The following is a 71,039-nucleotide window of genomic DNA, read 5'->3' as shown; positions in this document are numbered from 1 at the left end:
CAGAAAGAGAGCTTGTAGGCCACCAATTAAACACTGAATAGTCATTCAAGGCTGTTATTCATGATTTGAAGAAAAATAATTGTGTGGGAATTGTACGGTGTCCTTCCTGAGGACAAAGCGACAAAGCAACAGCCAGAATGGAAAAAGAAACAGGTGAAGCACAGCATGAGTGACTCAAAGAAACATCTGGTGGAGTGGGAGGTTATCTTGTGCTTCAGAAATCACATCTGCATCAGGAAATGACAGATCCAGCCATCTCCCACAGCCTAAAGCACTTTCCAACAATATATTAATCACTCTCTCATGCTCTCTTTCGCACACAGTTGTAACTTCCATATGTGATTGTGACATTAAAATGGACAGACAGCAAAGTTCTGCGAGATTTAGGTGGGCAGCCTCTCCAGTTTCTCCATAATTCAAAATGACATTAATGGCTGCGTTTCACAAAAGACTCATCAGTCATCTGTTTACAAACTGCCTAGCTAGATGGAGGCATAAATGTGAGATTTAATGGCTCAGGAACCACAGATTCTGGTTCTGGTCAGACGACAGATTGTATTGAGAGCTATAATTGATAAACACTAATGTGCCATAATGCATTTGGGTGATTCTTCAATTGGGAACTCTTTGAAACCGTGACAAATAAAACGTCACGTCTTGGAATAAAAACATGATAATGGCCACTGATATTGTGTTTGTGATGGTAATGACATTTTAGGAGAAATAAGCATTGAACAAGTTAGTTAGCAGTCAGTTCAGTTTTGAATCTATACAAACTGAACTATAATTATGAAATAATAACAGATAACCAATGAAAAGTAGCCTACTCTCAAACCATGAGAGAGAAAATAATAACAAAATTACTTTTCTGATCCTCATGTGCTCCCCTGTTGCTTCTAATTTTCATCATAACCAAATATATTTTTTGCAAAAATGTAATTGCACTCTGAAATGTTGCACTGTGTGATGACAATTCAAATATATATTTTTTTTCTTAGGGTAAGTGCAAACTAGTTTCCTAATTTGAATACCGTTTATAAATAAACTATGGAAGGAAAGCTAAAAGTAAGAGTAGGGAACAAGACCCAAAAATCTGGAAAATTTACCTTCCTCCACTATTGCTTCTTGCTTGTAGACATTTTTAATACTAAAAATTTACTAAAAATATAATTAAAGAGACAAAAAAGCTTAAAACTGGCCAGAATATTTTTAAACCATTTCCTTTTTAAAATCAACCTAAGAGACAGAAAAGTTTGCTTAATTGAAGACTAACCCATTTACAATCAAAAACTTTCAAACAACATATTTTTTAGTATTTATAACAATGCAAAAAAAATAAAATCATAATAATAATAAACTATGCCCAACCCAACAAGCTGTGCTTTTCTTTACTGGAAGCATTTTCCATTTTGGTCTTCCTCCAAGATTAAAAAGCCCTATTGACACGCTCCTGCACTCATTCAAAATACAGAAGATGAAAACACAATTCACCTCGGAGCTCTTCTCATCCTCATGATGGAAAAACTTGTGCTCTCTTATCAGGCTCATTTTCAAACAACATGCTAAGACTTGACATGAGGGGATTCAACCCATCCAGCTCCTCCTAAGAGAAATTAATTAGGCCTAGAGACACCAATCAGGCCCTGACTTTGATGTTTAAGAGAAAAGGGTTTTCTCCAATGCTTTACTTCTGGAAAACTACCCAATTTATAAATCCAAAGAAAAAAGTAATGGGTAGGGTTACTCAAGCATATTTTATCTGAAAATAGAGAACTACAATCATGCACATTTTGGCTTTTACAATCATTTTGAAATCTTAATCTTCTGTTAAGAGAACATTATATTTATTGGAGATGTCAACAGAACTGTGGCTTAAATTTAACTTAAGTGCCATTATTTGTAAATTGATTTAGACTTGAATAGATTTCTTCACAGAGTGAAATTTGAGCTCAAAACCCAGTGACTTAATAACAGAAAACATTTATGGACTGTCACTAAAAACAGCTAATTTCATACCATATCTACTATGTGCAGAGTTCACAAGTAAATTCCCTGCAAGCAAAATTAAACCAATTTGATATAAAGGTGACTACATTGAAAACAGTATTTACTGGTACCCCATCAAACATATATTGTTAATTAGCTATAAATTCTACAAATGAATTGACATTGACACCATAAATGTGTGAATATTCAAACAATTAATATTTGGAAGGAATGGCAATCACTCATTTTCTCTTAATGCATGCTCTGGCATGCACACTTTTAGAGTCTTAAATTTACTCTGAGGCCAACGACAAGCCGAGCAATATCTTACACCAAAGAGTGTGAAGCTTATCACACTTGAAGGCATGCATGAACTAGTGAGGTGTGAATATAACTAATTACATTATAGTTGTTTTCTGCTGAAAATCTCTATTGCTTTGCTCCAAAACCTATAGCTGCCAGATACTGACAGATGGTTTTATAGAGATCCATATAATTTACCATTTGCATGTTCTACATATTTGTATGCATATTTGAGAATAATATAGAAACCTGTTTTTATATATATATATGTATATATATATATATATATATATATATATATATATAAACCACTACACAAATTTGTCGGACCACAAAAAAGCATTCCAACTGAATTTTAAAGGGTAAGTTCACCCAAAAAAAAAAAAAAAAAAATGAATCACCCTCATATCGTTCCAAACCCACAGGACCTATTGTAGCACTAAGACTACACCCAAGATCTAAGACTACTGTAACAATGTCCTTACTGTCTTTCTGAGCCTTGAACATGTGGTAGTTGCGTTGCTGTCTATGGACAGTCAAAAAGGTCTAGGATTTAATCTGATACTGATATTCCCCTAAAGGTTCATACATTTCTATTGAGAATTTCAAAATAAACATCAAAACATGTTTCTCCGCTCTCTGTGTTGAGATTGGTACATTCCAAGCACTGTTGCTCAATGAAAGTGGACATGCTACAATAATGGTATAGTTGATTTCAATTAGGCTGCAGAGTGTTCTAACAGCATGCAACATAATATGGTGTGACATTGCACCAGGAGTATAATATGATACAGTATTTCACATGTCGCACCATTAACAAATACAATTAGTCACACTTTGGTCTTATTTTTAATTATAGACTGCATTATACACTACCATTTTTTTATTATTTATTTATTTATTCATTCATTCATTCATTTTGCAGAAGGCCAAAAAATATGTTCGCTTTCACAAACTAGTAACAAAAAAAAGGCGGATTGCATCCAATCACTTCCCAGCATGGATGTGAGGTAGAAGGGTCAGACATGTCATACCCGTGCAGGACTAAGGAGTTGATAAACACTCATGGCAGCAGGTGACGCGAGTCTGAGCAGAGCTGAGAGTCACTGGCCTCTGGCTATCATCTCATTACTCTGAATCCAAGCCTCCCTGTGGACATGACACCACTCACCTCACTGGCACATATCCCTAAACCTGTGCTCTAGAGCTCTGCAAACAACATACGCTACATGCCACTTCATAAAACACTTACACTTCTATTAATGTAAAGAGCATTTGATCCTGTTCAAATCTGGAGAGATGTTAAAAACAGAGGAGGCCGCTTTTTATGACTTTTCATTTGACTCTTAATAAAATCTTAATGAATCAGACTAAGATATTGATATTTGCTACAGGAATATACGGATCTAGGACATAAAGACCTTCGTTAATCAAGGTTATTGGCATTTTACCACTCCTGAGTTGAACATTGCACCGTATTGACAAGTAATATTGTCTAATAGCCTAAAGTGTTCTCCATTCTGCCAATATTTTGTGATGTACATTTACGATTACGTTATTATTTGTTTAATGTAAAAATGTTTGCTTCTGTCTGAAGTATAACACTAGGTGTTACACAGATATATTCGTTTGAGCATCCGATAAACTCAACACATGCCTCAACCAATGGTGTGAGTTTGGGGGTGGGACTCTCAGACAGGGGGAGTGTTTAGGATAAATATCTACACTGTCCAAATAAAACACTGCCTGCTTTATTAGTCTACTAGTCTTTTTATATTAACTACACCAGAGAGAAAAAATACACAACAGAACAATGCATCGTTCACAGGTACTACTAAAACATAAAAACTAAAACCAGTGAGGAACCCTAAATCAATTTTCTTTAAAAAGAAACATAATACAGGCATAAGTTGTTTTGCATAAGCTTCAAACGGCTTTGGCAATACTCTAGTTAAATCTGTCAAGCTCAAATTGGGTTACAAAGTCAGACTCAGCAAAACATCCCAGAAGAAAACCCCACCCACTAATCGCTAAAGATTCAAATGAGCTTAATTAGATGCTTCATATTGAGTGGGAGGCAGCTAAGAGCCCACATATTGAAAATATCTGCCTAAAATTCCTTGACCCAAGACGATTTTTCCACATTAAAAGTGTGCTTTTCTGCCTGCAGGCTTCCATCCTCCTCTGGCTAGAAATCTGTGGCCAGCACCTGTTCAGTGGGATGCAAACGTGACATCAATTTCCGATTATACTGAATGGTACTCCGCTTGAAGACCCACTCAGCTGCGCTTTCAATCTCACCACAAGTGTAGCCTACACTTTTCGAAACACATTCAACTCACTCATGTGATGTAAACATCACTTACAAGATCCATCTGTTGTGTTGTGTTACCCTCTCTGCAATAGCTTGACTATGCAAGAAAATGAGAGGTCTGAAATATACAGAGGTGTAAAAATGCAAATAATATGATACTAATATATCAGTAATCCTGTAATATTTAATCATTGCAGTTTAACAAAATTAATGAAATAGTCCATGCTAAAAATAAGCAAAGTTAATGGCTACAAAAAATGAAGTAATTGGAGCCAATCCGTAAACATAAAAATACTCACTTTAGAGATGAAATAATACACAAGAATTAATCTAAGAGCTTCCCATCAATTTTGCATTATTTACAGTTGTGGTCAAAATTATTGGTAATTATTAATCCTATTCCTATTGGTAATTATTAATTTCATTTAAAAAAAAAATCTGTTAGAAATCTTATAATGGGCAGTGTTTGGATCTTCCAACCGTACAATAATCCAAACACAAACCTCAAAAACAACACAAAAATGGGTCACTGAGCACAAAGCCAAGCTTCTGCTATGGCCATTCCAGTCCTCTGACCTGAACCCTGTAGAAAATGAGTGAGGTGAACTGATGAGAAGCACCATCATGGAGCTGGAATCTAAAGGATCTGGAGTGATTCTGGATGAAGGAATGGTCTCTGATCTCTTGTCAGGTGTTCTCTAACCTCATCAGGCATTATAGGAGAAGATTTAGAGCTGTTAAACTGACCAATAGAGGTTTCAAAAAGTATTAAATAAAAGGGTGCCGTTAATTGTGGCCAATGTGCATTAGAGAAAAACATTTCATAATGATATTTCCCCATTTTAAATTCTTATTATCCACTGAAAGATTAGATTTTTGTGATTTTTTTAAATAAAAGATCAAAAGGATTAACAATGCAGATTAATTTTCACAGCCTTCTTTAAATAAAAGTTGAAGTTCTTTAATCATATTTACCAAGGGTGCCAATAGTTCTGACCACGACTGTATATACTATTGTAATATTTATTAACAATCTATTCTATTCATTCAATTTTAATTAAAGTTTTAGTATTTTTATGTTTTATTAGTATTTTAATATTTCTATTTAGCTTTAATTTATTTTTTATTTTAGTTTTAGTTGTACTTCAACTTTTAATGTCAGCTTTTATGTCAGTTTCAAATGCAAAATTTAAAATGTCCATTTTAGCTAAGTTTTTCCATCTAATATATCTATTTTATTTCAGCTTTCAATAAACAGAAATCATTTCACTAATTTTAGTTCAACAGTATCAACACCGCTTCACATTTCTACTTAACTGTAACCTTAAGAAAATGTGAAATGAGTCTGAATGACTTTTTGTTGTAATCAACATTATATCACAAACGCAGTCGACTAAGCTCAATTTGTATTGAACCTGGAATATTCCTGTAAGGCTAACTCAAGCTTGACATAGTTTCAGCTGCCTTACATGAACACTAAACAGTTACATAATCGAGTCCTTTCACTATGTTTCAGGGTTTGAAATGTATCTAATTCGGAATATCACAAAGGTACGTTATCGTACCAACGTGTGAACCCAAGTGGCTAATTATGAGACAGCATTGTCTCTATACACAGTCTATATCACAGCACACAAACAAGCAGGAGGAAGTCTTGGGTGGCTGCGCTCCAGCTCTGTTAGCTTGTAAGCTCCACAGACCGCGCGGCCCTAGCTTTTGCCTGCCTCAAGTCCAGCTGCTCACTCTACTCCGAGCCAAGAGACAAATTAAACCGCCACAGCTGAAGCCTTCGTTTGGACGGACCTCTAAGTTGGCATCTGGATAGACTTAGACATGATTATACCCATTCACCTAAATACCCTTACAACTCCCTAAGATATAAACTACAAGCGACAAACACATTCTGTGGGCCTACTCCCGGGCGCAACTAGACTCGGTCTGATATCATTAATAATTTGCTATTTTCATGCTCATGAGTGCAGAAAAATGAACTTTAAACTTTGAGGAAGAGACAAAAATCAGACAAAGCCGGTGTTCAAAACAAAGCAGTCCACTTCATGCCACCTTTGTGTCACGGTTCTTACTGTTCCCATGGCAACAAATCCCAACACCCAATGATTTCTCATCTGTATGACCAGCGATAATGTTTAATAAAACACAATATACATTTGCCCCTAATCAAAAACCATTCCCATTAAGCAAGAAAAGGAATCACAGCAGACTCAAAAGGTCATTTATCTCTGGTGGATGAAGGTAGATTAGCCAAACAGAGCAGCTCCTGTTTGGACAATGGACAATCCGCCCTTGGGCTCTCAGGTATCGCGCTGTAGAAAGAGAGCTTAAAAAGCAGATTGTGTGGGTGAATGAGAGGAACAGATACAGACGCTGAGAGAAAGTCATTTAGAGAACTAATGGAGCACATATCCGACAGCAAAAGTGATTGGCTGCAAATGAGTCTAGCTGAAATAACAATTGCCACCTTAACTTTCCATGCTGTCAGTGATATGCGGATATTTATGTTCACCATCATAACAGTGTTAAAGTAGTTTAAAACAACCGGAATAGCCTTTAAACTGAATCAGAATAATTGGAAATAATGCTAGTCTACTTAAAGAAAAAAACCTGTAAATTATATTTTATTTCTTTGAACTTTATTTGAAAAATTAGAAGCAAAACCTGTTAAAAACCTCAAAAGATTCAATCCTAATTGACAAGTGTGTGTTATTGTTAAGGATTGTCACTGTAACATCTGAGATGTCAAATATTCAGAAGAAACAGACCTGATTTTGTTTGTTTACAAAGTGAAGCAAACGATCTTAAAACCCCTTAAAACATCAAAAAAGAAAAAACTATGAGGTTTTGGGGAAGTGCCTCAATGCCATGTACTGTATGAGCTTACAGTAAACAAATCTGATATTTATTTAAGAATGGACTGTATTACAATACATGCAATTAAGATATACTGCAATCACCGATTGAATAAATAGGGAGAACAGCTGCATGTTAATTGGACGCCATAAACAGCAGCTGCCATGAGACGAACGTGCCATGATGTGCATTCGTCAATAATTTACTAATCAAAAGGTTAACAGGAAATTGTTTCATGTGTGCCAAACTTTTGTAAATATTCAACACATTTCTAGTTACTCCAGCCTTGATTCATATACCACCTCTAGAAAGATTACCACACAATATTCAATAACACTTTCCATTAAGTCCATAAACATAATGGATTCAAAAATGTTCGTAAAAATGGTAACCAATGATAAAATATTTTAAAATGTACCTATTCGTGCTTAAGAAAGAGTATAGATGTGAAATATGGCTTTAATCATATTTTAATCACTCTTTCGATGTATAAATAGGTATTATATTGCTGTTTGTTATTAATAAGAATATGTGATTAAAAGATGCAATTTAAGAATGCATTCAAAATACCATTGTAATGCATTATACATACAGACTTTATAAAAAGTGTTACTCTGAATTCTTCTCCATGCTCATAGATCTTCGGCCACAAAGTCACACATGTCCTGCCAGCTTCCTATCTGAAGACACTGGGCAAGATGCTGTCCATGGATGCTGTGGGTACCATTACACAGCATCATCCCCATACTCGACTCTGCTGGGAGGAGCTGAAATGTGCATGTCGATGAAAATAAAGCCTATTTTGTGGTACTGCGATAGAGCCAAGAGTTTAGATTGTATAGGAAGCATCTCTACGTGGAATATCTCTACGCTTTCATCAAGATGGCAGGCAATAAAGATAGCATGCGATATAAAATGAACAAAAAAAGCATCGTTCAAAGGAAGTCATGTAGAGATAAAAAAAAAAAAAAACTATGTTTCAAATTTGCAAACCATGAACACAAACATGCCATTTCTTACCTTGATCCTTTGGAAGCCAGAGAGCTCCTCTATAAGGGATTCATCTTTGTTGTATTCACTTCAGCTGACTGTCTATTTCGGAAAAACTGTCCGTTTCAGCCATAAATGTGTCATCTGTGTGAAATACAGTTAGTTTTATCATAATATCCATATAAAACGAGGGAGTTACTTGCCGGATAGCGTTATTTATTTCTGCCGTCAACGCAGATTAATTCATTTTTCGGAAAGAAATGCACACTGATGAAAGGATTATGCCATATCGCAGGAATATTATATATCTCCATGTTGTTGAGAGCCCTTGACAGCAGCGTACACTCCAGTGATGATACTAAATATTTTTCCGTGTATTTTCATCTGTCCGTTCTGTGTTTTTGGCGAGGAGAGATGATGGGTGTGCGAATAAAGGCATAGGGAGGCAGGTTTTCTTTAGTACGGAGACTCGGAGGGCTCAAACTGAGGTTCTCTTATTCGCCGCAAGAGGGCGCAGTTAATATCGCCTCGATAGGTGTCTTGCCATGCAAGCATGTACTGTTTTGATGTGGTATTTCTGGTTTTAAATATTTAAATATAATTTACTTTTATGTAAGCATTTTTTTTTTGTCCTAATAGCAGCTATTTTCCAAATGTTATACAGTTTGAGTTTTACACCAGCAGGACTGAGCGCGAGAGAAACCAACATCCATCGTGGTCCATTCTTTGGCCAAATGTTTCTTCACTGCAGTTCAGTCAACAATGACATGTACGATACTGCTGTCACGAATGGCAGGCGACGCTCATTGTAGATTAATGTTTCTTAAAGGGTTACCTTATTTAAGATTTTTAAATTGTCTACATAAATATTTTGCGTCAAGCAGCAGCCGTGAAAAGCGATGTACCAGCTAAACAAGCAATGCTTGAAAGCCACGCAACAGTGTCGCGTCATTTGGCGCCATCTGGCGGTTGTTTAAAGCTGTCACCTGATCGCTGACGCTACTGCATTTAATTAATCATGAAAAACCTTCAGCAAAAATAATGCACATCGTTGTCTACATTGGCAATTTCCCTTGTACCTGTATATGGATTTTTTTCTATTTTATTTTGATTTGCTTTAAACCGCAAAAACAAACCATTATTTTGCAAAAATTGATTTAAAAATTCAGTAAATGTAAACACGTGAAAACTTGCCTCATGACTTTGATAACAAATATTGTTATCCTGTTATGTTCCAGAATAAGTGGACAGATTTGACCCACTTTCCTACAAAACCGAAAATGAATTAATAAATAAAATAAAGATTATGTGAATAATAAATGCGCAGAAAACAAAACGCAATCAAATTAAGAAATTCTATTTTTATTTTCTTTCAATTTATTCATTTACATTATGCATGTTTCTTCTTTTTCATTTACACAGAATATTTATTTCCATCAGTTCTTATGAAATAGTTTTTGCTCAGAACAGATGCACTAAGTTGATCAAAATAATTTTACATGGTTAAAACCAGATTAACCAACACAATTTGATGTCCCAGGACCATAAAATTATTAGAGCGAATAAGAGTGAAAAATTATTATTATAAAATTATTAGCCTGAATAGAGTGAATATTGAATGCATACACCAAAGTTATCATTACCATTAAAAGCCACAGTGCTACTGCAGAACCCACACGAAATGACTGTTTTAATAGAAACCTATTTGTCAAAGAATACTGATAAAATATTTAGCATTTTTTTCCACATTGATAGTAAGAAATATTTCTTGAGCACCAAATCAGCATTTTAGAATGATTTCTTAAGAATCATGTGACACTAAAGTATACTGCTGAAAATGATGAGGAATATATTACATTTTAAAATACATTAAATATTTTAAACCGCAAAAATATTTCACAAAATTACTACTGTATTTTTGATTAAATAAATGCAGCCTTGGTGATAAGAGACTTATTTCAAAAACATTTGAAAGGTAGTGTATTTCATCCTGCAATATGGTAATGAGGGGGTGGTCAATTTACTCCTATTGGCTGACGGATCATGGACCTGCATTTCCATGCCTCCATCAGAATTAGTCATCTGATAACCTAGTATTTGAGTTATGCTGTGATGATACTGACATCTCTAAAACAAAAATTAATGCAATGAACTGTTTTTCACATTTTTTTTTATTTCTTCAAGGACAATTATGGAGTCTAGAGGATCCACTTGTACACATCAAAACAATGGAATCACCACATTAACATATTTAACAATCACTGAAACAGGAGAAATGGTTAAGAGGTCATCTTTACCACACAACTCCTGAACCACTAAACCACAGACAGCCAATCCAGGTCCTGGAAGCTCCACAATAAGAAGACCTAAAGCAGCCTCGCAGTGTGATCCATCAGGAGTGGGTTGATTACAGCCAGGTCTAAGCTGGAATGTTTTAAAATAAACACTTATCCATGTAACAAAAATAAAATAAAATGAACGCATCTCTCCACAGATCCAGTGCAAGAAAACAGATGATCTTGGTCACTAGACTGGAAATGATTCACAAGACCATATGCTTTACGGATGGACTATGTGATTTGATTGATCATTAATATAAACAGACATTTAACAGAAGTTGATTTTGGACATTCAGGAGTTAGTAAAATCATGTTTAGTATGTACCTCCCCTTCACAAAAACATCATAGATAGTAAAGTATTTCAGTAAAGCTAAAAGAAGGCCAACTGATCTTACAAGTTTGATCGTGGCTATAAACAGTGGTTTAGACTGACTACTGTTAGATTTGGTAGATAAACTTAGTGAAGGGAAAACACCATATTTAATTATACAAGAATGAAAATGAGGTGTGTGAGGGATAAATGGGCTGTACCTTTAAATATTTCAGCCGATGCAACACTGAAAATACATCTTCCTAAAACATTTCAAGAGGACAAAAACTCTGAAAATGAGATCTTAATATCCAGTAAAATCTACAGCCTCATTTTTATTTGTTTAAAGATGGCCTCTCAGATCTGTGGCCAATTAAAGTCCTCCTCACACATCTGTTTGCAGTACTGTTCTGCTATGAACTTGCTTTTAGATGTTCATTTTTAGAATTAATTGATGTGAACAAATAAATTACTACATATTGTTCAGAGTTTACAGTAACCTATGGAAACTTGCTTCCACCATGGGTTTAAAAACACTTTTCACTATTCGCAATTTGGATGCACATGTATATCTCACAATTCGGACTTTTCTTGCAATAATGAGAACAAAAGTCACAATTGCTACACATAAAATCAGAATTGCAAGATGTAAACTTGCAATTGAAAGAAAAAAGGTCAAAACTGTGAGATAAATACAATTTCCTTTCATCAAGAATTGCGAGATGTAAACTGAATTCTGAGAAAAAAATCTGAATTGTGAGATATAAACTCCCAGCTTTGAGAAAAAAGGTACGAATTTTGAGTTTCACAATTCTGTTTTTTGTCGAAATTACTTTAACTTTTTTTTTTTTTTTTTTTTTTTTTTTAAACCCATGGAGGAAACAAGCTTCCTGGGAGATAAAGACCACTTCTTGTTCTAAAATAATTTTTTTTTTTTTTTTTTTAATTACAAGACAACTAGGAAATACGGAATGGCAAACACCCTCATGCTTCACAAAAACAAAAAACTGCTTCTAATATGTACACACATCAGATTATTATATCCTCTCATTTTTAACCAAGCAGAACTGAAGAGAGCCCTACAAAGTGAGGGTCTACACTGGTAGAAATACGATTGGAGATGAATGGTATTATTATTTTTTTAACATCATAGTTTTGATATAACTGTTTTCTCAAAGATAGCATTTACTTGAATTCAGTAGCTACATGAAAGAACACAACACGTGAGATCAGGTCAAGCACACCAGATACACCAGGTGTCGCGCAAATACAAGAACATTCTTGCATACAGCGATCAAGAGAATACTTTACGATTTACACCCATCCAATGCAGAGAACCACACTAATGCAATTTATCACTTTTCTTGTACTGTACAGAATCACAGAGAACTATATATTGGAATTTGAGATGATTTCAAACATAACACCCTATACGTCAAAACAGACCCCAACATCGGGTTTACAGACAGTCTGTCCTGTCACCGTATGCATGATTGCTGTTTATATCATTAGGCTATTTTAATCAAATAAAATACCTTTTGATTTAAGAAAAAAGGAACAATTCTATCATTTAAATTGGATATTTTGACATTATGGAGGTATGGCCAAAGACATTAAGTGATATTTTTATTTTCAGAATTATGAGATGCCAAACTAAGTGTGAAAGTCGCCAAAAATCTGCCTTTGACATCATCATGCACTTTAAGACAAATTGGTGCACATACAATATTTCAATCTTCAGAAAATGATGGTTAAAACAGACACAAAGGAAAATACATTTAAATAATTTACTATGTATTTACACCTCCTGTTTGCACCAGCAACACAGCATCTTTGATCTGTAGGTTGTGTAGTCATCTAATCTCCCATTTTTACTTTCGATGTCTAAACGGAGAGAGAGAGGGGGAAAAAAAAAAGTTAGATTATACAGGTGCCAAAAAAAAATAACACAATCTGATGTAGAAAATATTATCCTGAATACACAGATATTGAATGGATAAACAAAGATATTAAACATTTTATTGCAACTATAGAACCCACATGAAGCAACTGTGTTTTAATATGAGCTCTTGTGTGTCTGAATAATCTCAATCTGAATTCAAGCATGCATGTCAGATCAATTTACAGAGTGTGACTGGAAATTGTGATAAAATATTCATTTTCCAGAGGGTGGTCATAAGTAGCTAGATGGATATGACAAATAATTCAAAAGATCACCCTGCTGGAAATCAGATGGGGAAGATGCTGCTTAATGACAACACGGTTAGGTAAACTAAAGACTCTAAGAATATTTTATTAAACCACATGAAATCCAAATTTCTATGAAATCCTTTTTTTTAAAGCAAAAGTAAAGTGCAACAGATTGTAAGAAGCAAGTGTCCATCTCATAGTCCAAATCAATTAAATCAAAGTTCAGTATTATAGTCTAAGAATGACAACATATCCACGTGTTCTAGTCTACTACTAATAAAATTATAATCAAAAAACACTTTAACGAGTATTTACCAGAAATATTATTTACCAGAATTTATTTAGGAGAAAAATGTAAATGTGTAGTATTTCTGAAAAAATATATATTTATTTAAAAAATAAAAAATTAAAATCAATTAATTGGAGATGCTTTTGATTATTACAATTTAATGGAACCATTAAAATGGAATCCAGAAAATAAAGGAAAACAGAATTTGGTACAGATACAACTCAATTAATTAGACAGGCTTTTTGATTAATACAATTTAATTTAACCATTAAAACAGTATAGAAAAATGAAAATGGAAAAAAATGAATTTGGAAATAAAATAGTATTTCATAGGGCCCTATAATTATAATATTTTTTTTTTGTGGTAATAAAAATGGATGTAAATGAACAATAGCCTTTAAAATAACCTTAAAATACATATATAATAGCAATGAGGCAATAATAATTAGTCCAAATGAAGTATCAAAAGCAAGAAATCATATGGTTTTATTGAACAAAACTGTTAAAATATATAATGTATTATAAACAATAGAGCGAATGGGGAAGTCATGGCTTTAATGGTTAGAGTCGGACTCGTAATCCAAAGGTTGTGAGTTCGAGTCTCAGGTCCGGCAGGGATTGATGGTGGGAGGAGTGAAATGTACAGCTCTCTCCACCCTCAATACCATGACATAGGTGCCCTTGAGCAAGGCACCGAACCCCCAACTGCTCCCTGGGCGCCGCAGCACAAATGGCTGCCCACTGCTCCGGGTATGTGTTCACTGCTGTGTGTGTGCACTTAGGATGGGTTAAATGCAGAGCACAAATTCTTACTACTTGTACTTGTACTTGGCCGTATGTCACGTCACTTTTTTTTCACTAGATTACCCATTACAACAAAGGCCTGCAGGGGGCGCCAACGGCTTGACGATTGTTTTACACTTTACTGCGCGATCTTATCCTTGTTTAAAATCGACCAAGCACCATTTAATTCAAATGTCAACTTAATCTTTAATATTTGGCCATTTCTTTAAGACAGAAATGCTATAGCTACTATAATTAAATGAACAACATCAATGTGGACATCAAAACGTGTAAACTAAGAGTGAGGGTTTGAGCTTTTATATTGAAACCGCGATGCATTCTCCTGTATTTACATAGATTTATAAATGATTTTATAGAATGCAGCCTTCCATTTGAAAAACACCCAGTAGGTGCGTTCGACTTGAAGTGGCGCTGCGCAGAATAACATCAAAGTATCGCGAGAGCGATTCGAAAGCTTAAGGATCCGTCTGCTCTCGTATCGCTCTCGTGGTACTTTGATGTCATTCTGCACCTACAAGTCGAACGCGCCTACTGGGTGTTTCTCAAATGGAAGGCTGCATCCTACAAAGGCTGCATTTCTCGGCTGCCACGTCAAACGCCGCTGAAGGCCATCTCAATTGGAAGGATCCTTGGAAGACAGCCTACGTTTCGCGTCCTTCATTCAGCTGAAATTGAAGGATGCATGGGATGTATCCTCCGTGACCTGAGGTGAGGGCGGGAACATATGTGACATAGCCGCGCGCACTTACTAGACCGTCTTATTCTAGCGTTTATGCAGAGGAGGACTCTAGCCTACAAGACTCTGAAGGACTGAACTAGGAAGGACGCAGCCTCGGTAGGATGCAGCCTTCGGTTTCAGAAACACCCACTGTGTTTTATGGATTCTCGTCCGTGAAATGCGCCACTTCCGGGTTTTTGCCGGTTAGTCGACACGAGAAAAATGAAGTCGAGGATTTTTAAAAATGGAATAGTCTAATAAAATCCAGGAATTGCAACAGCCCTGGCCTGTTCACACAAAGAATGAAATGAAGAATGAAACAAAAAGATGATTCAGACACAGAGCAAAAAAAAAAAAGAATTCTGGCCAATCATATGCTTAAATGCAAGATACAATCCATCTGACAATACACATTTTACTCTCTGTAAAATACAAGCCATCTGATGACAGTGACAACATAATATACGAATAATGGGTTTAATGACAATAATACTGCGGTATTTTCTATAGTACAGTGCTGTTAGAAGGAAGAAAAGGCCAACAGAAACGAACCGATTCTTGTTTGCTTTGCTATATCCACAACACATATTCACTCTTGGCACGAAAAAGGCCTTAAGACTAAGATGACAATGACATTTGAGTTCCCTTATTTATTATTTGGGTAATGAATACAGGGTTCGTACAGAAATTGCAAAATGAAATTCCAGGACTTTCAAGGACTTTAAGCACATTTTTGGGGGTTTTCAAGGACTAAAATCAGAGATCTCACTTATCAAACAATACTGTTATTATCTTAAACAATGGTGCAAATAAAGTGCAGCTCAAGCAAAGCATGCAATGACTATGGCCACTTTAACATTTAAAACTATACTATGGCAAAGTACACTTTCCTTTTATTTTATGAATACATGATTGACCTGAACAATAAAAGCTAGGGGTGTGATAAACGTAGCTCATGAGATGAGACAAAATACAGAGACTTGGTTCACTAGAATGAGAAAATATTGTAATACTATTTTTAAGAAAAACATGTCTTTTAATCACAAAAGAATGCAGTTGTATTTTTAAACGTTTTAACTAATCTGGGCCATAACAATAATTTTGGTAATCAAGAAATCTACTGATTATTTTGACAATTTAGCTATCTGATCATTTTTAGTAATAAAAAATAAACCTAAGTGAAAAACAGGCTGTGATATGACTATATTTATATACAAACTGACAATGAGGCAATCATAATTGGTTCAAATAAAGTATCAAATCCAAGTAATTGCATGGTTTTATTGAACAAAACTGTTAAAATGCATAATGTAATATGCCTAGGCTATATGTAATATGAATATAACCATTATATAACATTGCGTTTCATTTTCAAGTGTTATTCAATGACATTTGGTTTAAATACATTTAACACAAGCAAACTCAGAGCGACTTTTATTTTGAAATCGCGTTGTACAACAAATTGCATGTTTAGAAATATGTTGATGTATTCTCCTATGTTGGCATAGGTTTGTAAATGATTTACATTACAAATCTACACAGATAACTAGGGGTCGACCGATTATCGACCTGGCCGATTATTGGCACCGATATTAAGCATTTTTATAATAATCGGCATCGGTCATTTTCAAAACCGATGTGCCGATAAAATTATTTAATTATGAAACGCGCTATTTGGCTCTGATGCAGCCTGTCGGAACTCACCACTCTGTGGCCTAGAGCAGTCTCCGCCCACTGCGCATCTGATTTGTTGAGAGTCAGGAGTCCGACCAATCAACGTGGAAGACTAAAGGCGCTCTCACACCGAAAGCGCTTGCTAACAGGTGCTGCTTCATCAGCGCATCAGTTCTCTCTCAAAGGCAGCAGCAGACGTTGCTCAAGTTGCAATAAATTACAATCCACTACACTGAAGTTGTAAAAACCTCAATATTATCTATTTATGGTTTCCGAGATGGGGGAAACGCAGGGGGAATCGCGGAATCCAGTCATATGGAATTTACTGTATAACGCGGAGTCACGGAATTAGTCAAAGTTTGGATGAATTAATCAAAAGTAGGTCAGTACACTTAAATCGACTCATGATATGGACTATCTGTAAACATTAAGCTGCTAAAAGACTATTTAAATATGAATTCTGCATGTTCGGCGTGTCTCTGTATATGTGAAAGGCACAGACGCGCGGTTTTGACACACACACACTGGAGTGCGCGACGCTCGCGGTGTATTCCGCATCTGCCATGTCACTAAATGAGGACATAAATACATGAACATCATCCCCAGAACTGCTCTGAGAGTTACTTCATGAGCATTTGACTGTTTCGTTTGAGTAAAACGATCGTCATATCATAAATAGGCTAAAGAAACTTAAGAGGTCCTGACGGCAACCCGTCAAAATAAAAGTTCGGTTTATTTACTAATGCTACTACAATTATTACAACTTTTGTTTAAAAGAACAATCACACAATACGCTATTTCTTACATGTTTTAATTTTAATAGTAAACCCATTTGTTTGCCAAAAAATAGAGTTCAACTCTCATTTGATTAAAAGATAAATTAAATTAATGTTTTATGCCTTCATTTGCACTGCTCTGTAAATGAAAACTAATGGAAATTACTGTCACATAGGCCAAAACTAAGATACTGTCACATAGGCCAAGATTAAGTTACTGTCACATAGGCCAAGATTAGGATGACGGAAATTGGGACATTTCAATAGGCTATTGAACCAAGTGAGCCTATAACAGGCTATTAGTGTTATGGTTTCATTAAAATAGTTGCGGTCTTCTTCGCAACTTCTACAATGGAGCTATGAAGACAATTAAATTATTTACACGTATTATATACATTGCGCTTTTTAAATTAATCAACTGATGTGCATTAGATGATGAATTGAATAGTCACCTCTTGTAGGTTATGATTTAGTCAACCGAAAATAATTAATGAAGAATTATGAGAGGTTATGCTATTACACATACATTTCTAACATGTAAATTATTGAAGCCAAATACTTACATTTTCCCAAGCTGTTTAGCTTTGGTATTTAGTATTCATAGGCTTAATCATGAAGCATACAGTGGCCCCACTTTTAACTCTCTCTTTATATATTACCCTTATTGTAGATGGATGCATGGAGGAAGACAAGAGTAAGAAGTGCAACCAACACTAGGGAAGGCCGTTTTTGTCAGAGCCCTTGTTATTCTTAATTTTGACATTCATTTTCATTTTTACACCAGACATATATATCGGTTCAATATATCGGTTATCGGTCTACTTGGTCTGTAATAATCGGTATCGGCCCTGAAAAACACATATCGGTCGACCCCTACAGATAACACACAGTTTTCCCAGATGAACATTAAGCAAACCAAACTCCAGCATATATCTGCAGAGGAAGAGTTTGTGGACTGAGCTGCTGCGATGGAGACGCGCTTCATGCTTGTAAATGATCAGTGCAACACAAAGCGCGTCAGACTTTATATGCGTTCCCAAATGAAAACCAAACGAACAGCGCATTTAATAAAAGACTGAACAATATAATGCAAGCACTATCAAAGGTTTTACCACAAACTGAACTTTATACTGATATCGCGAGACCGCTTTTCACCTTAATGTGAAATATCGCGAGATCTCGTGCACTCCCAAAAGCCAGGAGAAATGGTAATTATTAACACACGCAGCATTGTTAATGTTGCGTTAAAATATTGTTTTTATCGAAAAGAAATATGAACACTAATTTCATATATACTGCCTTTTAAAATTTCAAGTACCTTTTCATAAATATGGCTGTTTTCAAGGGTTTTCCAGGACTTAAATTTCAAAGTCAAATTCAAGTGTCTTATATGTTATATTTTCTACTGTCACTAGAAATCAACTGACTAAGTCTGATAAGGTCATGCTAACAATTCAGGGCTCATGAGTGTTGTAAACGTGAACAACTGTTACTAAAACGTTTTACATTTATGTACCTGGCAGATGATTTTTTTTATTTTTCAAAGTAAATAAAAATATTTTTATAATATACATTCCGTTTTTGCTGTGCTATGCACTATTTAGTAAACCATGACCACAACAGCTCATATTAAAATATTACAAGAGTAGAAGAAACATAGCAATTTAAGAAAATGCCTTGCCTGCAAGATGGCTACGATCACTCCAAACAGTCCAATGGCACTGCCGAAAATTTCAACAATGAGGATCTTGACAAAGAGGCTGGCATTCTGAGCATCAGCGAGGGCAGCTCCACTGCCCACAATGCCAACACAGATGCCACAGAAGAGGTTTGAAAAGCCAACAGTGAGTCCAGCACCAAACATGGAGTAGCCTGAAAAAACAGCACAAATGTGTCATCCAGTCACTCAACAGAGGCAGAGGAAAATATTTCAAATAAAATCGCAAGTGATTTAGAAGCAAAATATACCTGCTTGGTAGTTCTTTGACCCAATAGTCTCTGGAGTTGTACCAGAGAAGTTCTTAATGACAGGAAATGGAAAAAAGTTTTACAACTAATACTGTTGTTCATGTAATGCAGAATTTAAGTTTTGTAAAAAAGCTCAAGAAAAGATATCTGCTCTTAATAAACTACAAATACACTAAAATCTCTAACATATGACTCACTATATAAAAACCAAAGCGTTCAAAGAAATGGGTCAATAAGTTAACTTACCTCTGCCAAATTGCTAATGACAATTGCCATGATGATTCCGTAAATGGCAACAGCTTCACAAAAGATAATGCTAGAAAAAAAGAAATTAAATTGAACTGTCACCAAGTGCCACTGTGAGCTAAAAAGAAAGCCTTACGCAAACAAATAAAATCAGACAGTTACCAAACAGATGGAATCATATACAAAAACAACTGTTTTTGCTTTCATATCAGACAAAAGTACATTAAAAAATACATATTTATGTGACCGTTGCCTAAAATTAGACTTCATCGTAAGTTCAGCCTTTTTAATAGACAATTGCGGCAAAATGAAAATATGACAAATACAATGATATTTTATATGTAGGCCTATATATATATATGATAATTCTGAGCCCTAATTGTCTCTGAGGTAGCAAAATAGGGTACATATGCATATAAAAATAAACCTTTAAAACATTAAGCAAACTGCATATACCTGACAAGATTTTTGGTCTTGATTCTAGGAGCCTTGACTCCACCACCAATGATGCTGGATCCAGTGATATAAATCCCCCTGCAGAGTCACATACTTGTAATTTACTGTTTGCTTATTACATATCAAATATCCAAGTAAAAATAATACAAAAGAAGCATGCAATAGTAATTTTGGTGACTGAGCTATTGATAGAAATACAGAGTTGAATGCATTTATTTATGGAGCTTTTTTTAAACAGTGCAGAAGAGGATATGGAAAACTGCACTACAACATATCAAAATTTCCCATATGTTTTTTTTTTTTTTCTGAGCTGTCAACTTCTGAAAGACACAAAAAAGAGGAAATAGACAGCCTTACCATGCAGCTCCAACAACAGACAGAGAGATGGCCAGGCCAATTCCAAGATTAGCCCACATAAATGGAGAAGTCTCTGTTAAAAACCTGCAACAGAAAAGTTAGGTTAGACTTCATTAGGTGTGTTTCAATCATATCAAGTCTTAAATTAGGTCTCGTGGATATCAGAAATGTTACTGTAGTAAACAAGACAAGTCATACTTTAAGGCAGTGTTAATTTTGGCAGGCATTTTTTATTTAGTCTTCGTCTTTATCTTGAGACGAAAAAGCTTAATAGTCTTAGTCACATTTTAGTCATTTGAGTTCATAGTTTTAGTCGACGAAAAGTCATTGCATTTTTGTCAACTTTTAGTCATTACTTTTATCATCAGATATTAGTTTTAGCTCGTCAACGACTCCTCTTAGTCACAGAAAAAAGGTTCGTTGACAAATATTTTTCGTCGTCGATGAAATTAACACTGCTTTAAGGTTTCAAAAAGTGGTCTTACTGAACACATACCATGCTACATCAAATCGAAATCCAAGGTCAAAAATCGTATAGCAAATACCTGTGAAGAAAGAAAAAATTACTAGATTAGTACTTTTTAAGTTGTGTTTAAGGTTAACCAGAAATTAGAAAGTTTAAAAGTGACAGAATTTTCATCTAAAAAAATAAAATTTAAAAAAAAAAAAAAAGCAGGGAAATGTCTTGTAAAGTGGCATAATTTGAATAAATGGCAGACTTTTTCTGCAGAATCATAGAGGAAATTTGTGAAAGCTCACAGTCATGTGAGAGCTCTCTTCCTCATTTGGTCATACAACCATGTTCAACTACCCTATAACTGCTATAAAAAATAAATTAAAAAATCCACACTACCCTGTGCGATTACAGCCAACGTGTGGAGAAAAAGGTGAAAATACAGAAACCAGAGAAACATTTCAACTGCAGCTAACATAATAAAAACTCGTCAGAGCAGGTGTACATCTAATTCACATAGACAGCCTTTAAAACTATTAATACTAACTCCATAGCTAGACTCTAAACTGTTTACACCAATGTTTTACGATAACAGCGTTCAATACAATTAAAACGACATTTAAATGAATGCTTTACGCTGTCGTGCTAGTACATGACAGCTAACGTCAGTTAAGGCAAGCCAAAAAAAGGCTATCCGGCCAAAGAGACATGAGGAACAGTAAAGAATTAGAAAGATAACTATGTACGAATCAATAAACATGACTCTATTGAGATGCGTGTGTTACTAAAGTCCATATGTCATCTGGTCTCATTAGCACTCACCGACGATCAGGATGGTCGCCCAGAAGGCCAAAGTGACCCCGGTGTATAATATCGCGTGCCCGTTCATCATCCACTCCACCAACAGCGCCAGGTTTGCTATCTAAAGGTTCTCCCGCGACTAAACCTAAAGCTACGGTGATGTTATTTTCTGTTAGATGATTGTATTTTGAAGAGAAATGGATTCCTGTGAGTCCTTCGAATCGGCGAAGGCTGGAAATCCTGCATCCATCAGCTGATCATGTGACGCGCTCGAGCTGTGCACGTGGCTCAGAACGTCACTTCCTTCAGTGATCTAAAGCGCTGATCTCCGATCAGGTCATAAATTGGTTTCTCCTTTGTTTTAGTTAATTCTGATGGAGATTATAGAGTTTGGAAAACGTTTTGGTTGAGATCTAATAATAAAAAAAACAAGGAAGCATAATCTAACATAATTTAAACATATATGCCAAGATGCTCTGCTAAGCGATATTTTAGGCTATAAAGAAATTGCCAAGATGTTCATTTGTTTTGGTACTGCCCATACTTTTCTGCCAAAATATATGATTTTTTCATCATCTATCTATCTATCCATCCATCCATCCATCCATCCATCCATCCATCCATCCATCCGTCCGTCCGTCCGTCCGTCCGTCCATCTATCGTAAACTAAAAACTGATTGTAAACAGACAGAAGAAGAAAAATATAATAAACAATATTTTTTTAACTGTCTGGGGAAAAAAGTATAAAATAATAATTTTGATTTATTATTTATTGTAGTTCATGTCTCATCCAGACGATGGCAGTAAATTCTCATTAATGAGAAAAATCTATATTTAGGTTTATGTTAAGATAAAATCCATTGATGACTTGCATGATCATTCTAAACCTCAGGGAAAAATTCAGTTGAAACACCACTTAGTCTGTTTAATGATGCTTAACTGGAGGTGAACGTGTCATTTCTGACAGAAAGGACAGTGTGTTTTTCAAACACATCAGACATCATATGTGCACCCTCTGAACTGTGAATTCTTGTGAGATGGTGAATAAAATATGTGGGAGATATTTTTGAATGCAGAAAATTTGTCAGTCACACATTGATTTAAGCTTATCAGTTCCACAAATGGTCAATACATTGGCACTACAGGAATCTTACTTTCAGAGCTAGTAGAAGGTGCTGTGCTTCACACCAATTTCCTCTCTTCCCTGTCTGTCCCTGAGAAATTCATCACTTTAGCAAACAGTCAAATCTATGGCCAGGCTTTCATTAGCTTTCTTTCCTTGTGGCAAAGTCAGGCTTTTTCATTTACTATTGATAGTGTCCTAGATTCATGTTGGCCTGAAATCAATCCATCAGTATAGGGGGGCCAAAAAAACGAATTATTGTACTAATCATTTCATATGCTGAAATATGACTCCTATTTCACACTGAATTTTAATAACAGAATTTTGAAGTTGTTTAAGTCCAGTCCCATTTATGCAGTTCACAATTCTGCAATGGAAATGTTACATATCATTGAGCCACAGTCCTTGGTTTCTAATTAAGTGTGCTTGTTTTTTAATTAGAGCTATTAATGAGCTATTAAAGGTGCTGTAAGAAATTACAGCTACTTTGCTAATCAAACGTTGTCTCTGTGAAATCCAACCCTCCAAAGACAGATCAGCAAACCTGAACACGTCAAAGGCAGAGAAGCAGTGAGTGTTTTGGGCTAAAAAATCATGGCCTTTTTTTGTGCAAAGCTGGCTGTCTCAGAGAAATATGTACTGAAATATAGCTGAAATAAAACATTAAATAGTAGACTAAAAACTTAATTAGAAATTAGAAATGCTCTAAAGTTACTGTAACTGTAATAAAAATAAAGCTAAACATAAATATAAAAAAACTAATAAAAATTACAAAAACACATGACAAAATTACTAAAATGTAAATTAAATTAAAATAAAAAATAAATTAAAATAAATAATAAAATCTAAATTCAAGTTACATACAAATGTTTATATATACTATATAAATAATATTAAAATAACAGGACACATTTTTCTGTGACATCAGTCAACTAATAGGGCCATTTTATGTCTGGTATTCCAAAAAACATAAGTACTGCGTACATAACCTTTAATTATGAAAAACCATTGTGCATATATAAGGTCTTCTACACTGTAAAAAGTAATACCTAGATCTAACTTATAAAAAGTGAGGCAAGTGGCTGCATTGGATGTTTTAAGTTGTCAACTTGCAGCCTTTTTTAAGTATCATAAACACTGCAATATTACTTAATACAAACGCAACAAAATCAAGTTGAGTTAACTAATAGTACTAGTATTACTCAGTTAGATAAACCTACTTTTCTTGGTACAGGTAACTTATTTATGGGTTGCTACAAGTAACCTATACTCATTTTAATTAGGTTTTATGAACTTTATGTTCTTAGTAAAATTAACCTAATCATATGAATAAACATTTTAATTGAGTCCTGGCTATAACCTCAGAAAATAAATCTAAATATATATATATTCTAAGCACTACAGTAATTAACTTTACATAAACACTTTGTCAATAACAATTACAAATTCCTTTGAAGAAGAAAAAGATGGGAAGATAGATTGAAGACAATAACATTTATTCAATGTCAACCAGCGTCACTTTTAACAGTGACTACGAAACATGTACACAATAATATAAAACAAACACTGTATAAGTGTATTTTCAACCTGTTCAGAACAGTAAAGTGAAATATTTATACTGTCCAATCTGCAATGTTTAGATAAAGGTAAATGTGAGCCATAATATCACATTGTATCACAGTGGAACTGCAATGTCAAAAATGATTATTTCCATATTTTGAACAACTGTTATTTTTAAGAACTCCCAAATTGTGCACACAACACTGTTGAGTATATACCTCATGAGGTAAGGATCGGCACAGAACACAGTCCAAAGTCCACATTAATTAAGGCACTGAACAATGAACACAAAAGGAAAATGCCATGGAAATTATATTACCTGAGCAACTTGTACCTGTCTTAAGGTCCAAAAAAAAAAGAAAAAAAAGAAAAAAGAAAAAAAAATCTGTAAGACCAATTATTTTAAATCAAAATACTGGTAAAATTCCGAGACAAATATTTATATCACCCTGAAGATTGTCAAATTATCTGATTATGTTACAGTATGTTTAAGTTTGTATTTGGTAAACTCGCCTACCAAAGATTGCATTTTTTCAAATGATGGCAAACAATGCCAGATGCCATTGAGAAATCATCTAAGACAACTTGGTGAGGAGATTTGCATACTTGGATGATGGTTTAGGACACATGGGGTCCAATCCCACAAAGAGCCTCTGATATATCTCAAAAGTATACACCAGTTTGGAGGGATACTTGAGGTCGAGGGCATAGGTAAGTCCAAACAGGAGGCAGCATGCTTTCGACAGGTTTGGGAGACCTCTGACCACGGGCTGTCCTTCTATGATAATCCCAATCATGTTGGGCTGATGGCACATGTAAATTTTCAGTGGGCAACTGCCAAGCTCAGCGTGCACCTCTGTTTCATCACGACTCTATTGGTGGAGACAAAAAAGAAAAAAGTGTCCTTGCCTGTACCTGATTGGTCATCACATTATTGTTTATTAAGCTACAGTGTTTAAATATTTTTCAAGAGCAAATGTAATTATCCCATATCATCACAATATTAATACATACAGACAGAAAAATAGACAAGTAGCTTTAAGCCCAATACATACGTGGTGGACACTGATGAGGTCTTCCTGTCTCTCCCCCATGTACTCAATTAGGCATCTCAGGACCACTTCTCTCCTTTTGTCCACAGAGGCAGATGGATCCTGTCAAAAAGTAAAATCTGATCAAAATTCACAGCCTGATGACAGTAGCACAAACCACAGAACCTCTTTATTTCAACCATTCAATTGCTGTAAAAGGTCCTACTATACATACACCACTGTACTACAAGATCTCATAATATCACCAGCATCCCAGCATGTTGTTTACACAAAAAAGTTAAGGGGGACAGTTCACAAAATTGAGATTTAACTGTCCAAGTAGGCTGTGTTCATCAGTATGAATCAAGCTTCTATTAGTACACTGTCTATTTCTCACCTCAAATACTTTCTTACACATGTTTTAGTGGACCTTTTATGTGTAAAGAGACTGCTTAAGAGCAAGGCACACTCTTGGAAAACGGTGATGAGGGAATTGCATCACTTATACACTTACATACATATGCAGCCAACATTTCTATTAACAAAAAGAACAGTCTTGGAGTACACAGAAGAAGTGTAACTTCACTGAATGTTCGGGCATACATTCTCACACTAGATCATAAAAATAGCAATGTCATGTTAACGCACTGTCGCTAACTTTGGGGCTAACTATCCCTTTAAACTACGCTACTCTTAGAACAGTGCCTTACATGTAGTTTTCCTTTAAAGAATGAGGGTGGTGGGGGGTTCTGACAATGTAGGGTGTTATGATCAGTCTCTGGGTAGTATGAATGTGCTCACTATGTGTCATAACAACTGGCTCAGTAGATTTCAACATATGCTGCAGATACACCATCCTTCCCATTAGGAACACGGTGAAATATTGATATGATCGTATTGATATCAGAACATTATAGAGAATACATTTTGGATGGAAAATGCTTTACATAAGACCATTTTTTCCTCTTACCTGGATGAGTATCATCATTTGGGACTTGATTCTTTGACCGACGGCTCCTCCTTTTGCGTTGAAAAGTGACAACAGCTTTGGAGTGTGCCTGTCCAACCGAGACATAAATGTCGACTCAAGTGATATGCCACTGATTCTCAGGAACTCTTCACAGATCTGTAAAGAGAAGTATACCATCTTAGTTACATACCAGAAGTGATATGTTTGTTTTTTCTGTGAATTAAACCACATGAGAGTTTTGGATACAAATTAGTTTTCAATCAAATGAAAATCATGGACAGTGTCAAGCGGTAAAGGAATATATTCACTTTATAGTTATTTTTAAGTATGAAAAATGCAAAAAATAAATTTAATCTTTAGTCAAGTTTGTTGCCTTATGTGCCCCGACTTCACAACTATGGGCCATTTACCATAATTGAGCAATGCGAAATTCAGCTGAATGTGGCACAGCATAAAAGAAACAGAGTCTGATGGTGAAGAAAGTTTTGTGAATTATAATTTGAAAAAGATACTGTTGACAGTACTGTTGCATACTGCACTGTATTTTTTAGCCATACCAGTAGATGACAAAGAATTGGATTTTAGCTAGTCAACTTTGCTGAGTTTACCTTACCTGTGATGGTTCAAAGAGGGCAGGCCATCTCTCTAGAATATCTGCAACACTTGGGGCTTGACCTACTATCTCCTGTCTTCTCAAACTGAAGGTTCTTGACATCATCTCATTTATAACTCTGCCATTATTCTTTTTCTTTGTCTCAGAAATTAACTCCAGCCTGTTACTCTCAAGCGAATCTTCTGTTTGAATTGTTTGCAATTTTACCTATGTTTTACTTACCTGGGAATAGCTGTAATTGTATCTATTCTGAAGTTTTTTCTTACCTGAATGTGAAGCTTAAGACCCCGGGAAACAAAAGCGCTTGGGTATCTAAAGATAAGGAAAATGCATGTTAGAATAAGGTTAAAAATCAATGGTAAATGTAACTTATTTAAGCAATAGGTTAGAAATAGTTTTAGGGGTTTTTCAACCCAAAATCTGTCATCAATTGACTATGCAGTATTAAAAAACATGGATCAAATTTCTAAAATCAGACAGACTACTAAGCATACATCTCTACATTCAAATATGTGCATCTGCTTTAGTAATGCTAAAGTATACTAATTATTATTTATTTTTTATCTGTTAGGTGTGCAGATACCTTAACACTGTGCAGCCAACTTAGCTTGCTATGTGCAGGATAGCTAGCTATACAGTACAATTTGCAAACCTAACCTCATCTCCTTAGTGGAGTAAGCGATTTCGCGTGACTTTACATCACCAATAATTCGGCTAAATTTGCTCAACTTACCGTGTTAATCAGTCACTGAAATTCAGATCCGCTGGAATGAACAAACAGTTGAAGTGCCGAGGAAGATGCCGCATCTGCCCGGGAAAGTCCCCACCAGTGAAACAGGGATAATGCCAACTTAAATATTTTAAAATATTTACGTTTGATGAACACACCTGCCACATCTACAGCTACTCTAATAAATTGTTTATGTGTCAACTCACTTTTATAACATTTCTTGGACACAACATCCACATACAAATAAACTACCCAAATAAATTGCAATAGTTTTATTTAAAATATATTGTTATATAAAAACTGACATATTTTAAGTAAAGAGGAAGTATATTGATACTTTTTAGTATAAAACAAATAAAATAGACTAGATTACAACTATTTAAATTATATAAAACCTACTCTGTGGCTGTAGCACTTTTTACAGTGTAGAATAAAGAAAGAATAGACCGCAAATAAGGTTATTCTCTTGTTATTGAACGCATGGTAATTTTCCAAATCTTCAAGGCATGATAAAAGATTTATGATTCATTTTCTATTAATACTATATTATTATGCTCCTTTCTCATACAACTGAATGCAAGCTGTGCAATTACGTAAATTCACACTGAATTCCATTCAACCAAAAGACAGCATTTGTCCTTGTGACAGTCACTGAGTCATCTCCTATATAATCAGTTTAAAACATTGCATACCTCGATGGTGTAACGGTTGGTGGTTGTAGAGAAGGTGCCCACAACGACGAATAACAAAAGGTAATTTTATTTGCATCAACACACGTAAACCATTGTAAACTTAAGATCCGACAAGGATTGGGACAAAACTGAATGCTTATAAAGAAACAGGAAACAAAGGAGCAAACTAGATAATTAATCAAACACAGGTGACAAGACTAAATGATGATTACTAATTAACTAAATAAGAACAGGAACTACCAAATAAGGTCAAAACAGAACTGAAAGGAAAACCGACATGTGACAGATATCGCCCCCTCCCGGTAGGTGCGTCCCGCACCGTAACAGTAACATCGGGGAGGGGGGGCGGGCGTCCTGGAGGCTGGCATAGGATCAGGACAGGGAGGAGAACAGGGAAGCCTCCAGGGCGGATCAGGGGCCTTGGGAGGCCATGGCAGGACTGGAGATTCGGGAGGCCATGGCGGGACTGGAGATTCGGGAGGCCATGGCGGGACTGGGTCCTTGGACAGCCATGGTGGATCTGGGTCCTCAGGCGGCCATGGCGGATCGGGGTCCTCGGGAGGCCATGATGGATCTGGGTCCTTGGACGACCATGGCGGATCTGGGTCCTTTGTGGCCTTGGCCTTTGGCCTGGCCACACAAACTGAGGCTATATGCCCCCCCAAAAAATTTCTTTGGGAAAGTTCCCCTCAGGCGGCCATATTGGAGGAGAGGGCTCTTGGGGGCGCTCTGGAGGAGCGGGCACTTGAGGGCACTCTGGAGGAACGGGCACTTGAGGGCGTTCCGGAGGAGCGGGCACTTGAGGGCGCTCCGGAGGCGCGGAGCTGGATGGAACCAGCGGAGACGAAGGAGAGCTGGACGGGACCAGCATAGATGCAGGAGGGCGCTCTTGCAGCGCGGACTCTTGAGGGCGCTCTTGCAGCGCGGACACTTGAGGGCGCTCTTGCAGCGCGGACACTTGAGGGCGCTCTTGCAGCGCGGACACTTGAGGGCGCTCTTGCAGCGCGGACACTTGAGGGCGCTCTTGCAGCGCGGACACTTGAGGGCGCACGGGAGGCACGAAGCTGGATAGAACCAGCGGAGACGAAGGAGAGCTGGACGGGACCAGCGGAGATGCAGGAGGGCGCTCTTGCAGCGCGGACACTTGGGGCCGCTCTGGCAGCGCGGACACTTGGGGCCGCTCTGGCAGCGCGGACACTTGGGGCCGCTCTGGCAGCGCGGACACTTGGGGCCGCTCTGGCAGCGCGGACACTTGGGGGCGCTCTGGCAGCGCGGACATTAACATTAGAGGGCGCTCTTGCAGCGCGGACATTAGAGGGCGCACGGGAGGCGCGGGGCTGGACAGGACCAGCGGGAACTCAGGTGGGCTGGACGGAACCAGCGGGAACTCAGGTGGGCTGGACGGAACCAGCGGGAACTCAGGTGGGCTGGACGGAACCAGCGGGAACTCAGGTGGGCTGGACGGAACCAGCGGGAACTCAGGTGGGCTGGACGGAACCAGCGGGAACTCAGGTGGGCACTTGCGAGGTGCCGGAATTGGTGGGCTCAGACGAGGAGCAGGCACAGGAAGGCACTGGCGAGGAGCTGGCACTGGAGGGCGCTTGCGAGGAGCAGGTACTGGATGGCACTGGCGAGGAGCAGGCACTGGATGGCACTGGCGAGGAGCAGGCACTGGAGGGAATGTCATGCCCTCAAACTCAATTAAAATCCCCACTGGTACCTGAACTTCTTCCCTCGGCGGCTCGGGGTGATCCGTCATAGGCGGCGGAATCCTTCTCGTCGCGGACGGCGCAACGTTCATCGCCCCTTGCGGCGGAATCCTCCTCGCCGCGGGCGGAACATTCCTCGCCGTCTCAGGCGGAGCGAATTTCTCTTGGGCGGTGGGTAAGGGCGTGCGGTGAATGGCGACCCGTTCTCCCCAAAACGGGTGGCCTGGGTAAGCCGCGACAGGCAGCCCGACATCCCAAGCAGCACGGGCAGGGGCGAGCCGCGAACGGCGGCGTGAACCCCCGCAAACGACAGGCACAAGCTCAAGCATCCTGAGCAGTGGTTTCGTCTTCGGTAAGCGGTCGGATCTTCTGTACCGGTTGGTGGTTGTAGAGAAGGTGCCCACAACGACGAATAACAAAAGGTAATTTTATTTGCATCAACACACGTAAACCATTGTAAACTTAAGATCCGACAAGGATTGGGACAAAACTGAATTCTTATAAAGAAACAGGAAACAAAGGAGCAAACTAGATAATTAATCAAACACAGGTGACAAGACTAAATGATGATTACTAATTAACTAAATAAGAACAGGAACTACCAAATAAGGTCGAAACAGAACTGAAAGGAAAACCGACATGTGACAGATGGGGGACGAGGGACAATTTAAATAAAATATCTCCCTGGGTTAAGTGAGGGAAATTGAAGTGCAAACAACAGTGTAACCAAATCAATGTCCTAACTCTGTTTTATTCATTCTAGGCACATCTCCACAGCTAAAACCCAGAGAGCAAAAAGCTTTTCAGCTTTAGTAAATAGGACTTAATGAGTGTCAAAGCCTTGTAAGCATATGTGAGCGAAAGTTACAAAACAAGGGTGCATCTGAGAGGACATGATGTATGATAATTTTAACATCGCTCGCTTGAAAGGAACATTTGTCCGATATCAGCAGGCCCAGAGCGGCAGATTATTAAAATGCCGAATGATTCAAACCTGACGTTTTATTCCATCTTATCTGGAAGTGTTGTCATGTGTCATATCTCTGCGTTCTAAGCTGAGTGGATGGTGCATACAGTCCCATGTGTTCTCAGTGTCAGGGCACAAAGTTATCAAGAGGCGCAATTCTTCGGCTTTATGTGCTAGATTAATTAAGAAAACGTCTACTATAGTGAGCTGTACATCAAGTTTTAATTAAACCGGTCTCACAAGTCCAGCATTAATCTTAAATCCCAATACTTAAAAAGCTTCTGACATGTTTTGGATAGTTTCTTAGAGAAAAATGAATGCAGATAAGACGTCATTATGGAAGCCAGTTTCTGGGACATGATAAAAAAATAAGAAAATTGTGAATTTTTAACTCACAATTCTGACTTTTATTCTCGCAATTCTGAGTTTATATCTCTTTTCCTTGTAATTCAGAACTGAATCGGATTTGCGAGACATAAACTCACAAGTCTGGGACAATTTGCAAGATAAACTCAGAATTCCAATTCCAAATGAAATCTTCCAAATTCTGAATTTTCTCTGAATTCTTAGCCTACGTCTCGCAATTCTGCCTTTTGTTTCTGCCATGGAAGGTATAAGTGTAATATTAGTCCACTGGAGGCAAGTTGTTAAGAACCCAAGTGCAGTTTATTGAGCAGAGTGTAATTCAAAATACAAACAAACAAAGACTTGACCTGGAACAGACTTGACTTGGAACAGACTTGACCAGGAGCAGACTTGACCTGGAGCAGACTTGACTTGGAACAGACTTGACCTGGAACAGACTTGACCAGGAACAGACTTGACCTGGAACAGACTTGACCTGGAGCAGACTTGACCTGGAACAGACTTGACCTGGAACAGACTTGACCTGGAACAGACTTGACTTGGAACAGACTTGACCAGGAGCAGACTTGACTTGGAACAGACTTGACCTGGAACAGACTTGACTTGGAACAGACTTGACCAGGAACAGACTTGACCTGGAACAGACTTGACCTGGAACAGACTTGACCTGGAGCAGACTTGACCTGGAGCAGACTTGACCTGGAGCAGACTTGACCTGGAACAGACTTGACTTGGAACAGACTTGACCAGGAGCAGACTTGACCTGGAACAGACTTGACCTGGAACAGACTTGACCTGGAGCAGACTTGACCTGGAACAGACTTGACTTGGAACAGACTTGACCAGGAGCAGACTTGACCTGGAGCAGACTTAGCATAAACAGAAACAACTCACCGACAGCATGTTACACAATTCAAAGCTAGACAAAGAACAAAGGCAACAAGAGGGCTATTCATATCAAACAATGAGGGTCACATGACAAGAACCAACCAATGAGAAACAAGACACGTGACTAAGACAACCAATGAGAAAATAGAACTAATCATCACATGACAAGACAATAACATGACACAAACGCAGAAGGTGTTCGACTTGAAGCGGTGTTGCACAGAATGATCAGTGTTTGGCACCACAGTAGCGCGAGAGCCATAAGAGAGCAGACGGATAGCTCTCGTGGCACTTTGATGTCATACACTGATCATTCTGCACAGCACCACTTCAAGTCGAACACACCTAGAGATACATGAGGATCAAGGGAAACACACGACTAGACAGGAACCATGACTATGACTAAATAAAAGACATGAGAGCAATGAACATGAAACACAAAAAAAACCCAAACCCTACGTTACAAAAAGGTAGTTGCGACTTTTTATCTCACGATTCTGACTTATTTTCTCACAACTGGGAGTTTCTATTCAGACTTCTTAGAATCTCAAAAAACATCTCACAATTCCTTAATATTAAGGAATAAAAATATAAAAACTTTGCAATTACCTTTTTAATTATAATTTTTTTTATCCCATAGCAGAAAAATACATCATGATGTTGGAAGAGAATGAGATTTTGATTACACGATAAAATGTAGGACACGTGAAAATTGCTTTTTTTATCAGAAACTGTGAACCTTTTTTACCCATGCAGTAAGGAAAAAAGAATTTCAAGCAGGAATGTGATTTGCATTTTGACATGTCCTTGAATAAGCCTTGAATGGCCGGCCAGCTCTTTCCAGTAATAGTTTTATGACAAACAAAGCCAGCTTAACCACCTCATTACACCAGACAGACATTTGTCTTGCAGCGTTACAGGTAAACGGAGCCAGCGCAGCTGCCTTGTGTTTTTAAACAGGGTGTGGTGTTCACTGTGATTAAGGATCTGGGCTGCTAACTGAAAGGCTGTGGATTCAGTCCCAAGTATGTGAGTGACCCATCTGGAGAATAGAGTCTCAAGGATCACAGTCTGAGCTGCTGCAAGAAGCTCCTTGCAATTATTTCACTGTCACTTTAGGGGAAAATCAAACAGAAAGCTGTGCTTCACAGCATAGCATTTTCAACAGTTGAGCAAAAACCTATAATGAGAGAGTGTAGATTGAACATCTCAACTGCACTATTTGTCACAGGTCCACTGATTGCTTTTCTAAAGCAGATCATGTGTCTCGCATTAGAGAGAACATCTCCTGCTGCTAAAGACCTAATGTAAAAAGCAAATATATTTTTAAATAGATTAGTTTGTTGAAAAGAGAAATGCAAATGTCTCCACCCTTATTAGATTTTAGATCACTGATGGAAATTAATCACAGAATTTCATCTGCTATTTTTGTACAGAAAAGAACAACGACACTCCCCTAGATGTGGATCTTTTCCTTGCTTGTGTAAAGTACTCTATTTCCATTCTCAGATTCTGAGCTTTCCTTTTATGTTAAATTTAAAGAAACACTCCTGCAGTGAATGGAAAGGGAAAAATTCTTAACAAGCAAACAGAAGTGATGCCTGAAATAAATCGGCTTTGCTGTGGACAGAGAGCCTGAGAAACAACTAGGGTTCATTACTACTGGAGACGGATGGCTATAACCTGCATACATTTACACGGTATGCTGAAATATAATAGTATGCATAAGTGCTATTGTGCATATGAATGCCCAATTTAAAATAACATCCAAACAACTGTCAGTTTTGTTTCTAAAGCAAACTCCCAAAGGACACATTATGTTACTCCCTACATGTTTTGTAGTTGAGAGAGAACATGCTAAAGCAAACACGGTGTGCTTAATTCTTTATTATATTATTTTCAAATGAGTTTGGGTGGTTTAATGAAAAAGAAAACGTTGGCATGGTAACCAGTCTCAGGTCCTTGCTTTCTCAACCGCACTGTCCATTATGAGCTCAGTGGACTGTAGTCAAATGACAGGAGCTATTTCTTTTAGAAGATTCCTTATTGTGATATTTTTTAAATATATTTGGAAGGTTCTGCTCTCCTGCATGGTTTTAATGCATTCTACAATCTTTGATTTTGTTAATAAAGAAAAGCACATAGAGCAAGATGTGTTGAGTGCTAAAAATGAAGTCAAACAGAAATCAAAGATGTGCAAAATTGGTAAGAAAGCAGTCAGCCACATGCTTTAATTTTGACTCAGAAGCACAATGGTTAAGTTAATGGTCATTCTGTCCTTGTCTCTTTTTAAATATGGACAAGGAACATTCCTCACAGAATGTCACTTTATTGCAAATATTACAAAAAAGTAATTTCATTAGGATATTCATTAAATATGCACATTGCTGTTATGAATAATGATATTCACATCCTGTGTTTAATGGGGAAAAATAGGCTCCAAAGTCTGATGTATTATTCATGATGGGTATAACAGCAAGCATCACTATTGCTATAGTCAGGGATTTGATTACTTTTCTAAATTTGTGATTTTCAGTTGGTGGATGATAAAACAAGCCAAGCAAAAATCCCTGAAGAAGGGACACAAGTCATATCTAAGGACCATAATATCACAAATACCACAAAGAAACTACTTTAAAAGGGCTAGTCCACTCAAAAATGAATATTCTGTCATCATTTACTCATGTCATTCCAAACATGACTTTATATTTTATTTAATCCCAATTTCAATAAACATTTTTTGGACCCCATTGATTTTTTTTTTTATTGTATGCGAACTAAAACACACTATTCAAATTAAATTAGTATGTGTTACACAGAAGAAAGTTAGTCATGGGTTTGAATGTGACAAAACGTCAAAGTTATCCTTATTTCCACTCTTTTCCCCCATTTTACAAGCTCATCACTGATTTTCCACGGAACACTGATGGAGAGGACCAAAGCCTGTAATTTCAAAGAGAAAAAGAACTCAGGGCAGATTGAACTTTGTGACTTCACATACAATATTCCACTTGTATATTCCACTTCACCCTATATTTCACCAAATGCTTTTATCATGATACCATTGACCATTTAAGAAAATCAACACTAATTATCTAACTCTTGACAAATCTGAAAGAAGCCTAATTTAGCCTGCTGTGTAGGTGAACATCATCTCCCTTGGTTACCAACAGTGTGAAAAGACGTACAATTTGTCTTGGTTTTAGCTTTTAAACAAGCCATTTTTTCCACTTCAAGGTCTAATAGTCTCTCTAGTTTCTATAATCAGCATCTCTTCAGCTCAAACAAACCACAGAGGCACTGTGATCAAATGCATGCTGCTGTTGAAACCACAGGACATTTTAGGTACTTACACACTAGGTTTCATGGCCTCTTCAAGCCCCATCTACCCTCAAGAGACCATAAGACATTTTGAGCAGCGTCGTTCCAAATTTAGCTTAATTCATTCGGACAGAAAAGATAATTTTGTGAATTTTAATTTGAAGCCACTTCATCGCCAATTAGCAAGCTATGTAATCATCAGCAATCCCAGTCCATTCCAAATCTACCACACACCTTTTCCGAAGGTCTGATTCACACAGGTAAGTGCGTCAGTGAGATCATCAAAGCATTTCAGTTTCAAAGAATTATCAGTAATAATTACAGTGAAGTGCTCTTTTCACAGCTATTTGTAACTATCACAACTATTCAGCTGAAAGAGCCACATAGACACTGGTCATTAAAGAAAACCATATCACAGGTCTGTAAAATATTTCCTAAACATCAGACAGTACTTATATTAGATGTACTGACATCTAAAGAAAATGTTTATGTGCAGGCAGATGTGCTTTTTTGGTGTTATGCTGTCTGTACAATTCAAACTGTTTTTTCTTTTCTTTTCTAAAGCTAGCATCTAAAGACAACTTCAAAAAGTTGTTGATTTGAATTATTCGACTTACATCAAAAATGCCTTCTGATGTATTGGTTACGTACTAGATGTGAATGCAATCATTCATTTGAAATATTTCTTTGATAATCTAAGAATGTGTATAACATTAATCCTGGAATATATCTGTAATCTATTAGGACAAAAGTTTGCCGTGTGAATTATGCACATAAGTTGGCGATGTGTGACATCACCTTTCCTCTTTGCATATTTTCTCACCAATCATTATGTCAAAACAGTCAGAAGAATGTAAAAAGCACTGAATCACCTCATCAGCACATTGCACTCATGGTGTTGGCTGCACGAGTCCCACAGATATTCCAACAGCTCGGCTCATCATGAACAGCATGATTGAATTCAGTGGGGTGCATGTGGAGATGCTGATGAATAAGTTTAGGAAAGGTTGGAAGCAAGGGTTTAGTCTTAATGGAGTGGATAGATTTTATTTTGGCATTTGCTTTGAGATTGAAGCGAGACTCACTAAGGAATAGTTGCTGGTGGTATTGTTGTTTCCTAGGGTACTGATGTTTTTGCCTTCTCCAAACAATCGTTACAGAGGAAACTCCATAGGTTGACACATTTTTTAAAGAGACATAGGTATGGTTCTATAAATTGGAGCACTCTGGCAGCTGCCATCTCACCTACAGAGAGGAAAAACACAACAGAGGGATAAAAATATTATAAATTATTATATAAATTATATATATTATGTGTACTTTTGCAGAGCCGTGTTAATAAAGATTGACCCAGACGGTATATAATTGGTGGGAGTGGTTGCTAACTGACCATAATGGCCATAGTTTATACACCTATCTTAAGCAACAGATTTTATTTTTGCCCCTCCAGTCCTTCAGTGCTGTTTTTCATGTATTTAACACAGTTCATGTACATGTAATGTAATGTTCATGTACATTAAGCCTAGACAAAGAGAAGTTCAAAGGGCAAGACATTAAATACATTATCAAGCTATGTTACAAAAGATTTCTATTTCAAATAAATGATCTGTTGAACTTTCTATTGACCAGAGAATCCTGTAAGAAAAAAATGTATCTTAGGTTCCACAAAAATATTTAGCAGCACAACTTTTTTCAAAATTAAGTATAATAATAAATGCAAATATGCTCACCAAGGATGTAAATAAATGCATCCTTGGTGAGCATAAGACGTCTTTCCAAAGTGATTAAAAAAAGGTTCATAAAATGACAAATATATAAATATTACAATACTCAAACTTGGACACACACACACCCAAACCAGTGCACATTTATTAGCAACGTTGAGTTCGGTCCATGGGCTTATTTATTTATTTATTTTTATTTTATTTTTTTATTTTATTTTTTATTCGAGTATGTACACTATATTTCTTATTTCAAACCTGTGAAATTGCTTTTTCAAAATGATAGTTTTCTGTCTTTTAGTTCATTTGTATTACCTTTGAGACCATCTGCGTATATAGCATACTACAAAAAAAAAAAAAAAAAAAAAAAAAAAAAATTGTTTTAAGCAGATATAAGCTTTTAAAATTAACATTTTACAGGGCTTTCCTGTAGCTCAAATGGTAGAGCATGGCGCTAGCAACGCTAAGATCATGGGTTCGATTCCCAGGGAAAGCAAGAGCTGATAAAATGTAAAAACTGTAACTTGAATGCAATGTAAGTCGCTTTGGATAAAAGCGTCTGTTAAATGCGTAAGTGTAAATGTAACATTTTAAATAGCCTTTAGGAATTTGCCACTATGCAAATATATGTCATCCTATCAGTGCCAACACATAAGGTTGTTATAAAATTAAAAAGTTGTGGAGCATCAATTACTTTCCCCCTCAGTTTTCTTAATTGTTTTGTCCCATGAACCATGACCACAGGCTTCTCTGAATGCCAAAACGGAAAGCAAACCAATCCCATGCAAAGTCTTAGCTAACTGACTTGGAGAAATGAAATATAGTGTTTATGCAATGGCACTAAGCAGAACGGAGAGCTTCTGTATTTCCACAGCTGTTATATCCCCTGTCACATTTGAGATTAGATTCCACTGCCAGGATGCGACTATTGACTGAGAAAAGGTCAGAGCAATGCTCTTTCCCACAAAGGTTAAAAATAAAAGCAAAAAAACATCTAAAATATAATGCCCATGTGCAAGATAATTAGATTTTAAAGTGTGCTTTGGGCACATCTCCAGCCGTAGGCTCTGCTCTGTTTGTGCTCTATATGCCATCTTTGATATTTTTTATAGTCTTGTTTGCTGCAGGGCATACATATTTCATGACTGGATAGCTAAAAACTGTATAGATGCAGCCAAGGCCTTGCCAATTATTTCTATGCTCAAGTACTTACAAATAATACACTCCATCCCTGTGGAAAAACAGATATGATGTCCACCGTGCCGTGTTGAAGGTTGGCCTCCCAGGAGCTTTGTGAACACGGCCCGTCAACATGACACATTTGAATCTGAGCTGTCCGGTACATCTGAATGCTGAGCTGAAGCAGGCCTTGCTCTCCAGAGACTCTGAGAATGCCAGTGGCAGAATACAAATTTATGGTTTCCTACGACCTTCAAAACCACCAGACAGGCATACTAAGTTTTAAAGCTTGAATGTTCAACTAAACCTCTAGCGATGTAAGGTGTACCATTTTGCCATGTTCAGTTCAAGAGCGATTAAAGTATTAATTGACTGATCACATGAATGATTAATTTGATTTTCATTGTGAGTCTGAGTGCGTGTGGTAAAGGTTTCAGAAAAATATGTGCTGTAAAACAACATGAGCTATATCTAATGTGACTGAACTGTTTTTTTTTCAGATGAGTCATGTTGGATGAGTCATGACAAAGTGAAACATGGGGGTGAACAAGTCTGTTGCAAGGGGCATGAATGAATGCAGTTGTTTAAATTTTCAGTTCCCTATTTCAGTAATATAAGGCCCTATGTACAAAGCAGCTGATGCAAAGTTAATCACTCACATTTCATGGTTTGCTTTATGCAAAATAATTGTTTTCGTCAAATACCATGCATACCGTCGTATATAATGACATGTGATGAAATTATGAAAATAAGGCAGAGCAAGGCAAGTTTATTTATATAGAATATTTCATACATAATGGTAATTCAAAGTGCTTTACATAAAAGGAAATAAAATAATAATAAAAAAATACAACAATAAACCAGAAATTTTTAAATGTTTAAAATGATTTAAAAATGGATTTAAAATGAATTGAGAACAGTTAGAAATAAAAATGATTATACATAAAATTCAGTGCAGTCAGTTTGGACGTAGCACAGTGCTCATTCAACAAATGCACGGCTAAACAGATGAGTTTTGAGTCTTGATTTAAATGTGGCTACTGTTTTAGCACATCTGAAGTGAAGTGAAGTGACATTCAGCCAAGTATGGTGACCCATACTCGGAATTCGTGCTCTGCATTTAACCCATCCAACGTGCACACACACAGCAGTGAACACACACACACCGTGAACACACACCCGGAGCAGTGGGCAGCCATTTTATGCTGCAGCGCCCGGGGAGCAGTTGGGGGTTCGGTGCCTTGCTCAAGGGCACCTCAGTCGTGGTATTGAGGGTGGAGAGAGCGCTGGACATTCACTCCCCCCACCTACAATTCCTGCCGGCCGGAGACTCGAACCCGCAACCTTTGGATTACAAGTCCGACTCTCTAACCATTAGGCCACGACTTCCCCACATCTGATCTCTTCTGAAAGCTGGTTCCAACTGCGGGCCGCAAAAAAAGCGGACTCCCCTTGTTTTGTGTGAACCCACTGAGTGATTTATATAGATCTGATTAGCAATTTGGTTATTTCTCATTATTTGACTTAGAGGGAGCATATATAATAGTAATAATATAAAAATATTGCAAAAAGTTTTTTTTTTTTTTTTTTCCAGATTTGAATGTGTGAAATAGTGTAATATCAAATGTCTAATGTGGCTACTTCCTAAGCAGGTTCAACTGCTTAATACATTTATTATTAAACCATTGTACACAGACTTAAAAAAAGGGAAAATGTACACTTTTAAATTTCTCAAATGACCACACAAACAAACAAAAAACAGTAACACATTGAATTAAATACATTGAATGAAAACTCAAATAGTTTTTTCTTGTAAAATGTAGAATAGTATTCTTTGTTTTATTTACAACTTCAAAAAAAAGTGTGATTTTAAAGTGTGAAAGATACTGCAATCAACTGGTCATTATCACTAACAAGTTTAACACAATTAGATTATATTTCAGTGGATGATGCCTTTTCTATACTTGTACCTTTTCTACTTAAATAAATCGATTTTTAAACTGCATCTACGAATTCCGGAAATGTTAGGACATTTTTTCAATTTGAATAAAATGAAAACTAAAATAATTTCAAATCACATGAGCCAATATTTTATTCACAATATAACATAGATAACATAACAAATGTTAAAACTGAGAAATTTACAAATTTTATGCACAAAATGAGCTCATTTCAAAAAGGGGGCATGTTTATAGCATCTCATCTTCTTTTTAAAACAGTTTGAAGACACCTGGTCTATCAAGGTTATGAGTTTCTAGAGTTTGGTGTTGGAATTTGGTCCCATTCTTGCCTGATATAGGTTTCCAGCTGCTGAAGAGTTCGTGGTTGTCTTTGACGTATTTTTCGTTTAATGATACGCCAAATGTTCTCTATAGGTGATAGATGATGAGATATGTAAAGCTTTTGCAATTTGACGTTGAGGAACGTTGTTTTTAAAGTATTACACAATCTTTTTACGCACTCTTTCACAGATTGGAGAGCCTTTGCCCATCTTTATTTCTGAGAAACTCTGCCTCTCTAAGACATCCCTTTTATAGCTCATGTTACTGACCTGATGTCAATTAACTAAATTAGTTGCTAGATGTTCTCCCAACTGAATCTTTTCAAAATGTCTTGCTTTTTCAGCCCTTTGTTGTTCCCGTGCCAACTTGTTTTAGACCTGTAGCAGGCATCAAATTTGAAATGAGCTCATTTAGTGGATAAAAGTGTAAAATTTCTCAGTTTAAACATTTGTTATGTTCTGTATGTTCTATTGTGAATAAAATATTGACTCGTGTGATTTGAAAGTCTTTAAGTTTTCATTTTATTCAAATTTAAAAAACGTCCCAACATTTCCAGAATTCGGGTTGTAGAAAATGAATGTGCATCAGAGTGTTTTTCCTTTTTTTATATTTTTATCCAATTTATGAAGGTATTGGAAATTGTTATATATTTTCTACTGTATAATTCTACAATCATCATATTTTGTGGATGGCAACTTAGACTTATTTCAACAAATTTACAGATGCTACATCCATTGTGTCTGACATGTTTACTCACCAACTCAGAAACTCTGTTTTCTCCTTGTAATTATGACTTATGGTGCCGTTCAAGTACATTCACTTCATAAATACAACCTTTCCGATAATGAATGCACTATTAATATATACATTAAATGAGGAAAATTAATAAATAAAAAATTAATAAACTTTTCCAAACAAACAAAAAGCTGATTATAACAACCATTTTTTGTGCATTAAATGTGTGCAATTAAAACCTTCATTGTGTGGGGGGGTCAAAGAATGCAATGAAGAACAAGCAAACTGAAGAGTTGAATTTTATTGAATATAAATTGTGGGAGTGTTCGGTCTCAATGCCTTCATCAGTGTTCAGTGAGACCACTGTGCTCTTATCAGAGCAGTTAGTGTGTGATTCAACCATGATTGTGAGCTCGTTCTCCTAGACCTTAGGTCTGATTGAATTGCTCATTCATAGTCTGAATTTGGTTCGATTTGCTCCAAGAGTGCATATATAGCCTTCAGAAAGAAATAAGTAACCTGGACTCAACAAAGGAGATCCCATATGGCAATTTGGCAGGATGCGAAGTGTACAGTCCAGAGAAGCGGTAATTGTGTTTTTCCGTTCTGTGGCTGGTAATTTGTAGGTTAGAAATATGAGGTGTTGTAGTAGAACAAACTGAAACACATTGATCTCTTTGCGCAGGTTTGCGTATCTTTAGGCTATGCGTATATTGCAGGGTAAATACCACATTTATATTTTGCTCTCTCTGCACACACAGAGCGGTGGAATGAGAGAGCCCTAAAATTGTTGCTAGGCGACCTGACATCAGTTCTTCATTCTACAATCATTCTGTTGCCCACGTGTGTGCAGACTGCATATAAAGCCAATGCAGCGAATCCACTCTGCCTTTGAGTGGATACTGCTCGCAGGACTCCTTTTTCAAAGAGCTGAAGAGAAATTGTCAGCTCAGTCATCTCCCTCAAACACACGTCTATCTGAAAAACTGCTTCAGTGACTAGCTTGAAGTTTATGAAAAGACACCAGATTCTAACGGCTTTTTCTGAAAATTAATTGGATTGGTGGGCATGAGGATTTTGTCACTGCCAGAAAGAAGAAACTTTACTTTTTACTTGTTTCAAGGTCTTTGCCAAGTCTAAAATTATGTTTCCAAGTGAAGACTGGAACTCAAGTGAGCTGCTTAACAGCTCCATTGGAAACTCCTCGATGGAGGATACGGAGGATGAGGAGCACCCCTTCCTGACGGATGCTTGGCTGGTGCCCCTTTTCTTCTCTCTCATCATGCTAGTGGGGCTGATCGGAAACTCACTGGTGATCTATGTCATCTCCAAACACAGACAGATGAGGACCGCCACTAACTTTTACATTGGTGAGTTGCAGCCAATTCCTTTTTTTCTGCACAAAAGCTTTGGAACCTTTTACCACATTAGATAAGCTCTTTTAAAAAAGCTTCTAAAACATTTCTTTGAATAATATATTTTAGTCCCTTTTGTCAATGTACTTTGTCATAAGTCAGATAAATCTAATTGTGCACAGGAATTGCAGCGACAGGAAGCAAACTGGAGTTCAACCTCGGTATATTTGTGGTGAATGATTCATTAGTCACAGAATGATGTACTGTCATGTAACTGTAAGAATTATTGCATTCCCTCAAGGAACGCTGTACAAGGACCTCTTGAGCAAGATTGTGAGGTTAGGAAATGCCTTAAAATCGATGGAACTTGAATGAAGTACTCAATCAAAAAAGTCATGGTCACTATATGGCTAAATGTTGGCATTTTAGTATTTGTAATTTTATCTTATTCAGAATTTTAATGAATTTTATCAGTGTGTCCATGGAAGAGAATAAAGTCAGATCGTCTGCAGTGTCTCAAATTGATTTTCAGTGTCGCTGTCAGAGCTTGCATTTAATTCTCTGCATTTATACCTCACATTTCCACCATTTCTGTCTCCAATTATTTCAAGCACTGACAGAATCCCTGTACCCCTTGGATAAGATAAGAGTAATACAAACAGTGTCACCTCATATTACATATTCACTCTTCCCATACCTTCTAATCAAATGAAACAGATCGTTCATTTCACATATATTTAATTCCTCAGCTAACTTGGCTGCCACTGACATCATTTTCCTGCTATGCTGTGTACCATTCACTGCAACCCTCTACCCTCTGCCTGGCTGGATATTTGGGGACTTCATGTGCAAATTTGTTGCTTTTCTCCAACAGGTAAGCAGAGCACCTCAGGCAACAACACTGCACATGATGGATTGTTAAAATAAGCTATTTTCTTTTTTGTGTAGTGTAAATGTGTCATTTCCGATTGTTTTGAGGACAATGGCCATACCGACAAAGTCACTGTGAAATGAAAAGTAAGAGGAATAAATGTGTAAAGATCAATGCTGATAGGATTCTGGACTTCAGTACAGAACCCAACAGTGTCACTCAGTAGCAATAAATGTTTTTTACACTAATTAAGACCTATAATATAGCCCCCCTTTTTAATTAGAAAATCAGTTTTGGGCACTGATGACAGAATGAGAATGAGTCGAGGGCAGCTTAAGATGGGCACATTGTGACATCGCTATATGGCTATGAAATGAATTTGCTGAAGTCATGCTACCTAATTAATATTCAAGACCAAATGTCTGACTTTAATAATAAAAATAAAAATGATTATTAGATTGAATTTGTATAGAGAAACAAATTATAAATACACATTACAAATTATAAAGTATAAATTCAAAACCAATGTAGTTGCTTTGGTATGAGAGGTGCATAGAGATTAGTCAGTGCACATTTTCTGATTTCCACACTTCACAATCAATGTTCCTCTCTGGACAAGCACGTTCTGACTGTCTGGCAGAGACAATGCTGCTCCTGGATCTGGGATTAGAAAAAAAAGGTAAAAAGCAACCTAGGCTCATTGGAAAAACATGCATTTGCCTGCCTTTTTGCTAAACTCCAAAAAAGTACATATACATATAATTCCAGCCTGCAGTTTCCACATGTATTCCTTTTCACACAGTTTGAGTTCTGTACTATTTACAGGTATTATAACTAATACTACAGTATTACCACATCACTGTCATGCTAATGCCTGCATACAGACCGCTCGTCAAAGTCATCAAACCAATACACAAACAGATACAAGTGTGGCCGGAAGGGTCGTCAGAGGCACTTCAGGACTGTTTTGACACCACTGACTGGAATATGTTTAAACAGGCTGCCACATACAACAACACTACAGACCTCCAAGAGTACTCGGAGACTGTTACTGCCTACATCTCCAAGTGCATTGATGATGTAACAGTCACAAAGTCCATCACTGTCCGGGCCAACCAGAAGCCGTGGATGACAGGGGAAGTCTACAGACTGCTGAAGGCTCGGAACGCTGCCTTTAGAGCTGGAGATGAGGAGGGCCTGAAGACAGCTAGGGCCAACCTATCCCGTGGCATCAGAGAGGCCAAGAGACAGTACTCCAGGAGGATAGCCCATCGTTTCAGCGACAGCAGAGACACGCGGAGCCTGTGGCAGGGGATACAGACCATTACGGATTACAAGCCCCCACCACAGACCTGTGACAGCACCATCCCCCTGCTGAACGAGCTGAATGCCTTCTTTGCTCGCTTTGAGGCACAAAACAGCACCACTGCACAGAAGACTCCACCTCCTCCCGGCGACCAGGTGATGACGCTGTCCCCGGACAGCGTGAGGAGGTCCCTCAGCAGGATCAATGCACGCAAAGCTCCGGGTCCTGACAACATTCCTGGGCGTGTACTGAGAGACTGTGCAGTGGAACTCACTGATGTCTTCACAGACATCTTCAACATCTCGCTAAATCAGGCCGTTGTCCCCACATGCTTCAAAGATACCACCATCATTCCAGTCCCGAAGAAGTCATCTCCATCCTGTTTCAATGACTACCGTCCAATAGCACTCACTCCTATTCTCATGAAGTGCTTTGAACGGCTAGTCATGCACCACATCAAGTCTGTCCTCCCCCCCTCACTTGACGCCTTCCAGTTTGCATATAGGTCCAACCGCTCGACCGATGATGCCATCGCCACAGCCCTCCACCCAGCCCTCACACATCTGGACAAAAAAGACTCATATGTCAGGATGCTGTTCATAGACTTCAGTTCAGCATTCAACACAATCATCCCTCAACAGCTCACACACAAACTGGTCCAGCTGGGGCTCAACACCTCTCTGTGCAACTGGCTGTTGGACTTCCTGACCGGGAGACCTCAAGCAGTACGGGTTGGCAGTAACACATCCAGCACCATCACACTGAACACTGGGGCCCCCCAAGGATGTGTGCTGAGCCCCCTCCTCTTCACTCTGCTGACCCACGACTGCGCACCGTCACACAACTCTAACCTGATCATTAAGTTTGCGGATGACACAACTGTGGTGGGTCTCATCAGCAACAGAGATGAGACAAACTACAGGAGCGAGGTGAGCCGCCTGGCCGGGTGGTGCAGTGACAACAATCTCTCTCTGAATGTGGAGAAGACGAAGGAGATTGTTGTTGACTTCAGGAGAGTACACACTCAGCATGCCCCTCTGACCATCAACGGTGCGACTGTGGAGAGAGTGAGCAGCACCAAGTTCCTGGGTGTGCACATCACAGAGGACCTCTCCTGGACTAACAACACTGTAGCACTGGCCAAGAAAGCACAGCAGCGTCTCTACTTCCTCCGCAAACTCAGAAGAGCCAGAGCCCCGACCCCCATCATGTGCACCTTCTACAGAGGCACCATCGAGAGCATCCTAACCAGCTGCATCACTGTGTGGTATGGCGCTTGCAACGCATCCTGCCGCAAGTCACTTCAGCGAATAGTGAGAGCAGCTGAGAAGATCATTGGTGTCTCTCTCCCCTCCCTCCAGGACATCTACAGCACCCGTCTCACCCGCAAAGCCCTCCGCATTGCAGGTGATCCCACCCACCCGACACACAGCTTCTTCAGTCTGCTGCCATCAGGGAGGAGACTGCGGAGTCTCCAGGCGAGGACCAGCAGACTGAAGGACAGCTTCATACATCAGGCTGTCAGGAAGCTGAACTCCCTCCCGTCCCTGCCCCCCCTCCCCTCTTTTTACCCCATACAACACTGAACTCTGACACTATGAGACCCCCCCCTCCAGCTCCCCACACCCCCAGGACCAGCCACCCCCACCTACTTACAAACTGTGACCAGCACCTGTCACTTGTGCAGCATTGGACTGATCACTACCTCATCCAGCATTGACTGCAAACTACCTCCTCGGATAGTCTCATAAAAAGACTGTTCTCCTGTCAATTTAATAGACTGACAAGCTCTTTTTGCACTACACACATATCTGCACAGTTTTTTATTTTATTTAACTGGTTTGCACTCCATCTATTCTGCCATGTGCCTTATGTCACTTTATCTATCTTTTTTATTTTTCTACAATGTCCTCAGACTGACAAGCTCTTTTTGCACTACACATATATCTGCACAGTTTTGGTTTATTTAACTGGTTTGCACTCCATCTATTCTGCCATGTGCCTTATGTCACTTTATCTATCTTTTTTTTTTTTTTTTTTTTTTTTCTACAATGTTCTCAGATTGATAAGCTCTTTTTGCACTACAAATATATCTGCACAATTTTGTTTTTATTTAACTGGTTTGCCATGCGCCTTATGCCACTTTATCTATTTCTTTATTTTTTTTCTACAATGTCCTTACTTGTATAGCCATAGAGTTGTATGTACATATGTTTAAACCGTATTATCTGTATTTGAACGTGTTTAATGTAAACTGTTTACATCAAGGGTCTGAGGGTAACGCAATTTCAATTCTCAGTATGTATGTGCTGTACATGTGGAAGAATTGACAATAAAGCAGACTTGATTAGTTATAATACCTGTAAATAGTATAAATCACACTAATTGAGATTCATTCAAAAGTCCTTGGTTTTGGGCTGGAAAAATTTAGCTCTGATTACATGATACTTAACATGATATACAGTATTTGTTCTGAATTTCAGATAGACATTGCCTTGTTAAGAAGCTTCAATATAGTAATCTAACTACTTTTTCCAAAATGATAACAAGCTACTATAGTATTTCTATATTTTAAAACTGTAACTTGTAGCTTGACAAGCTTCAAAGCTTTCCCAACAACAGCGTTCTCTCTGCAGCAATACATAAAAGAGTAATCCTCTGAGAACTCAAACAGTTCCATTTAAAACAACCATACAAAATATATATCAAAACAGAAAACCACCACTGAACAGAAATGCTCTGAGGAATACCATTTTATCCGTATCATATACATGAAGGAAGAACTTATTTTCTGTATGGCATTTCAACATTATGACTCATCCCTCATTTCATGTAGATAATAGAAAATGTGAGTCAATCTTTATTCACTGCCTTGTGAGAGACTGCATCGGCCAAACAAAAAAAAGTAGGACACAGTATGTTCATAAAAGCTTGCATAAAAACATAGGAAAAGGAAAAGAAAACTACCTATGTGACTAAAGGGATATGCCAGCCCGTCAAACATATGACTAGACATTTGTTTCAGCTATACTTTGAAGTAAATTCACTTAAATAAGCAATGTTTCAGGGCAATTGGAACTAAATAAAATTTTACTTGGACAGTACCAGTCTGCTGTTAATATACAAGCCTTCCTTGTTAGTTGTATTTAATTACTGCACAAATTAACAGTTTACACAAACACCAAACAATTGCTGAGGGAGGAATAACTGCATAAATTCAGCTGTGTTTTTGCTCTTTCCTAATCCTGTATTCTTCATACAGGTTTGGTCCAAAAGCGCTGTGAAGCTTATCTTGTCGAACACACAGGCCTCCTGAGATTGAGGCCAAGCACACATTTGTTTGTTTAATCATTAGATACCTTGCACAAAAGACGATGGGATGGAACAGCTCTTTGTTCACACCTGTTGCATCAAAGAGCTAAGGGATAGTTGAGCTTGCATAAAAACACTCTGCACAATGATTGACTTTATTCTCTAAAGCCTCTCCTCCTACCTGTTACTTTTCATTTAAGATGAGCAATCAGGCACTTCAGTTCAATTAATTCACCAGACAAAACTACAAGTGAATGGGGCTATTTTTTTGTGTGTCTAGAATTAATTCAAAAGGCGATGAGCTACCTCTACCGAATGCATTATGCGGATGTGTCTTTGATGTGTTAGATTTTAGATTAGTTAAATCCAGTTTTCATGTTTACTCTTGTGCTCTGGAGCATGTTTGTCTTGCATGTTCTGATAATGATATGAACACGTGATAACAAAGGGTTGGGCAATGTGTAGGTGACCGTACAGGCGACGTGCATCACTCTTACGGCGATGAGTGGAGACCGTTGCTATGTGACTGTGTATCCTCTGAAATCCTTGCACCATCGAACCCCTCGTGTTGCAATGATTGTTAGCATCTGTATCTGGATCGGTAAGTAATTTAGTACAATAATTTAATCACATACACAAAACATAAAGAAAGATACATTTGTTATAATGTCACTAATGGATAGTTCATCCAAAAATGAAAATTACCCAATGATTTACTCCCCCTTAAGAGATTACTGTTTATAAATGTGTCTAAAAAATGCATAAATTAACTTCAGAAGGCCTTTATTCACCCCCCAGAGCCGTGTGGGACACTTTTAATTATGGATGGATGCGCTTTATTGGACTTCATTTAGACTACTGAAAAATAACACCCACCGCCATTATAAAGCTTGGAAGAGCCAAGACATTTTTAAATGTAACTCCGATTGGATTCGTCTGAAAGAAGTCATATACACCTAGGATGGCTTGAGGGTGAGTAAATTATGGGGTAATTTTCAGTTTTGGGTTAACTATCCTTTTAAAAGGATAGTCTTCCAAGCTTTATAATGGCAGTGAATGGGGGTTGAGATTTTGAAGCCCATAAAAGTGCATCCATTCATCATAAAAGTACTCCACACGACTCCAGGGGGTTAACAAAGGCCTTCTGAAGTGAAGAAAAACATCCATATTTAAAACTTTTTAAACCGTAATCTCTATATAGCTTCATGTTCACGGCCGTTGACGTTCCAGCGTTTGACGTGAAAACACGTTTTTGTATTTCACCATGTTGCTTTCCATAAGTGTTTTTGTTTTTTTTATGTAAACTTGTACTAGACAGACAGCATCTCAATTTTTTAATTTCATTGTTTTGTGTTTTTAAATGCAAAATGTGTTCTGTGTGAATGATCCAACAGTGCTGCAAATGTAAATGGATGATGGGGCCATTCATATAGAACACGTTCTTAACGTGAGACAAAAGCGGTGAAAAAGAATGCAGCGTCTCGAGACAGGCTTTTCAAAATTCTTTGACACAGTGTATTAAAAAACATAGCACTCATGCACAGGCACGGCACACCTGTCAATGGTCTAGATGTTTGTTTACAAAAACAATTAAAAAGCAGAGGAACAAGACTGCAGAAATGCATTCTGTGTGAATCAGCCCATAGAATCTCTTTATTCTTTTCGATGTTGTTTGTCTGTTATCTCAGCCTGATCTCATTAGTATTCATATACACACTTTATATTTGGTGGCATTAATTACTAGTATGTACTATTAAATGAATCATTTGAGACAATGCACTTGTTTTGTACATACATGTTTTTATATTGTACGTATATTTAAAAAAAACCTGCATGTAATTACATCTGTATTTAATTTCTGTAATTACATTTATAATTACATTGTTGACCCATCCCTTAAACCTTAACCCACCTCTAAACCTACCCATACCACCAAATATATGTACATTTTGCATGTTCAGAAAAAGAGCTGCCCTGTCTGCAAAAATGTAAACAGGTTTGTGTAAGTAAATTGCTCAGTACAAAGAAAGAGAAGTAATGGGAACCTGGTATTTCTTTTTTCATGTGTCTAATAGACATGAACAAGTTCTTTGAAAAACATCTATGACCTTTGAAACATGTCTAGTATTCATGCTCTATATGGTTTCAATAATAATAAACAGACATTTGCATAACGCAGCCATATTTGTCCATGCCCATGTTGATTAGAGTACTAAAAATTTGAAAAGTATGAATTTAAGGTACATTTAGAACAAATAAAAATGTGTGATTAAGTTGCGATTAATCATGAGTTAACTCATGACAATCATGCGATTAATCGCGATTAAATATTTAAATCGATTGACAGCCCTAATTTTTGTATATATTGTAATATTGTATAGAGTATAGATCAAAACCTAGGTCCATCCACCTAGAAAAGTAATCCCACTAAGTTTAGACAATTCTATTTTTTTTTCTATAACTTTTTCCCCTGAAGAATTAATGTAAATGTTTTAGTAGAAATTCATACTTCACATTTATTCTTTTAAACATGTTCACTTCCATGTAAGTGCATGGCAGTATCTAATGCATTTAACCCAGGATACTCCTATAAAGTTCAAAGTTTATAAATGAAAAAGCATTAAAAATTCTCATCATCCCTTTTCTTATGCAACAAGGTTCGTTCATCCTTTCCATACCAATCTTCCTGTACCAGAGGCTTGAGGACGGCTATTGGTATGGACCAAGAAAATACTGCATGGAGAGGTTTCCATCAAAGACCCACGAGAAAGCTTTCATCCTCTATCAGTTCTTAGCCGTATATCTTCTGCCTGTCATTACCATTTCCTTTTGTTATTCCTTCATGCTGAAGAGAGTGGGACAAGCCTCCGTGGAACCAGTGGATAACAATCATCAGGTATGATCGTGGGTATAACAACCATCAGTGATGACACTCCTCTGAATGGATATGAAAGGCTATATGTGCTTTAATCTATTATTCAGGTGTATATCCTCCCGAGAGGTTGTGAAACATCTTGGTTTCTTTTCTTCTCTTCAGAAGTAAAGAAATAAAGGAGTTGCAGTAGTGACCTTTATTTAACAAGGTAAAATAAAAAATAATTTAAGGACAAAATAATATATGTAGCGCCTTTAATAAATAAATAAATAAATAAATAAATACAGAGCTTGATTTTGTACATGCTACACTTAATTATTAATAAAATGAACAATATTAATATAAAATATTTTTGTTTATTCCTGACTTAATAATAATTTTCACAGCAAAAACAGCATTAAGTCATCTGGTGTAGGTGTGGTACATTTTCACATAGGCGGTGTCCGAAACCTAAAGTCATGATTTTACAGGCAGCGTTTTGTGTATAAAGGTTCCCCCGTAAGGGGAAAAAAAAAAAAATCCAATAATTGGTAATTATACAGAATAGCAATTTTTATAGGACAGTCATTTTGTACCGGGAACACCACAAAAAGTTATTTTTGTTTACTGATTTATTTTAATTTTTAAATTTGTTTTAGTTGTTATACTCTGCATAAGCAAAGTTAGTAACTTTTAGTCCAATGCAATAACGTTAACTTTTCAGGAAAAAGACAATCCTCTCTGGGTCAAAAAGATCGGAACAAAACAAGGTATAAGCTTTGATGCTAAACAAGCATATATTGAATGCCTTATTTTTGATAGAAATGGAATCAAATGTTGAAACAAACAGAATTATTTAAATATATTTACTCTAGACATACTTTCACTCCTTCAGACACTGCTTTATTCTTTTCACCAACTGCTGAACTGATAATATTCTGCCAACAAAAACCAAACTAATCTGAACAGATCAGTTGATGTTACGCATACATTGGGTTCAGACATGCCTTGGACACATCAGATAGCTGAAACATTCACATTTGATTTGGACTCAATTTTTATTAATTTTTTTTTCAGACAGATTTGCGACAGGGTTCAGGTTCACACAAGCAGTGGCACAAATTCTTATTAGACTGAGATTTGCAGTATTTTCTCTTTGACAATGAAACCAGTCCCTGATAATGAAAAGCCACCTCACAGCTTGATGCTGCTACCACCACACTTCTTTGTAAATATAGTGACTTTTTGATACATGGGCAATATAGCTTTGCCACACATTCGCTTTGAATTCCAGACTAAAAGCTGCTAAAAGCTTTATCTAATCTGAGGGGAAAAAAAGATCTCCCACATTACAGCTGAGTGACCTCTCACTCACTCAGAGTTCCTGAGTCACCATATACTGCTATTTGTCCAGCAGATGTTTACACAGTCTTACAGGTCTTGTAGTGTGTTTTGAGGAACGAAACTCTGTTCCTGTGTGGTTAGATTTAATTGAAGCAGCAGTGCCTGCTACAGAATCACATTTGGATTTTGATTTGTACCCTTTTCCTAATTAAGGCTTTTGTTCCATATTATCTTCTTTACTACTTTATATTCACTGTAAATTCTTTGCAATGGTCTGTACTGTTCATTTCCAAAGCCAAAAGATTCACAACATGAATAATGATGGAACTGAGGGATCTTAATCCAGAAAATATGATGGCTGATTTAGTAATTCAGAGATCAAACTCAACTGTTTTTTTATAACAGAAATTGTGAGTGTTTTATTTATTTGGGTATAGTTACAACAGCATATTGAGGTGTTATATTGTAGGAATATTTAAGGGTCAGCGATAAATGAGGATATCTAAAATGTTGAAATATAAACATTGTATTCATGTTGCTTTCATACCTTTTTAAAACAGATAAACAACAGATAAATAGTGTAACCAAAAAAAAAACAACTTTTTCTCTACACCTTGAATATTCTTATATACAGATTTTAATCATTATTTTAAAAATCAAATACAATCTATTAAAATATCTAAAAACAAATACCTTGAATTTTTTTTAACCATGATTATCAGGGCATATGAAATTTCAAGTTTTCTTAGCATTACTTAACCTAATTTGCTTTCATTTTTCATAAAAACAAAAACACTGACTTTATCAAAAAGTCATATAGGGAACTTTCTTGTCTGTCACATAACTATTATATTGTTTTTTGCAATATTAATCATATTTTAAAACAAAATTGTATATATTTTAAATATGTAAATATGAATGAAAGATTATGCAAACGACTTATGTCAACATTACTTTTTATGAGACTTTTAATTGCAGTATACCTAGACTTTTTTCTTTTAGTTTAAACCTCATGAAAAATATCAAAGTTCATTTTAATATAGAAACTGAAAATATTTTTATCAAGAGGTGTATTCAATTCATTGTCTATATGAGTATATATATATATATATATATATATATATATATATATTCCTTAACATCCAGACAGAAAAAAAAAAATGTTTCTTATCTTTTCAGATTTCAGTACATTAAGATGACAAAGAACTGCATTTCAATGTATAACTTCATTAGAATGACTCAAATTCTAAATACTTTTGCAGAGCATTATCACTAAATGTATAAAAATTTGTGGACTTTCCTTTGAAATGTCATTGATCAGTTTTTTTTTTTTCTTTTTGGTAAAATCATATATCATATAATCATATACTGCTATAATCGTATCAAAACCTTGTTTATTTCAGGTCCACCTGCTCTCAGAGAGAACTATCTCCATTAGGAGTAAGATTTCCAAAATGGTAGTGGTCATCGTTGTTCTCTTCACCATCTGCTGGGGTCCCATTCAGATATTTGTCCTGTTCCAGTCGTTCTATCCCAACTTCAAAGCCAACTATGCAACATATAAGATCAAGACATGGGCCAACTGCATGTCCTATGCTAACTCCTCTATCAACCCTATTGTCTACGGTTTTATGGGCGCCAGCTTCCGCAAGTCCTTCAGGAAGACCTTTCCCTTCCTCTTCAGACACAAAGTGAGAGACAGCAGTGTCGCCTCCCGCACGGCCAATGCAGAAATAAAGTTTGTAGCAACGGAGGAGAGCAACACTGAGAGGAAATGAGAGCAGATGATACCTCAACCATGAATCCATGCTAACTGTCTAATCGCCGAAGCGCAGTCTTTCCCCATAAATAGGGGTTATATTGTGAAAAAAATCTAATGTGGTGCAAAATGCCATTTAGAAGGCAAAGAACTGCAGAAGTGCACATACATAATTACAATCATTACAGCTGGAGTTAAGTAGTATTATTTGATGCTGACATCCAACAACTCTTATGATTGGCCTGTTACAAGAGCTTGCGTTTTTAAAAGTGATATGGAAAGCTCATATTACAGGGCGTAAGTTCGCAGATGGGGAACCAAACGGATGTTCTGCCAGCGGAGATGTGTAGGAGCTTGCCTGAGAGGATGTTGACTAAATCAAACATGGCAACTGTTGACTCATCTATTGTGTTGACATATACACGACACCTCCCTGTGCACACTTCCTCATGAAACACCACTTCAAACTACTCTTCATCGGTTGTATTTATATTCTGAACATTCTACGACATGGCTCAACCTGAAGAGGTGTACTCACAATGTATAGACTCTCTCAAAGCACACCACTTCTCAAGATTGAACGAATGTTGCACAAAGCACAGAATAACATATTATGCTTGCACCTGCCAGCAAGGCAATTGAGATTATAATAAAATAAACACTGAGGGTTAACAAACATGTGTGAATAGAATTGAAGATGACAGATACAATATCATTAATACTATAATAAATGTAATATTTAGATTTATTTTATTTTAAAAAAAGAACAGGACACATCTCAAATAACAGTTTTCAACGAACAGTTCACACAGAATGTGTTTTTGCATTTAATAATGCGAGGACTAGAGCAATGGAATGGGAAAAACATGCAAGGACTAGAAACATATTTTTCATAGAAAAAAAACAAACATGTTAGTGTATACTTTCACCCTAAGCAGCACATTAATAGTATACTGTGGCATGCGCAAGATGCTTGTAAAAATGCTGGATGTGAGAGCAATGGTCAAACATGTCCATCAAGTGCATGTTCACTCAGAAAAACAATGGAAAAGAAGTGGAATGCAATACCTTTTTCTGTGTGAACAGCCCCTGTGTTGTCTGTACCTTGATAAAGTGTTGTAAAAAAGCAACACTCATGTAAAGAACACTGAAAAAGCAGTGTGATGCAGGGGTCAAACATATTTGTCTGGGAGTCCATTTAAACAGTTTTAAAACAATAAAGAATGGAAAAGGAAAGCGGTGTAATGCAAAAACAATTTCTGTGTGAATAGCCCCTAAGTTGTCTGTATTTTGACACAGTGTCTTAAAACCACTGGAAACACACACACACACACACAAGGTCTACAGATTCATTTAATTTCAAGATTTAAAGTTCTTTTAAAATGCTGTTATGTGCTAGACAGTGCAAAAGATGGCAGATGTGAACACAATGTTTAAACACATCCATCTAGTGCATGTTTACAAAAGCAATAGAAAAGTAGCACAGTGGAATGCAAAAAAAACAAAAAAAAAAACAAAACATTGTTATGACCCCAAGTAGTCTCTACCTTGCCCCTTGAGGACGTTTAAAAAAAACAAGACACTGACAAAAGCAATGGTCAAAGACTTTCATCTAATGTATGTTTACATTGAAAAACGATTAACAAGCAGCGCAAAAACACATTCTTTGTGAACTGGCCCTAACATATTCAGTGTTCTGACTGAATAGCATTCTCCGAGGCTTTCCAAATGTGCCCATCATTTTGATATAATAATTGAGGTAAAATGGCTCTTTCATGCACAAAAGGCAATATAACACATCTACAGGGTAGATTTATTTACCATGCTAAGTGAGAAGGAATTCAAAGGGGAATTAAGTGTGATTTTGTTTCGCAAAGCTTGCTTAATTACTTTTGTCCCAAGCAGAAATAGATGTCTTATCATTAGCATTTGTGAAATGTTTTGACAAGCAGAGCTAAGTTGCTAAAAGCTTTTCTTGAAGCGCTGTCGGTTTAACCTTGGCATTAATAAATTATTCAGCATTCTTAAAGCATGGTCCTGTTAGTTCTATAAATGCCTTAATGAATTCAAATCTGACTTGAGTAGCTTTGCTTGTCTTCTTCCTTTTTTGCCTTTTTTATTTTCATATTTCTTTGTCTTGATTTGTAAGGATTTATTCATTTATGGTTTTGTAGAATACATATACAACTAGAAGAGACTAAACAGGTTTCTGTCTAAAATGTCCTGCCTATTGAAGAATCTTATAATCAATTCGAGTGCATATATTGTCTGCATTTAGAATTTTTTTATGATCAGAGTTTTCAAATGGATCATCATTGAACTTTATGTACCAAGTGAATGTGTATTTGCATAAATAAATTTGCCAGATCTATTCATAATTATTCAACTTGTTCCAGTGACATCAAACAGATATTTGATATTCACTGCATAATGCGTCTTTAATTACCATGCAGAGTGCATTGCTCTGAGATACGGCAAGGCAAAATCAAGCAGTTGGACTGATGGACTAATAGCATGGAAATAACCCCATGATGCCACCTACACAGGCAGCCAATTATTATCTTGATCAGTGGAAAAGGGGCAGGAAGTGCATAATCAGTCCTGCTATTTCAAAGCGCTAAACTAACATCTGTCCTCTTCTTGGCCTAAGGTCAGTAAACAGAGCAGAGGCACTGCAATAGTTTAATTCACTTTAAAACTGTGAGATGCAATGAGTCACTCTATTCATTATATTACACCCATAAAGAAACTATCTAGCTAAGTTATTCAGAAAATAATTAGCCTAAACCATTGAAATTTCACCTCAGCCATCTTTAAAATGTCAGCAGCAGTTTACAGTGTCAATTAAATGTATAATTTAATCATATCGACTACAAATAAACTAGACGTACAAGTTACATTCCTAACACAGATTCTGTAAAATTGACAGTGGTATGACATAAATGCAACAATCAGTGATTTTTTTTTATTATGTCAATATTATATTATATTGCATATGAAAGGCTACATGAAATATATACTTTAATAATTAAAAAAACACTGTAAATAGGTAAGAATATTGGAACAAATATTACAGTAATTTTAAACCTGTCATTCACATGTAACAGTTATAGCAAGCATAAAAGAAAACAACACAAAACATTTGTATCTTTTAAATGCTAATTTGTAACTCTAAATTAAATAAACTGTTAAAATTGATGTAAGATTTTATTTATTGCCAATAAAAATATGACAACATATATATATATATATATATATACATATAAAAATATAAAAATTATTCAGATGATCAGGTGTTGATCATTACTAAAACTATGTATTACCTTGAGAGGAGGCAGATGTCACATTTATTGAATACCATAATTATCCCTGACCTCTTTATTATATATTTTTATATCAGACATGATGAGGTTGTCCACTTGCACGGGGTAAACACTTATTTGAATTTTTTTTTTTTTCAATGCATAAATTCAGAGGTTCGACATCTCAATGGGCACAGAGAGACTGCCTCTGTAATCAGTCTCCAGTGCACTCACTTGTCACTGAAGTGTGTGTTTGAGTGTGTTTGGAACTTGGTGTTGATTCATTTGCATTGCAGAAGAAATCGAAACATATTGCTTGCAGAGAAAAATATATGGCTCTGCTGAGAAAATATTGCTTGCAAACTTTTCTTCAGTTTTGTACACCGTACTTCCACAGTTTTTATGAAGAGCAATTACATTTTTATTATTAAATCATAAATTATTATTACTGAATGGATGTACTGGATTTCAACACTCTGACGCCAACTCCACAACACACTCAACATCACTGTCAGCAGTGTCCTTCAGGTTTCTGGATTCAATCTCCCAGAGCCTGTGGGAGACTTATATTGATGTAAAAAGATTCAACATTGCATGTACTTCCTTCAGCAGCTGAGGAAGTTGAACTTGCCACGGAGTGCACATCTCTCGTTTGACAAAAATAGGCTACAACAGACAGTCAAGACGACTGAGAAAAGAGATCATTAGTGCTCCCCTGCCTATCCTGTGAGAAAACGGCAGGCAAAATCATCTCTTTCCCATCGACCATTTTTGCTCAGGCAGTCTCTTTTACAAACATTTACAGTCCCCACTAAGGTCTCTTGACATTATAACATATTAATTTCCTGTGAAATATGTAAATTCATTTTAGACATTTACCAACTATCTGTGTGATATCCACAATTTTTTAGATCCTATTTGATACTGAAATTTCCGTTTTACTTCTATTGTACCGTTATGAATATACTTATTCTTCTTAGCACACAACTCTCTGTACAAATACTAAACATAATCATTTAATTGAGTTTAGATGTCCATCATAAATATGAATAAAAAACCCTTTAAAATGAGGAACAATCTAGTTTACATCTAACTGTAGTGTTTGTATTCATATTGATCAATACGGTTTAAAACATTTCAGTGCACATTTCTATAATAATCATTATTACAATTAAAATTTTTATTTTTTTACAAATATCATAAATCTAACCTGAAAAAAAAGGAATAACAGAAATTACCTCTGTATATGAGCACAGATGACCAATAAAACTCTTTCTGGTGCAAAACCACTCAAGCAGTAGTAAAACATTCATAGATTTTGCATTTTATTAATATATATATACATAATATACATAATGAATGTGTCTATAATCTACCACATTCTGTGAGCGTCCACCTTCTATTTCAATCTGTTTAACTATTTACTCTATTCTCACGCATTACGATGGCTGTTCACTGGCAGAGATCTGTCAGCAGCAATGAATTGCAAATGGACTGAAAAACCAGCTCTGCAAATCCATTCTGTGCCCTAAGAGGGAAGCAGAGAGTCGGAGACACCTAAAAATAAGACACAAGCAATACTGAGGGAGATAAATGAGAACAAACGTCTACATGGAGGAGCTTTTCCATCTTTATTTACTTATAATTGCTTTCACCCAGTAGGGAATAATTTTTAAAACGGTGGTAAAGGGGAAGAATGTTTAAGATGTCTAATTTTCCAAGCTTTGAGCAGCAATCAGAGACACAGGACGCGGCTGGTCTGGAAAACCTCTAACCCGTACCTGACACCCGTGGGGACTCGTGTGTATTAGAACACCCTGCGGTGTCTAATCACAGCTACCGTTTTGGCAGAGCAGACAATTTGAAGTAAAGTGTTTAAGAACGGTGCGGTTCTCCCTCACTCCTGACCCTTTTTTCGCCCGCCCGAACAGACAGACGGAGTGAGCTGGGGCAGCTGGAGTTGTGTTGGATTTGGTCTTTGAAGGGGAAAAATGTTGTCAGCATAGAGACATGGCACCACAGCAGCACAAAGAACCCATTCTACACGCTCTTTGTGTGTGAGAGAGATGGTGTGTGTGTAAGCATGTGTGCTCCACCACTCTGCGTCACAACACGGGCAGGAAACCGCTCTCGGCCTCTGGCACTGCGTGGTCTTTACCAAGGCGGGCCGTCTGGGACCCTCACAGCAGCTTTAATGAAACCCAATAGTGCACCCAGCTAAAAATAAATTTGCCCATATGGTCTCAAACACAACAATATGTACATATGGCGAGAAGGAGGTTTGTTTTTCTTTCTGCAGGTTTATTTGAGGTAAAATTAATAGTGCGCCAACTTACTGTATTAAGTAATTTCTTTGTTGTTATTAGTAGCATCAAAAAGTTGCTGGAGGATGTGCATTTACCTGTATGAGAAATAACTCATAAACAAAAAATCTGTAGAAAAACGGAAAAGGTACTGGTAATTTTCCGCTTGCAGTTTACAGACATTTCCTTTAACCTTAAAACACATCACTCACTCAAAATACAGTTAAAACACCTGTGAAAATTCAATGTGAAAAATTGAAAAATTGCTTCATATTAACGCAGTACTATAAGCCCTATTTTTATAGTGAGCTTTTAATATAGTATTATTCCCAAGTAAACCATGGGATGTTGCTAACAGAACTCTGCCCTTAAATTTGTCAACTACAGTAAACATAACAATTTAGTATATTACATGTAATATTTTAGTAATGAGTTCCAGAAGCAGTATTGTCTTTTTCCTACTGTAGAAAATTACTTGCAATGGCCGTCTAAACATTAAATTATTTGTGCATAGAGTCCATCGATAATAAAAAATAATGACAAATTTCTTTATCGGTAAATTAGGTTTGTGCGCATGGAAAATGTCCATCAGTCACTTTAGAGTAAAAAACATCTAAAAATTGTTTAATGCAATAAACTTACATCTGTAAATGTTAGAAATTCACACAAGCATTTATAGTGGATAAAGTTTCTTTAGAATACTAAAATGTTCTTCATATTAAGGGAAAAAAACGGTTATTTTAAGAACTGTTGACTGAAGGGTTCTTAAATGTTTTTTCTATGGCATCGCTTCACCAAAAACCCTTTTGGAATCTTCGAGCGTGGAATAAAGAGAGCATGAACAGCCCGTCTAAAATATTTAGTGCTTCAGTGCAAAACAATCATTAGTTGCAACCCTATTCTAAGCCTAGGCTATAATTCCCTTTCCATACTGACCGTTTTAAGAATTCTAGGGCTTGCAGTGGCACCTGAGCTGCGCGTGCGTGTGTGTTGGGGTGCAGGTATTTGCTGTGCGTTTGCCAAGAGACACTTAAAGTGCAGTCGTTCAGTCTAGCACAAACACGCTCGTCTAGGCGCTCGTCAGACACGGACAACTGCCTGCCACAGAAAAGAATGGGGGATGGATGAGGCTGTTGAGTGGGTGTTGGATTTTCTTGTTATCATCCTTTACGACACTCCCTTTGAAAAAGATGAAATAAAAATGGCTGTCTATCACAATCGACAGAAGTTAACCTTGGATGCTAATTCACAAAAGCAAATCTCACACTCACTGCCAAGCATCTGTAGGAGTAGAGTAATTATAGTAGTCTGCTGCAAATTTCACATTTCCTTGCCAGCAGAATTTTCTCTACAGAAGTTTTTTGAGTCGTGAAATTAAACAGCGCTCTAAAAGATGTAACAAAGCAGCTGGACTCGGACCGATTCAGCTTAAACTGTGCCTGACTGCCTATTCAGAACACCACCACCACCATCTCCAGTAAAAACAAACATGGCTTTGGAATACGGGTAGTGCGTGGAAACACTCTGCTATGGGTACAGTCCAGGTAGCAAAATTTCGTGAAGCTTTATTCTGTGCTCAAAGTCACTAAGAGGACACCAGAGACCATTTATAAATGAACAGAGGCATAATCATACGAGAAGACGGCAAATAAATTTGATTACTTGTTGAGATGACAAATAAAACTGCAGCACTTGAGCCATTATTTTTGATAATATAATAATTACTCTAAATTTCCATTTGGGTGTACTAAGAACAATGGCACACACCCGTTTTTGTGGACTTAAATTTATGTTAATCTCAAAGAATTTACTACTTGTCAGAGAGAAATGAGATGCAAAGTGATTTTTTAAATTAATTTTGGACATTTTATATTAAAAACGTCAACATAGGCATATACTGTAAACTGAGAAATCTTTAAATTAGTAAAGACTAAAGGCTTCTTGATTGAAACAAAGGCAAATATTCATTTTCATAAAGTTTAATCATTTTCATCTGTTATTTGTATTGTATGTAACCAAGAAGGGGAAAACATTCAGCTGTTTTTTTTTTTTTTCGTTTTGTGATTATATCAAATAATTATATTTGAAAAACAATCCAACAAACAGCATTTTCTTAAATTAGGTTTTAGTTATGGCCTGAATTTATCTGAAAATGAGAAAAGGGAAGAGCACTGCAGATTGGTCGTCTTTATTTTTCAATAATAAACAGATGGTTTGAGGGTCCCTTTTCTATATCCTCTTCCAAGAAATCAAATTAATATAATTTATATTTCAAAAACAGGCCAAATATATCTTCAAAACAGCTTCTCTTGCAGGAGCAGGATGAAATAAAAGCAACTTTTGTACGGTTATGAGTCATTAGACACAGAGAAGCAATAAATTCAGTAAACTCAAATCGAGGTTAAGCCAACAACAGAAATGTTACCTGTTTGCTCGATGAAAGTACCTTCTAAAATTGCTGTTGACATTTCAAGGCTCATTTAAATTATTTATTTTGATAAGTGTAAGATCTACAGTTTTATAGAATATAAGCATTTCTAAAGAACTGACTGAATAAAAAAATTAATAAATGAAAAAACAATAATAATCTAAACACAAACTGCTGATTTATAATAGAATTTCAGACAATATAGCCAATTTTTTTAGATTTTATATATTTTTTTCTATTTATTTGCCTGCAAAAGCTTTTTACATCTTATTATATAAAGCCAATTTTTTTGCTAGAGTAAGGATTAAAATACCTTTTGATTTTTTTACACACTTTTAATTCATGTCTGTGCAATGGATATTATAAGCTCCTACAGTATGCATATAGATATTAGCGCTTGTTCATTAAATGTGACCCTGGACCACAAAACCAGTCTTAAGTCGCTGGGGTATATTTGTAGCAATAGTCAAAAATACATTGCATGGATCAAAATTATACATTTTTCTTTTATGCCAAAAATCATTAGGATATTAAGTAAAGATCATGTTCCATGAAGATATTTAGTAAATTTCTTACCGTAAATATATAAAAACTTCATTTTTGATTAGTAACATGCATTACTAAGAACTTCATTTGTGTCAGTCCTCTGTCGTGCGTGTCATGTATTCCTGCCTCATGTTTCCATATTTGGTTTGTCTCCTGTCCTTGTTAAATGTAATCATTAGTTAATTCTTGTCCAGCCGTGTTCGTCTCGTTATCTATGATTATCCTGTGTATTTATAGTCCTGTCTGTTCAATTTGATTTCATCTGATCCACTCGTTACCCCTGGTGTTTTCTGTCTGTAAGCCTTGTCTTGCCCTGCCTTGCTGTGTTCAGTAAAGTCTATTATTTGAGTATGTCCTCGTCTGCATGTTCCTGTGTCCTCCTCGTGTGTGCACCGTGACAGGAGACCAGACCTAACAGTAAGCGGTGCCCCTTCACCTCGTTTTGTTAGTTTTTATTTTTGTTCCTGTGTCTGTCTGGCCCGCGGCAAGGAAGTCGCCACTCGTGATCACCGCGAGTCCGCTGGCCACGAGCCCGCCTATCGTGGGAGATCGACGCCGCTGTCCGTGGGGAAAGCCAACCCACGGTCGGCGGCTCCCTCAAGTCACGCCGCCTTCCGCGGCTCACCCAAGTCCGCCGTCCGTGGGACTCAAGCCCGCCGGATCGCCGCTGTTTCCTTGTTCTGGCCAGGAGTGCCGTTTTGTTTTGTGTTGTGCCCACAGGAACGTTTTAATCAAGTCATGTCGGTCTTGTCCACGGAGACTCGTCTGGGACAAGCGGCTCTTCTTGTAGTGGCCGTGGAGGCCATTTCCAGTCGCCTGCCCCCTTGTCGTGGAGGCGGTTGCTGAATATACTCCTTGTCATGCCCAGGAGAACCCTCAGCTTCCGAGCTAGCCCAGGAGGGCTTCCTGTTCCTGTGGGTTGTCCTGTTCCTGTTTGTCTAGCCCGTGTGGTCTGTCCTGTCATGTACTGTTCTGTGTGTCTAGCCCCGGAGGGCTCCTGATACCCCTTAACTTCCCAAGGGAAATTTTTTTTTGGGGGGCCTGGCCTGAAGACCATCTGCCATGGCCTCCGATCGGTCTGTTCCACTCTGGAGGTCCCCATGCTGTGTTCCGGTCCGTGTCTGTCCTGAGGGGCCTCCGTCTTGCCCTGCCTTGATGTGTGAAGTAAAGACTATTATTTGAGTTTACGTCCTCGTCTGCGTGTTCCTGTGTCCTCCTCGTATGTGTGTGCACAGTGACAATTTGGACAACTTTAAAGGCGATTTTTCTCAATATTTAGTTTTTTTTTTCTCAGATTCCAGATTTTCAAATAGTTGCATCTCGGCCAAATATTGTCCGATCCTAACAAACCATACATCAATGGAAAGCTTATTCAATTTCGAAAAATTGACACTTAAGACTGGTTTTGTTGTCCAGGGTCACAAATGTTTTTATTTTATTTTTGTACACGCCGAGCACCCATAGCCAGTAGTGAGTGGGAGGAAATCAGGTGTCTATACTGCAGAACAGAGACAGCTGCCTGACATGCACATAAAACCTATTTATTCAACCAGTGCATATCCTCCTAATTATTCTAGTAAGTCTTAAGCAGACTATTTAAAGGTGCCACAGTGGCTGACAATTAACAGCCTCCAACTGTTTCACATGCTAAGGACAATAGGTTTTAAATGTGGGGAATGATTAATGTTTGTCTGGCAGACCTAAGAAAGGCAAGTCCCATATCGCTGAAAATGACACTCCTCTTCACATCAATAACGACCGCTGCCTGAGCTCTTGCACACGCACAGACACATTTTCATGTAATCGAATTCCTTATGGCAGTGGAAATCAAATTCATGTATAACTTCATGTAAGGATTCATATTTTGCACAGCCTCCTCCTGAGCCCAGCTTGGTGAAATCAGAGCTACTGCTGCTTCTTGCTTTTGCATGATAATCTAGAGATTGTTGCTTTTATGCATTTGCTGGTTGAATTCATGCTGTGAAATGGAGGGGATTAATATTTCATGGATCATTATTTGTTCCTTCCTGTGTGAGTCATTGTTCAGAATTATTGTACTTCACTATGGAGTCTCATTATGAGCTGTGTGACTTGTGCCCTCTGGATTAAGTGAATCACAATGATTTTTGCCCAGTTGATGCATTTAGTTTCCCACCAAGCATTCAATTTTTATTTGTATGGAAATGAATGAATTGCACTTTAGGCATCATGCACAAGCAAAGGTTTTCATATACAAAGGCATTGTAGAAATGCCCTATTCACAGTCATTATGATTCATTTATTGCATTCTGTTAAACTGGCCCTCATGAGGTGAGGAGACCCACTTCATCTAAAAAAAACAAACAACAACAATTATATGTGTGTGTGTATATATATTACACACGGTATACACACTGATATGACTGGAGCCTGGGACCTTTTTTAATATTCAATCTTTTGTAGTTTATAGTTAAAAGAGAAATACACTTTAAAAACGGATTTTTTGAAGTTGTAAATAAAAAGATTATTGGAGTATAGTCAAGAAAACATTACACTTCAAATTCAAATTCAAATTCAAATTTTATTTGTCACATACATATACATACATAGTACGACATGTAGTGAAATGTATTGTACGACTGTCCAACAAATTGTCCAACAAAATTAAGAAAAACCTCAAGTTTACAAAAATACAAATAGAAAAAGTACAGTAAACATATACAGAAATAAACTAGCAATAAAATAAAATAACAAATAGATATGAGAATAAAAATAGATATGAAGAATAAAAATAGAATATGATTCTATATAGATTCTATAAAAAGTAAAGTGTATGTCAGTGATAAAGTGTCCGTGTGCTGTGCAGTGCAGTAAATTGTATAAGTGAGTAAAAGGAATACTAAAGACAAAGACAAATGGTATGTAAGTCCCACTCATTTATCCTTACGTAACCTTTTACAAATTAGTGCAGATTGTATTTGAAAATGTGCAAAGTGGAAGTGTGGGGTGATGTGATTAGAGTGGAGAGAGGTTAAGACTCCGAATGGCCTGCGGCAAGAAGCTCCTCCTCATTCTCTCTGTGTTCGCCTTCATGGAGCGGAAGCGCCTCCCTGAACGCAGCAGAGAAAAGAGTCCATTGTTGGGATGGCTGAGGTCCTTCACTATCTGGCCCTGGTCAGGCACCGCTTGCTGTAGATGTCCTGCAGGTCAGGGAGCTCGGTGTGAATGGTACGTTCCGCTGAACGCACCACCCTCTGGAGGGCTCGTCTGTCCTGCATAGTGCAGTTCCCGAACCAGGAAGTGATGCTGCCCGTCAGGACGCTCTCGATGGTGCAGGTGTAAAAAGTCTTAAGCACCCGAGAGGGAAGTCTAAAGTCCTTTAAGCGTCTCAGATGGCACAGACGCTGCCTGGCCTTCTTCACCAGGGTGCTGGTATGACAGGACCAAGTCAAGTCCTGCGTGATGTGAACACCCAGGTATCTGAAGCTGTCCACTCTCTCCACTGGAGTCCCGTTGATCGTGATCGGCTGGTATGACCGCTCCTGCTTCGTACTGAAGTCCACTATCAGCTCCTTAGTTTTGCTGATGTTCAGGTGTAGACTATTCACCTGGCACCAACTCTCCAGGTTCTTAATCTCCTGTATGTAGGCCGTCTCGTCGTTGTCTGAGATCAGGCCCAACACAACAGTGTCATCAGCAAACTTGATGATGGTGGTGGAGTTGGAAGTGGCCACGCAGTCATAAGTGTACAGTGAGTACAGCAGGGGGCTCAGAACACAACCTTGAGGGGCTCCAGTGCTTAGGGTGATGGAGGATGAGGTGTGTTTACCCATCCGTACGACTTGCTGTCTGTCCTTCAGGAAGCTGGAGATCCATTGGCACAAGTATGTGCTGAGACCAAGGACCTCCAACTTGGAGGTGAGTGTGGAGGGAATTATGGTGTTAAACGCTGAACTGTAGTCCACAAACAGCATTTTTACATAATTCCCTTTTCTGCAGTCCAGGTGACTTGTTGTGGTGTGGAGGAGGTGTGAGATGGCATCCTCCGTGGAGCGGTTATGCCTGTATGCAAACTAGTGGATCCAGTGTGTCTGGTAGTGATGCAATGATGAAGTCTCTGACCAGTCTCTCAAAGCACTTCATCACCACTGATGTGAGGGCTACAGGGCGATAGTCGTTTAGGCAGGTGGGCTGCGGTTTCTTGGGGACAGGAACAATGGTGGACTGCTTAAAGCATGAGGGGACTATGGACTGTTCCAGGGAGAGGTTGAAGATCTCGGTGAACACCAGTGCTAGCTGGTCAGCGCAGGCCTTCAGAACCCGACCTGTGATGCCATCTGGTCCTGCTGCCTTCCTGATGTTCACTCTCCTGAATGCCCTCCTCACGTCATGCTCCGTGATGGTGAATACGTTGTCCTCACCGGCTTCCTCAGCGTGCATGCAGTTAGCACTGCTAGCGCCGTTAGCGTGATTAGCTGCAGCCTCGAAGCGAGCATAAAAAGTGTTCAGCTCGTCAGCCAGAGAAGCGTCCGCATTCCCCGATCTGGAGGGTGGTGTTTTATAGTCCGTGATGGTTCTAAGTCCCTGCCACAGGCTCCTAGAGCCGCCATGTTGGAATTGCGACTCTAGTTTCCTCCCGTAGCGCTGCTTCGCCTCCTTCACCGATCTGCGCACGCTGTAAGATGCAGCCTTGTAGTCATCCATGTTCCCAGTGATGAGCCCTGTGTTGTAGGCAGCGGAGCGGGATCTCAGGGCGTCGCGGATGGTTTTATCCACCCACGGCTTCTGGTTGGGAAACGTCCTGATGATGGTTTTCTACACCGTATCATCCATTAGTTTCTCTATAAATCCCACAACCGCTTCCGTAAACAAGTTGACATCATCAGAGCTGCGCCGGAACATGTCCCAGTCTGCGTCATCTAGCGCGTCCTGCAGAGCGGCCACCGATTGGTCCGTCCAGCGTTGGACCTCCCTCTGCACCGGGGCTTCCTGTTTCAGCCTCTGTTTGTAAACAGGCATGAGGAAGATGGCGGCGTGGTCCGATTTCCCAAACGGTGGTTGTGACTGTGCCTTGTAGCTGTTCTTGTATGGGGTGTAACAGTGATCTAATGTCCTTTCGCCCCTGGTGGGGCAGCTGATGTGCTGATGGAAGTTCGGTAGTGCACGCTTGAGGTTGGCACTGTTGAAATCTCCCAAAACAATGAATGCGGCGTCCCGGTGCTGTGTCTGGTGAAGGTGTAGTGTTTCATGTAAATCCCATATCGCAGTGTCCGTGTCCGCTTGAGGTGGAATATAAACGGCACTGACGATGACCGAGCTAAATTCCCGAGGGAGATAAAAAGGGCGACATTTGATGGTCAGAAGTTCAAGATTCGGTGTGCAGGAGCGTGAGAGGGGTACAATGCTCACGCTGTCGCACCAGTGTTTGTTCACCATCAGACATACTCCACCTCCCCTAGTCTTCCCCGAGTCCAGCGTTCTGTCCATGCGGTAAACCGAGAAGAACTCGGCCGGCTGGATGGCGTGGTCTGGTACCGCTGGGCTCAGCCATGTCTCGGTGAAGCAGAGAAGGTTGCAGTCCCGAATGTCCCTCTGGAACCTGACTCTTGCCCTGAGGTCATAGAGTTTGTTATCCAGCGACTGGACATTGGCGAGCAGGACACTTGGTAAGGGAGCGCAGTGTGCGCATGCCCTCAGCCTGTTCCTGACGCCGGCTCGTTTCCCTCGAGGACGCCGGTACGGGTCGCGTCCTTTGTTCCTCCTCAGGATCTCGCTTGGCCAGGATGGGTCCGGGTTCAAAAACGGCGAAAGGTTAGTGCATTGTGCACCAATAGAAATAAGAGTGGCCCTGTCGTTTGTAAGAATGGCCATCTTACAAAAAGAAACCGGTGTTTATAGTTAACAATACAAAAAAATAACAAAAGAAGACAAAGTTTGGTCGGAGCAGTCGTGACGGCAGCCGATCTCACCGGCGCCATCTTAGGTGCATTTTTACACTGTAAAAATGCTTTTTCAAAGTTATAAAAAAAAAAATATTTCAGACTTTTAAATTAAAAATTGCATGTTTAATTCAATGTTACTTACTGTTTTTTACAATTACTGTGAAATTTGCTAGCAATTTCTGAGTTAATTTTTTTTCTGCACCATTGCTTCAGTGTATTTCAGTCTTTCTACTTCAAAATTTCACATAAAGGTCACTGCCTCCGAAACTTTCGTCCGTCAAAAAAAAAAATTTGGATCAGGTTCGATTTTCTGCATTTTCGCATCCGTAGCATGCGTTTTGATAGGAAAGGATGGGGAATACGAAAAAACGCTTGTGAAAATTTAGTCTGAAGTGGCCTTAAGTCAATATGTTTTGTTGTAATTATTTGTCCAATTTCTGTCCTAAACTTTTTTCAGTGTATGAAATGCATAAAATATGAAGTACCTTTTAAAAAAGTAGTGCTGTTCTTCACAAAAACAAAAACAAAACAAAAAAATACCTGAATGCCTTGCTTTCTATTTACTGCTCTGATAGTTTCATCACTCATGCAGCTGCACACATTGTTCAATATATAATCATTTTAGCTTCACAGCTGCACACTATATTCTTACACACATTCTACATATTTGTATAGGCAGAGAGCGCCTGCAGATGAAAACCTATTTATAAATAAATTAAAAAATAAATCCATACTGCAATATTTTGGCCCAAAGCTCCTTCATAAATAATTAGTTCTCCTTTGAAACTTCACGTTAGAATAAAAAAGCATGGGAGAATAGAGCCATGCTCACTTAAGGAGGAGTATTCTTGTTACCCAGTGACTCATTCACCTTGAATGGGAACATACTTCACATCTGAGTCACTGAGGTTACACCCCTTGACAAGTCATCAAGATTGCACCCTCGGCAACAGTAACTCAACCAGTTTCACTGCAGGAGTTTGATGCTGCTGCCACTACGATTTCCACACCCAAACTATCTGTTTCTCTAGAACCTATTTTCTCAGGGAATAAAACAACATTTAGAAAATGAAATGCCAAATCCTCTTAGTTCTGTACACAAAGAAAACTGGTTCGAGCTAACAGTATTTTCAACTCACTGGCTGCGGTTGCAAACAAGCACATTTTTTCAAGAACGAACATCATCTAATACAATACAATACATCCTCTTGATGCTCTAAGATGAAGGGCTATTTTTCAGAAAACAGCAAGATTTCGAGGGGGAAATGGACGTGAGAGAAAATAGCACTCATCATCAGAATCAGAAGAATCAGAATCAGAATGAGCTTTATTGGCCAGGTATGTTTACACATACGAGGAGTTTGTTGTAGTGACAGAAGCTTCACAGTGCAACAGAAAGACAGCAACTGGACAGGACACAGACAATAAAAGAATAATATACAAATATACAAATAGGCAATGTACAAAACAGCAAAAACACAATATATAACAGACAATTATGTGTGTACAGGTCTGATGGGCAAATATGAAATGGAAAAAATAAGTATGTGTGGTGAATGTATAATGTTCCGCGTTTGTCAAGTGTTCATGAGATGGATTGCCTGAGGGAAGAAACTGTTCCTGTGTCTGGCCGTTCTGGTGCTCAGAGCTCTGTAGCGTTGACCAGACGGTAACAGTTCAAAGAGGGAGTGTGCTGGATGTGAGGGGTCCAAAGTGATTTTGCCAGCACTTTTGCTCACTCTGGATGAGTACAGTTCTTGGAGAGTGGGGAGGGTTGAACCACTGATTCGCTCAGCAGTTCGGACTACCCTCTGTAGTCTTCTGAGGTCAGATTTGGTAGCTGAGCTGAACCAGACAGTTATTGAAGTGCAGAGGACGGATTCAATGATTGCAGAGTAGAACTGTTTCAGCAGCTCCTGTGGCAGGTTGAACTTCCTCAGCTGGTGAAGGAAGTACAACCTCTGCTGGGCCTTTTTTACAATGGACTCAATGTGATTGTCCCACTTC

General features: G+C 37.7%; 3 protein-coding genes across 4 annotated transcripts; 1 reads left to right on the top strand and 2 right to left on the bottom strand.

The window, feature by feature from the left end:
* Window positions 1-10,614: 10,614 nt before the first annotated feature.
* Window positions 10,615-22,125, bottom strand: LOC306881733 (V-type proton ATPase 21 kDa proteolipid subunit c''). Of its 2 annotated transcripts, none has more exons than XM_079435974.1 (8): window positions 21,866-22,125; window positions 21,086-21,134; window positions 20,590-20,673; window positions 20,233-20,310; window positions 19,777-19,846; window positions 19,531-19,582; window positions 19,244-19,434; window positions 10,615-12,995 (listed from the first exon to the last, which is right to left on the bottom strand). In XM_079435974.1, the coding sequence occupies exons 1-8, from the start codon at window positions 21,933-21,935 to the stop codon at window positions 12,969-12,971; spliced, it is 621 nt and encodes a 206-aa protein (XP_079292100.1). In that variant the 5' UTR covers window positions 21,936-22,125; the 3' UTR covers window positions 10,615-12,968. The 2 variants fall into 2 exon arrangements, 1 of the variants encoding a protein (XP_079292100.1); XR_013785164.1 differs by lacking the exon at window positions 10,615-12,995 and adding an exon at window positions 15,849-16,658 and having other exon boundaries at window positions 18,440-19,434; window positions 21,866-22,116.
* Window positions 22,126-24,444: 2,319 nt separating this feature from the next.
* On the bottom strand, window positions 24,445-28,139 carry LOC306881254 (uncharacterized protein). The gene is made up of 4 exons (XM_079435260.1): window positions 27,875-28,139; window positions 26,529-27,453; window positions 25,583-25,681; window positions 24,445-25,399 (listed from the first exon to the last, which is right to left on the bottom strand). Exons 2-4 carry the CDS (start codon window positions 26,757-26,759, stop codon window positions 25,103-25,105), a joined length of 627 nt encoding a protein of 208 aa, XP_079291386.1. The 5' UTR covers window positions 26,760-27,453; window positions 27,875-28,139; the 3' UTR covers window positions 24,445-25,102.
* A 14,736-nt stretch (window positions 28,140-42,875) lies between these two features.
* Window positions 42,876-54,551, top strand: LOC306880878 (G-protein coupled receptor 54-like; the record flags this gene model as incomplete). The annotated part of the gene is made up of 5 exons (XM_079434678.1): window positions 42,876-43,101; window positions 43,836-43,960; window positions 49,041-49,176; window positions 51,233-51,471; window positions 54,177-54,551. The coding sequence occupies 5 exons, from the start codon at window positions 42,876-42,878 to the stop codon at window positions 54,549-54,551; spliced, it is 1,101 nt and encodes a 366-aa protein (XP_079290804.1).
* Window positions 54,552-71,039: the final 16,488 nt, after the last annotated feature.

Source organism: Barbus barbus, assembly GCF_936440315.1.
Source record: "Barbus barbus genome assembly, chromosome: 15".
In the NCBI taxonomy this organism is placed as follows: domain Eukaryota; kingdom Metazoa; phylum Chordata; class Actinopteri; order Cypriniformes; family Cyprinidae; genus Barbus; species Barbus barbus.
This window is presented reverse-complemented; position numbering and strand designations above follow the sequence as displayed.

Excerpts from the sequence above, each read along its gene's own strand:
- LOC306881733 (XM_079435974.1), bottom strand. The coding sequence starts at position 21,935 with ATGATGAACGGGCACGCGATATTATACACCGGGGTCACTTTGGCCTTC. Across the intron at positions 21,135-21,865 it reads GGCGACCATCCTGATCGTCG|GTATTTGCTATACGATTTTT; the intron begins GTGAGTGCTAAT and ends CTTTCTTCACAG. Across the intron at positions 20,311-20,589 it reads TCTGTTGTTGGAGCTGCATG|GGGGATTTATATCACTGGAT; the intron begins GTAAGGCTGTCT and ends GTGACTCTGCAG.
- LOC306881254 (XM_079435260.1), bottom strand. The coding sequence starts at position 26,759 with ATGTGGTTTAATTCACAGAAAAAACAAACATATCACTTCTGGTATGTA. Across the intron at positions 25,682-26,528 it reads AAATGATGATACTCATCCAG|GATCCATCTGCCTCTGTGGA; the intron begins GTAAGAGGAAAA and ends ACTTTTTGACAG. Across the intron at positions 25,400-25,582 it reads ACCTCATCAGTGTCCACCAC|AGTCGTGATGAAACAGAGGT; the intron begins GTATGTATTGGG and ends CTCCACCAATAG.